The sequence below is a fragment of the Musca autumnalis genome, unplaced genomic scaffold (assembly GCF_047663935.1).
Source record: "Musca autumnalis isolate F117 unplaced genomic scaffold, ASM4766393v1 scaffold_3, whole genome shotgun sequence".
NCBI lineage: Eukaryota > Metazoa > Arthropoda > Insecta > Diptera > Muscidae > Musca > Musca autumnalis.
In genome coordinates, this window is record NW_027411866.1 from 28,015,665 (window position 1) to 28,087,753 (window position 72,089).

General features: G+C 37.1%; 3 protein-coding genes across 4 annotated transcripts; 2 read left to right on the forward strand and 1 right to left on the reverse strand.

Annotated features, from left to right (window-relative positions):
* The first annotated feature begins 922 nt into the window (after positions 1 to 922).
* LOC141397635 (uncharacterized) lies at positions 923 to 18,525 on the forward strand. Of its 2 annotated transcripts, XM_073974187.1 has the most exons (4): positions 923 to 1,019; positions 1,273 to 1,443; positions 17,891 to 18,023; positions 18,101 to 18,525. In XM_073974187.1, the coding sequence occupies exons 1-4, from the start codon at positions 926 to 928 to the stop codon at positions 18,207 to 18,209; spliced, it is 507 nt and encodes a 168-aa protein (XP_073830288.1). In that variant the 5' UTR covers positions 923 to 925; the 3' UTR covers positions 18,210 to 18,525. The 2 variants fall into 2 exon arrangements, with proteins under 2 accessions (XP_073830288.1, XP_073830289.1); XM_073974188.1 differs by having other exon boundaries at positions 940 to 1,443; positions 18,101 to 18,523.
* A 15,876-nt stretch (positions 18,526 to 34,401) lies between these two features.
* LOC141397606 (angiopoietin-related protein 6-like) lies at positions 34,402 to 35,393 on the reverse strand. Its single transcript, XM_073974114.1, has 3 exons — positions 35,278 to 35,393; positions 34,668 to 35,218; positions 34,402 to 34,596 (listed from the first exon to the last, which is right to left on the reverse strand). The coding sequence occupies exons 1-3, from the start codon at positions 35,356 to 35,358 to the stop codon at positions 34,473 to 34,475; spliced, it is 756 nt and encodes a 251-aa protein (XP_073830215.1). The 5' UTR covers positions 35,359 to 35,393; the 3' UTR covers positions 34,402 to 34,472.
* A 16,965-nt stretch (positions 35,394 to 52,358) lies between these two features.
* LOC141396797 (ryncolin-1-like) lies at positions 52,359 to 58,728 on the forward strand. Its single transcript, XM_073972455.1, has 5 exons — positions 52,359 to 52,498; positions 52,566 to 52,654; positions 57,711 to 57,731; positions 57,793 to 58,239; positions 58,324 to 58,728. Exons 1-5 carry the CDS (start codon positions 52,418 to 52,420, stop codon positions 58,448 to 58,450), a joined length of 765 nt encoding a protein of 254 aa, XP_073828556.1. The 5' UTR covers positions 52,359 to 52,417; the 3' UTR covers positions 58,451 to 58,728.
* Positions 58,729 to 72,089: the final 13,361 nt, after the last annotated feature.

Here is a 72,089-nt window from a genome sequence, read left to right on the forward strand (position 1 = left end):
TACAACCAGAAACTAAGAAGATTGGGGGGCACGAGCTATTTCGAAAGAAGTACCCAAACTTTGCATATTGTACAATTTTCTCTAAGCTTTGTTCCAGTTCAAGTTACATAAAATTTTTGCACATACATACATCTCCGAAGGGACAGTGGTGACTTCTCTTATATCAATAAATGCACCCCGATACATACAAGCTCAATGATATGGGATCTACTGTTAATCGCCGAGTGCGAACGGTGTGTCTTACGACACCGCTTGTAGGAAAGTTTTACAAGGCTGAAATACTCCGGAAATGTCGCCAACATTACACTGAGGGCTATTTTGCCACCGGTGAAAATTTGATGTTGGTCTGGCCTGGGGAATCGAACAGCAAACCTTGTGATTGCTGGACAGCACCAAAGTTATTTCGTTAAATAATCATAATATTAATAGGCGATAAAGCTATATAGCCAACTGACACCATGCTATTGAGTGGCCTGTAGCCAGTTTTTTTCCTCCCTCAGTCCACAGTGCAAAAGCTGATACTGTTTTCCCTTTTCATTTCAATTGAAACAAATGAAATACAAAATCAAGTTTAAAATTTATCATCATCAACGGCGACAGTGTAACGTCAAACAAAAGCGCACACACATCCACACACTCACAAACGGAATCAGCAACAAATCGTTCATAAAATCGTTACGGTTACAACAACCCCTGGTAGTTGAAACATCAACGGCCAGCATCAACAGCATAGCTGATGAGTATTGAAATCAAAATCTACATTATCACCACCCATTCAACCATTCATCCAAGCACCCATCTAGTGTCGCATATTGAATTCTGTACGCTTTACGCTCACTCTCTCTCTCTCTGTTTGGAATTTAGCTGTGATGATGTTGACGATGCTGATCATGATCATCATCTACGAATATCTGCACATGGATGGATGGATTTTTTTTGCCGCCGTGATCATGTTTTCAGTTCGGGGACATCTATCGTTGGGCTTAAACACTTTGTGTTACGACGTTGTAGAAAATCGCGTAGGGTGTTCGATCTTACGAAGTGAAGTGAAAAGAAAGAAAAATATTTTGAGGCTTAAAGATCGAGGGAATCAAATAAAACGCAAGCATATTACAAAAGCCTATTTAGAACAGCCTCTTCTAAACAATTTACCACCTGCCGTGTGTGTATCTGTGTCTGGGTGTGTGTGTGTGTTTGTGTGAAAATAGTTTTCCGTTCGCTAGCTATTCATTATGGCACGATTAATGACACTAATTTTTGTGATTTGCTCAGCAATTTTATGGTATTTCCTGTTCTATGGTGGTGGCATTGCCCGTCTGGCCAGAGGTTCCCGCAATAGTCCCAGTGGTGTTAGCAGTTTCGGTGTAGAGGCCACAAATGGACACGGTAGTCCGCTGGAGGGACGCGATTATCATCACAGTGAACGTGGTGGCCATATAAAAAGTAAGTTTTGGTTCTTTCTAACGGAAATTGGAAATTTAATTTTTTTAGATTATCAGTGAGAATCGGAGGCGAGGGATTCCCAACACCTAACACGATAGCTCCATGGTGTCACTTAACGAAAGGCAGTTCCAGGGATGCTTCCTTCATCACCGTTGCTTCCCTCTTCATAAACACTTGAGTTCGTTTCGGTTTAAGGGGCTACCTACACTTGTCACTTTCAAAAAATTGAAAAAAAAAATATTTATATCTTAATATATATCTTAAAAATTAGGTCAGTATTGCAATTTTTATTTGAATCGGACAATAAATGCGACCTGTACTTTGATTAGAAAGTGATTCTATGTGTATATTAGAGTGACCCAAAAAAAAACAAATTTCTTTTTTTGGATTTACTACCCCCTACATTTTTTCATTTGATTCAAAAACCTTATAAATGAAATTTAATGGCGATCGGTTGACGCTAGAACCTTTGAAAATACCGAAAATTTGACTTAACATTCTATACCGGCAAAATTCTGGGAGAAAGTTTTGTAGCCCGAAAGAAGACTAAATGCCAAATTTCAACTTCTTCGATGATATAATGGGGATAAAACATTTAAAATGCTGAAAATCGAGAGCTAACGATCTATGGGGGCTATATCAAAACGTGGGCCCATATAAACAATTTTTGTTAGAAATAAATCATCAGGCGTATTTGAATGTTAATGGCTAGAAGACAAAGGCTGATTTTGGTAACTTCTATTTATACAAACATTTTTATAAATTTGTAATTATGAATTATTTATTGAAGTATTTTTCTTTATCAAGTCACCCTAGTGTCTTGTCTAGGAATCATTTTCTCAATACATTCACATGTACAATCGAAGGGGGGTTTTCTTCCTTTCCTTTTCTTTTAACCAAAATTTCATCCACCTTCTTAATCCGTTAGGACGCTAGAGTGATTTCCACAGACGGATGGACACTTTATTCTTCTTTATTTGCATATCCGTTGTTCGGATGTTAAGCGATCATACATTTTGTTACATTCTTATTGGAAATATTTATTTTATGTGGAAAGCGATAGTTGTCTGTTTTTAGCTGCTGTAAGAAGACTGAGTTCATCACGGTATCCGGTCCAGTCTTGAATATTTTTTAGCCAGGACAGTTCTCTTCGACCTCTACAACGTCTTCCTTCAACTTGAGATTTGAGAATTATCTGCAGTATCTTATATTTATTGTTCCTCATCAAATGTCCCAAATAAGAAATTTTTCGGGTTTTGATGGTTTTCATTAACTGTCGTTGTTCATTAATTCTTCTTAAGACTTCGGTATTTGACACTCGATCGGTCCATGGAATTTTGAGCACACGTCGGTATGTCCACATTTCAAAGCTTCCAGTTTCTTCTCGTCTGCTGATTTTACAGTCCATGTTTCAGCACCGTATAATAGAACTGACCATACATAGCATTTGATAAACCGTTTTTTAAGTTCAATATTGATGTCGTGGCTGTTTAGTACTTTTCTGTACTTGAGAAACGCTTCTCTCGCCATTTCTATCCGACATGACATCTTATTTCTTTAGAAGACTCCCATTGCTCATTTAATTGCACTCCCAAGTATTTATACGATTTTACTCTCTCTATTTCTGATTCACTGATTTTTAGTGAGGAGTCGTAAACATTGTTACTTTTACTAATGATCATAAATTTTGTCTTATTGAGATTAATATGTAATCCGTACGAATTACTTGTTTCGTTGATATCATGGTGTCATCAGCGTATCGTATATTGTTAATGAATTGCCCATGTATTTTTATTCCTTCTACACACTCTCGAAAAATCTGTTCCGCATATATATTAAATAATAATGGTGAGAGTATACACCCCTGTCGAACATCTTTGGATATTGTTATTTCATCGGATGTTTCACCGGATACTTCTACTGATGCTGTCTGGTTCCAGTAAAGATTTTTTATGCATCTTAGTTCTTTGGGTTCAATACCTATTGATGTTAAAATTTCAACCAGTTTGTCGTGTCGAACTGTGTCAAATGCCTTTTCGTAGTCCACGAAACAAATAAATATGTCTTTTTGGACATCGCGACACTTCTGGATGAGCACTTGAACACCAAGCAGTGCTTCCCGGGTTCCCATTCCCTCCTTAATCCAAATTGGGTTTCTCCCATTGCTGCTTCACATTTAGTGTATATTCTTTTGTGAATAATACGTAAAAAAATTTTTAAGGCGTGACTCATTAGACTAATTATTCTATAATCGTTGCAATTCCTGGCGTTTGCTTTCTTTGGTATGGGAACAAATGTAGATTTCAGCCAATCTCGTGGATATTGTCCTGTGTCGTATATATCGTTGAAGAGTTTCACAAACAGTTGTATATTATTTTCATCTATTAATTTGAGCAATTCAGCGGGAATTTCGTCTGGTCCCACAGCTTTTCTGTCCTTCAGGGTTTTATTGCATAGACGACTTCTTCTTTGGTAATAGGATTTTCGCTTTTCAAGGGAATTTTCATTGCGATTATAGTCTGATCTGTTCTGATCTGTAAACAATTTTGATATGTATTCCTTCCATACTTGCTTTTGTTTTTGAGATTTCAAAAACGGGTTGGTTGTTATCGTCAAAGAGTATATTTGGCGGTTTTCTTCTGTATATTCCGGCTGTTTCTTTCAGCTTTTTGTGCAAATTAAAGTCGTCGTGGAGTGTTTGCAGGGCTTCAATTTCTTCACATTTACGTTTGATTTGTTCATTTTTAGCGATGCGCGTTGCGATTCTTATTTCTTTATTGACTTCCCAATATCTTTCAAAGTTTACGTTTTTGAATTTTTTCCGTTCTAATCGAAGTTCTCTGATTTCATCAGTCATCCACTCTTCATATTTTGGGGCTGGATCCTTTTTTAAAGTATTTCTCATAGTATTTTTGATAATATCCTTAACATCATTCCATACCGTTTCTATACCATCTTGCTGGATTATTCTGAGGTCGGAGTTAATAGTATCCGCAACTGCTCGTCTAATTATGGGATTGCTTAATTTATTGATATCGGGTTTCGGTACATTCTTTTTACGTCTAATTGTTGCCAGCTTTGTCCGAACATTTGCCATAAGAAGGTTGTGATCTGATGGTATATCCGCTCCAGGATATGTAGAGCATTTTGTTATACAGGAGCTAAAACGTCTGTTAATCAGAATATAATCTATTTGATTACGAACCACATTATTTATATGGTCCCGTGGGGATTTCCATGTATATAATCTTCTTGGATGGAGTTGAAATAGTGTATTTGATATTACAAAGTTGTGTTCTTGGCAGAACTGTACAAGTCTATTTCCCCTTTCGTTTCTCTCCCCCAATCCATGCTTTCCTGTGACGCCAGTTACATGTTCATTGCCAACTTTGGCATTGAAATCACCCTGTATGATGGTTAATTCGTGGGGTTTTGTCATTTTCAAAAGTTTTCCTATTTCGTCGTAAAATTGTTCAACTTCATCTGAACTTCCCATCACATGTGGGCGCATAGACTTGAATTATATTCATGTTTATTGGTTTTCCATTTATTTTTACCAACATTGTTCTTTCAGACATTGGGACATATCCAGCTTCGCAATTAGCTATATGATTCTTCATTATAATACCCACGCCTTTTTCTATGTACACAGATTAGTTTCATATAGGCTTCTTACATTCCATGTTCCCAATATTTAGTTTTTGTTTTGTTTTACCTCCGGGGATTCTTAGCACCCTCCTTTCGCCGGAGACTGAGGGCTATTCATTTCTGCGATGTGTTATTCATTTGTATGATTTTCAAGGAAAATTACTTCAGTGGTTTCCCGTTTCCTTCTGAAGGGTTTAAAGTTTTCCATCTACATATTCAGCCGCTCCAATGGAGTACAGACGCCGTTTGCTGCCGCTTATTGTAAGACAGACGCAGCTACCTGTTGGTCCGCGGACGTATTTGATTTCCGTCCTACCACCCATATCTGGGAAGCATTCCCCTATCCGCCACCTGGGGACGCGCCCTATAGGGGTTACAGGCTCCCCCTAGGGACACTTTAATTAATAAAATTAATATTTTTTTTTTTTTTTTGAAATACCCGTAATACCCACCAAAAATCTTCAAGATAGATCCATGTTTTGGTGTAGCACCAATTTACCTCCCGATTGTAGGTGTTAGCTAAATTTTATGACCGAACCGCCTGTTATTAGGCATTTGAGGTTCCCTGTAGTCACTAAAATTCTCCCACCAAAAACTGTCAACATAGGTCCATATATTGATATAACCTCCCGGTTTTAGGGGCTTTGACAATTTTAGCTGCGTTTTTTTTTATCGAATTTTACATTTAAGATTCCCAGTGGTCACAAAATTCTCCATCAACAATTTTTAAAATAGGTCCATGAGTTGGTACAGCCCGCATATAACGGTACCTCCCGATTTCCGCCAATACTGTGGATTTAAGCTATTTTTTATTTGAGTTATCAAAAATTGTCAACATAGGCCCATCTTTTGCTATAGCCCCTCCCCGAAAATTGTCAACATAGGCCCGCATTTTGATATAGTCCCACAAAAAGGTACCGCCCGATTGAAAACAATTTTAGATACATTTTCTGACATAATCCATGGTCGAAATACTCTCTGATGGAGGGTATCACAAAGTTTGGCTCGACCGAACTTGACGATTTTTTAATTGTTTCTGTTTCTCTTCTTCCATCGTTGTTTTTTTGAGGATCACCACCGTTGCTTTTTTATACCCTCAGCATTTATGCTATCGATGGTATATACACCTTCACACGGGCAAAATGTGCCTCATCGAAATAATGGTTTAGACCACAAGTATGTTTGGAACTATTCCCATTATGGCTCGGTAAACATTATATGGGTACCAGGGTACATAGGGATTACGGGAAACGTAGTAGCAAACTCCTTAGCAAAACATGCCAGGGAGCTACCTACACTATCTCGGCCACTGCCAGCCTTTCACAAGCTTGAGAACTCAACTAATGGGAAACGACATAATTACAGGACTCGACCATATCAAGGACATCGGGTTCAAAAACTTGAGGGACTACATTAATGGGACGGAACTTCTTAATAAAGAAAAAAAATTTAAACAAACAACAACAACTTCCAGTACACATAAAATTAGAGTACACAACAGGCCTCTTCTGGCTTAAGTGTATGTCTTTTCTTTTAAGGACATGTGGTGATCTTGAATCACGCCTCTTCTCAATCTAACCTAACCTATGTTTGGACGAAATGTGTTTCAGACAATTTGGACATAATTTAACCATGTCCGTCCGTCTGTGTGTCTGTCGTGCGCACGATAATTCTCAAACGGATCAACCGATACGGTGTAAAATTTGGCTATCATAATATTTTGTCCAAACTTAGTTTAAATTCGAAGATGGGTTATATCTGTCCGCTTCTACCAGTAACTCCTCCAAAAAAGCTCGGAAATGTTCGATTTGGTCCATACTTTGCACATCGTCAAATTTCTACCAGACTTAGATGAGGTTCCAATATGGACTCAATCGGTCCACTCCTTCGGATACCTCCCACACAAAATTTCGGAAAAGTTCAGTTTAGGACCTGTTCACGAATCGCTTTGATTTTTGATGTAGCAACTTGTATTTACTGTCCCCCATATAATGGTATAAGTTTCATCAGGGGCAAGTCCATACTTCCTGACAAAATAGCCAGAAACTTACAAACAAAAAAACCCTATGACACCGTGTGTAGTGGTTGGAGCGCAAGATAACTCTCGAACGGATCTGCCGATTCGGTCCACAATTTGATCTTTCTAATATTTTGTGCAAACTTAGTTTAAGTCCGAAGATTAGGCATATCGGTCAACTCCTTCAGGTACCTACCCCACAAAAGTTCAAAAAATATTCGGAAAAATTGTGCGCACGATAATTCTTGATGGGAGTAACCGATTTTACGCCATACTTTACACATCCTATAATATCTACCAGATATAGATCAGGTTCGAATATGAACTACATATATTTGTCCTGTCCTTCGGGTACATCCCACACAAATTTTTGGATAATTTCACTTTAAGACCTGCACTCGAAGAACTTTGATTTTTAATTTTTAATGAATTTCTCACTGGAATCGAGCTTGATGATCAATGAATAATGCAAGTGAAAAAGGAAGCCGACGACGATTCGAACCCACACACCCACCACTATGTGACATGCATGTTTCGACTTTGGTAAAGTCTCCTCAGACATATCGGATGTGGAGCGGCTTCGATGTCCTCGAACTTTTCTTCTTTCAAATGCATTTTGTTTTGTTTTTTACAACAACAATGGGGATTTTCCCATTTATTTGTGCTTTCGTGACAAAAGCTTAGCGCTGCCTTTAAATTTTTCAGGGGCAACTCCATATTTCTTGGGAGAACAGTCCGAAAGGTGTAAAAAACTCTATGTCACCATACAGTGGCGGCCATATAATTAAGAACGACATCGTATTAAAAAGTATTTGACTTGCTACGTTCCAAATATTTAAATATTTATATGGAACAAAATTTGTAAATAAAGTACAGGGTAAGCACTTTCAAATAAAGCCAAAACATGTTTTACTTCTCCCTAGTTTATACGAAAGAAACCACGATTTATTAAAAATAGTCATAAATCGACCTGGTCACATAATTAAGAACGATATAAGTAAAGGTTACTTTAAGGTAATTTTTCATACACAATATGTGAATATATCGTTATGTATTTTAGAAATCGGTTACTTTGATTCATTTTTAGTATCAAATGTCCTTCAATGGTACATATTATTGAGTCTAAGTTTGATAATTAGAGCATACCTAAGGTTTTCCAAAATTTGCCCATAATTTGACGAATTTATTTTATTTTTGGGATTTAAAGCCACAGTTTTGGCTTCCTCTCATTCCCTCGATGACGCTCTGAACGATACAATGTGATTGTCGTTCCATAGTCGGCGCTTATTTACCCTTAAATTTGTTTTTTACCCCACTTCTTTGAGTCCTTTACGAGGGAATTATCTGGGAAATAGTGTCGTATGAGCCATTTCCACCTTATAAATCGGTGGGACTGTTGTCTGCAGGTAGTAGATAGGAAATAAAAACATAATTTCGTTTTGTACAAAAAATTGGCCTAACGGTACACCGAACAAAAATGAAAGGTTTAATAATTTGAAAGCCTTCATTGCACAATGTCTTTGTGGGTGTGGTAGGCATAGTTATGTAAGACGTTTTAATCAATGAAGCTCATATTAATATCAAAACCAGTCAAATCAATAATTTTTATGTATGAAAAATACAATTTTTGTACAAACTAATGTCTGATGAACATACACAAAATTATTGTGGAAATCTAGCATTCAAAACATTATGTTAATAAATGTTATATTCGGTGTGGAATTCCTCCAATTTTTGTATAGACGTTATTATTTTTTTATTTCCTGTATACTATCTGCAGACAAAAATCCTACCGCTTTATAAGGTGGAAATGGCTCTTACGAAACTATTTCCCAGACAATTCCCTCGTAAAGGACTCAAACAAGTGGGATAAAAGCCAATTTAAGGGTAAATAAGCACCGATTATGGAACGACAATCACAGGGTATCGTTCAGAGCGTCATCGAGGGAATTGAGAGGAAGCCAAAACTGTGGCTTTAAATCCCAAAAATAAAATAAATTCGTCAAATTATGGGCAAATTTTGGAAAACCTTAGGTATGCTCTAATTATCAAACTTAGACTCAATAATATGTACCATTGAAGGACATTTGATACTAAAAATGAATCAAAGTAACCGATTTCTAAAATACATAACGATATATTCACATATTGTGTATGAAAATTACCTTAAAGTAACCTTTACTTATATCGTTCTTAATTATGTGACCAGGTCGATTTATGACTATTTTAATAAATCGTGGTTTCTTTCGTATAAACTAGGGAGAAGTAAAACATGTTTTGGCTTTATTTGAAAGTGCTTACCCTGTACTTTATTTACAAATTTTGTTCCATATAAATATTCAAATATTTGGAACGTAGCAAGTCAAATACTTTTTAATACGATGTCGTTCTTAATTATATGGCCGCCACTGTATGTGGCGGTCGGAGAGCACGATAACTCTCGAACTGTTCAACCGATTTGGTCCAACATTTGGTCTTCTTCATATTATATCCAAACGTAGTTTTTTGGGGGTGTATGACAGAAAGATTTATTTTGCTCCCGAACACGAATTAAATAAAAACACTTGTTTTATTTTCAATTTAAAAAGCTTCGATTTATTGTCGGTCTAATATGCCGGTTAAATGTCAACTGGCTACTTTCTTATTTTCTAATCCCTTCTTGGGCTACAAAACAAAAGGGAACATATAAAATTGAAACAAGAAGAAATGTGCAAAAACAAACGATCAACAAAGAAATTCGCACAAAACAAAACATAAACGAAAACAAGATAAAGGGCCACAGTTATTGCTATGTATGTAACAAGCATACAAGCAGAACTAGATCTAGCAACAGTGTTGTTGTTGCCCTTCAAAACACAGAACGAACGAAGAAGACGAATAACATACAAATGCCTAAACCATGTAGGCAATGTTGTTGTTGGTCCTCGCTTAGACGAACACAGCACAAAACAACATAAAAATGACCCCTTTGCAAAAACGGACAAACCCGTACCTGCACATTAGGGTGGGACGAACAAAATTAACATTAAGGTGGGCCGTATAAAAAGTTAAATTTAAATAATTTTAAATTAAATTAAAAAACAAAAGACCCAATAAATGCAACATGAATTACAACACAAATAAATAAAAATACATAAAATAATCTGCTCCAACATCCTCCGCCCGTTGAAGCATGAAGGGTTCAATCATCTTGTGGTAATGGAGATATTTTATGGATTGGGCGGCAACTGCATCCATTCTTAGTTTTTAGTTCCACAACTCGTATTTTGCCATCACGACCTGGAATACATTTGGTAATTCTTGCCAGGAGCCACTGTTGAGGGGGTGTGTTGTCTTCATGGACGACTACTAGTTGGCCTTCTACGACATTTTCTTCTTCTTTAAACCACTTGGAGCGTTGTTGGAGCGACAAGAGATAATCTCTGGACCACAGTTTCCAGAACTGTTGTTTCATATATGATATTTGTTGCCATCGTGTAAGTAACGATGGTTTGGTGACATCTAGAGCCGGTTCGGGTACTGTCACCATCGAACAACCAATTAAAAGATGACCAGGGGTTAAGGCTTCGCCATCATTAGGGTCATCTGATAAGGGAGCTATTGGCCGAGAGTTAAGAATAGCTTCAATTTCAACAATGAGCGTTTGTAGCTCTTCAAATGTGAGATGTGCCTGAGATACATTCTTAACGAGCAACGATTTTGTAGATTTTACAGCTGCCTCCCACAATCCGCCGAAGTGTGGGGCACGAGGGGGTATGAAATTGAATTCAAGACCCATTTGGCAGCAAACAGACTTCATCTTTTGGACAACTTCATCTTTGAAAAACGATTCCTTTAGTTCTTTGAGCTTATTGTGGGCTCCAACGAAATTGGTAGCGTTGTCACAGTATATTTTCTGGGGAATACCACGTCTTCCGACAAATCGCTTGAGACACAGTATAAAGTTGTTTGCTGACAAATCCGAAACGAGTTCCAAATGGGTTGCTTTGGAACTGAAACAAACGAAAACGGCGATGTATGTTTTGTAGGGCGACTTTCCACGTATTCGGTATGACGTCATGAAAGGGCCACAAAAGTCAACTCCAGTCACCAGAAATGGACGTTGAGCTCGAAGACGATCTATTGGCAAATTTCCCATAATTTGCCCCAACAATTTTGGCTTGTAATGGAAACAATGTACGCACTTCCGAACGACTTTTCGGACAACTTCTCTGGCGTTTACGATCCAAATCTTTTGACGCAATATACCCAACAACACCTTTGGGCCTGCATGTAGATGTATACGATGTAAATATTCAACATACAACATAACGAAACGATGATCTTTGGGCAACAAGGCAGGAAAACGAGCATCAAGAGGGATTTCAGCGTTTGCTAGACGTCCGCCAACTCTAAGTATGTTAGTTTCTTTTGTTCCAATTTCCATTTTATGCAAAAATGGAGTCAATTTTTGTAGCGACGGTTGAACGACGTTGCCTTTTTCCAGTGCCTGAAGATCAGAAGCATAACAAGATTGCTGCACAAGCGAAACTGTTTTCCAAAACGCATCTTCAAGTTCAGATGGAGGTACATGAACGACATCAATGGGCTTCAACGAACGATCTACTGGGCACCTGTTGGAAATACGAAAAACATAAGCGATTATTCGAATTACTTTATAATATGAAGAATGCTTATCGAGAATGTCCGAAATGACATTCTTTCCACAGGTTGTGGCTTTGAAGACTGCAGCTTTTCTACGTTCTGGGACATCAAGAGTGAATTCTTCTTCTGTACCAGGCCAATTCGAAACATCTTCTTGAAGAAACGATGGACCACGAAACCAAATTGTATTTGAGAGCTCTTGAGCAGAACAGCCTCGAGATACGATGTCAGCTGGGTTACTTTTCGTCGGAACATGTCTCCAAAATACATTTCTTGTATCTTCTTGGAGTTTTGAGATACGATTTGCAACAAAACAATTCAAAGTCGACGAATGAAGTTTGAGCCACTGAAGGACAATTTTGGAATCTGTCCAAAAGTGCAACGACGAAACGAAATTTTCTATTTTTGGTTTGATTTTGAGCCACGTTTCACTAAGCAAAACGGCAGCACACAATTCGAGACGAGGTAGAGATTGGGCTTTGATGGGAGCTACTTTCGATTTGGCAATAAGTAATGTTGATTTGTACATACCATTCTCCGAGACACGATAATAGATGCAACAACCATAGGCACGTTGAGAAGCATCTGCGAAACCATGGATTTCACCAAGCCGATCAGGCGAAGTGAGAACATATCGTGGAACTTCTACTTGGTGAATGAACGACAAGTCATCTTTTATTTGGAACCACAAAGCCTTGAGATGATCATTGAGTGGATCATCCCATCCAATGTTCTGAACCCATAATTCTTGCAGCAAAATCTTACAACGAATGATGATGGGACTCAGAATTCCAAGCAAATCGTAAATCTTGGATACGAGCGACAAAATAGATCTTTTTGTAGGACTTCTGACATCGGGCAACTCGAAACGATAAAGGAAGACATCTTGCTGAGGTTTCCAGGACATACCTAAAGTTTTGGTAATGTCGTTGTCCGATGTTTTAATGACGATTTCTGTATCATCATTCGACGTGAGCGACGCATGGTTATTGTTCCACTTGGCCAATTCCATACCATGCCATTTCAAAATTTGTATTAGCTCGTCCCTCTTGAGGGCTAGAGCTTCGATATTATCGGCGCCAGTAAGTACATCATCGACGTAAAGATCTTTTCGTAAGACCTCCGAACCACTAGGATGAGATGTTTTGTATCTATCTGCAATGAGAAACAAACTACGAATTGCCAAAAATGGGGCGGCCGATAAGCCATAAGTTACTGTGTTCAATTGGAATACCTGAAGTTCATCATTTTTATTTGTTCTCCACAAAACGAGTTGAAATCTTCTATCTTGATCATCAATTCGAAACTGCCGATACATCTTCGAAATATCTGCAGTGAGAGCGTATTTGTGCAAACGAAAAGAGAATAATGTGGTGATCAAATCTTGTTGAATTGTTGGACCGACCATCAATATATCATTCAAGGAATGATTCGACGAACTACGAGCCGATGCATCAAATACTACTCGGAGCTTTGTAGAGCTACTTTGAGGTTTGAGGACACAATGATGTGGTATAATATAGTGTGAACTATTCAACGATTTGGTGTAGAGCGACATGTGCCCGAGCGACACATATTCTTGCATGAATTCTTCATACATCGATTTCAAAGTTTGATCACGTTCAAGCCGTCTTTCGAGCGACAAAAAACGTCTACGAGCCATTTCGAATGTGTTACCAAGATAACTAGGCGATTTCTTGAATGGAAGGCGAACTACTACTCTTCCATCCGAATCAAAACGACTATTTTGGAGAAAATGTTCTTCACATGCTTGTTCTTCTTCAGTAAAGGTTGCAGGAGACTTCGAGTACTCCTCAACTTCCCAGAATCTTTTCAATAAATCATCCATATTTTGATCTTCAAGTGTACTTACAGTCAAATTGCAAGTCAACGATGTCGAATTAGGACGACTGGGCGACGAACCACCAACTATCCAGCCGAAAACAGTATTTGTGAGACACGGTAGACCATTTCCCAATGAAATTCGACCATCCAACAACAAATCAAAAAAAACCTCAGCACTTAAGAGCACATCGATACGTTGTGGCTTATAGAACAACGGATCTGCCAATTCTATATTTTGAGGAATCTTCCATTGTGAAGTATTGAGAAATTCTCCAGGCTGACGAGACGAAATAGTTTTTGTCACTGCGAAATTAGAGGACCACTGGAACGGACTACTTCTGGATTTAATGGTCGCATCGACAGAAAATTTGATTGCTGTCCGAACTTCTCCAATTCCCGATATTTCTTGAGAAAATGGTCTAAATTTGAGCTTCAGCCTTTTTGCTGTTTCCTCCGAAATGAAATTCAATTCAGAACAAGAATCTAACAGAGCTCTTACCGTATGAAATGTGCCACAATTATCCTTCATCAAAATCACTGCTGTTGGAATTATCGCTCGTTTGAATGAACGAGCCACGAACGACACTGGATTTGAGCTGGTTGATGGTTGTGGTGAGTTGTTATTCGAATTCGATGTTGTAGGTTGTTCTGGGTTACTGTAGATATGCAAAAGCGTATGATGTGCAGAATTGCAAACTCTGCATCGAGATTTTGAGGAACATTTGGACACCATATGACCTTTTCGAAGACAGTCGATGCAATGTCCACTACGTTTTACGAAATTAAAACGTTCTGAGACGACAATGTTTGCGAACGACGAGCAAGTTGATATATTATGTTCACTCGAGTTACAGTAACAACAATTCGAATTTGAGTTGACAAAAGTATGAGCCGACCGATTGAATCTAGTATTTGGTTTAGGTTTATTTACAACCACTTTTTCAGTAACTTCAGTTCTCTTTCTATGGCTTTCGAGAAACTGACAACGACGACTTAAAAGTTCGTAACACAAGTCCCATGAGGGCAACGATTTGAAGTCTTGTTTTTCATCATAGTTCTCTTTTGTATCACTGTCCAATTTCGATAACACCATATGCACTAAAATTGCATTCATAACATCTGCTTCTGAACCGAGAGATAACAATGAACCACGAACTGCAGAAACCGTATCAATTAGATGACGCAGAGAAACACTATCACTTTTCTGCATTTTTGGAACGTTGAACAACGACTCTATATGTTCCAAAAATATGAGAACTTTGTTATCGTAACGTTCTTCAAGTCTATTTAAAGCCTTTTCATAGTTTTCTTCACAAACTTGAAACGGTTCGACGACGGCTAAGGCTGGTCCCGATAGACAATTTAGCAGATAATTAAATTTTTCGATTAAACTGATTGCTGGGTTATCATTCACCATATTATTAAATGCAGTAATGAATCGTTTATATTCACTGTATTTACCATCGAATTTGGGCAGCTTTAACGAAGGTAATCGAGAACTACTTGAACCAGAAGCCATGGAAGCATTCATTAAATTCATTTCCGCAGATTCTGAGCCACGACTTTTCTTTAACAATTTCATTATTTTTGCTTTTGCCACTATAAATGCTTCTTCTAATTCAGTACGACCATTGTCACTAGCATTAATTGCTTCGATTTTAGATTGTACATCGCATAACTGTTTGAAATACGATTCTAAAATTTCAAGTCGACATGCTAAAATGGTCGAATCCATTTTCGAGCCATCTTTTTCCACTTTCTTTTGAATGTTGGCAATGTTTTTCTTTATTGAGCTACGTTGCAATTTAAGAGAAGCTAGTTCAGAGCTACTAGCATTCTCTTCCACAAATTCAACACCGTCTTTAGGCATTTTGAGAGCAACACAATAAAAACAAGCAAATTTAAGAAGAGAAATTAGCTTCTATTTTAAAAATAAAGCGCCAAAAATCGAAAGTTCTCACTCAATATGGTGGTTAAAATGTAAATGTGTTGATTTCTAATATCAATCACAACACGAATATTTGTATGTATGTGTGGATTTCCAAAACTTTGCACGAACGACTATTATTGTTTGTGTATGTGTCACCAAACGCGATTGCGTAACACCAATTTTTTTTTCCGAGCCACAAAAACTATCTTTCTGTTTTAAAGAATAATGTTTATTCTTTTCAAAATACAAAGGAATTATGAGCGACGGCAGCGATTAAAATCAATCGACGAAATGTTGTAAACAAAGTGTCCAAAACGATTTGATTTGTTGCCACAGCGAGTCTGTAGAGCAACAACAACGAGAACCGAAAATGCAATTCACTTTGAGAAACAATGTTCAATTAATTATTTTTAATAATTAATTTACTTTAATTTTATCACTGACCGTCCTGTCACGGTCGCCAAAATGTATGACAGAAAGATTTATTTTGCTCCCGAACACGAATTAAATAAAAACACTTGTTTTATTTTCAATTTAAAAAGCTTCGATTTATTGTCGGTCTAATATGCCGGTTAAATGTCAACTGGCTACTTTCTTATTTTCTAATCCCTTCTTGGGCTACAAAACAAAAGGGAACATATAAAATTGAAACAAGAAGAAATGTGCAAAAACAAACGATCAACAAAGAAATTCGCACAAAACAAAACATAAACGAAAACAAGATAAAGGGCCACAGTTATTGCTATGTATGTAACAAGCATACAAGCAGAACTAGATCTAGCAACAGTGTTGTTGTTGCCCTTCAAAACACAGAACGAACGAAGAAGACGAATAACATACAAATGCCTAAACCATGTAGGCAATGTTGTTGTTGGTCCTCGCTTAGACGAACACAGCACAAAACAACATAAAAATGACCCCTTTGCAAAAACGGACAAACCCGTACCTGCACATTAGGGTGGGACGAACAAAATTAACATTAAGGTGGGCCGTATAAAAAGTTAAATTTAAATAATTTTAAATTAAATTAAAAAACAAAAGACCCAATAAATGCAACATGAATTACAACACAAATAAATAAAAATACATAAAATAATCTGCTCCAACAGGGGGCAATACCGGTCCAAAACTTCCGGTACTTCTCCCAATATTTAAAAAATTTCAATAACATGCCCATAGCGGTCCTCCCTAAGGGTACCTCCCCCACAAAAGTTCAACATTTGCGTCTTAGTGCAGTTAATTCCTAATCCACCTTTTTGGTCGGCAAGTTCAAATGTCAAAAAAGGGCCACAAAATTCTGAAGAAACCGTAAATACATTCGATCTGTCCGTAGGTAAAAGTTTCACTTCACATTGGCTGAGGGTATACATATATCTATCGACAAAGCCGACTGACAAAATGCGCGACCCTCAGTCTCCGGCAAACGATGGTGCTACTTCAACATATTTATAAAATATTGTATGATCGCTTCTATCCGGATAACGGATTTGGCAATAAAGAAGAAGAAACCAATAGTTGAAGCACTTTTTTTAATCCTTCAACATCATGTTCTGGAGAAGAAAATCGTTGGCAACGCCTTTTTGCTTGATATGTGGGAATAAAAAGTCGTTGGTTGTCAAGTCAGGGCTGTACGGCGGGTGACCCATCAACTCCAAGTTTTGGCCTGTCGGAAAAGCGCTGGTTTTAATCGAAGTGGAGAGGCCGCATTGTCATGGTGCACAATGATTCGCCTTTTCTTGTTTGTTTTCCGAATTTCTCCGAAGACATCAGGCAAACAAATTGTAGTGTAACATTCAGACATAACAGTCCTACGTTCCACAAGCCGTATAGTCGCCAGTTTTGCGACCATTTGCTTCGTAGTGCTTATTTCATGAACAACTTTCGTTGGATTTGTCGTTGTGTCTCGGGCTCATACGCATAGTTCCATGATTCGTCACCTGTGACGATCTATTAAATGTCTCCTGAAGCGTAGCCATTGCATTTTTCAACACACTATAAGATGAAGCATCATCGCCCTACAAAGATTTAATTTCATCGATGTACTCTTGCTGTGGTAATCCACGTAGAAAGTTGATGGGACGAAAATGTTCACAAGTAAATTCCATTTTTGGCAAATTGATTTTTTTAAGTCACTGTAAACGGCGCAACATTTGGTCGTAAGTCAAACTGTATTGAATACCTTTTTACAAAAACTTATATCAAACTTTCCAATGGAAATGTCAAGTGGCGCCTGGCAGCACGTAGTATTGCCTAGGCAAGAAAGTTATCTAGTAGCCCCTGTATTCAAAATGGTGATACAGTTTAATGTAACAGAGTCTTTTTTAAAACTTTCCTCTACTAATAATCTTTTATTCCAATTTCAGGAGATTTGAATCACTGTTGGCGTCGTTACGATGGCTATAATCTGCAAAATACCATTGTAAATAAGAAGGAACAATTGAAGAAGCCCTATGGCATTCTATGCAATTTCAAATGTACTTGGTTCTTTACAATAAGGTATGTACTCAATTTTGACAAGCACTAATCGTAATTATTTTTAATCCACATATTTTTGTTTTTATTTTTGCATTTAGTTTCCCCACGTGTGAATTTATCTATGATTATAAATTGTCATGTTACTTATTCACCTCACTGCCCGATTGTACAACTGTCAAATGTACGCTGCTCAATTATTTTACATAATCGTAAATTCTAAACAAAAACTATTATAGCAACAACATCATTAGTAATAACAAAACAAACCTACAAAAAAAAAACTAAAATAATGACAAATTTAATTTAACTAAAATAGGTGAAATATATAAACAAAATCCATGTTAAATCCCTCTCTCAGTTTATTCTTAATAAAAAAAAAAAACAGAACTATTTTAAGCTAATGGCTACTAATCTTTTCCTTTGGTATAAACAATTTTTGTGTAATTTTAAGTTTTGAAATTGAAATACAATAATAATAGCAGTAATATTTTTAATAAGTTTTTTCTTTATTCTAAAATATTGAAACGCAAAATAACTAATTTAATTTTAGTATTGTTATTTTTTAATTTTTTGTTTTATTATTATTTTGTAAATAAATATAAATTTTAAAATTACAAACGTATTTTATGAGGCATTTTCTTTCCAAACAACTGTCAGTTTTGAAAGACAGGCTAATCAATAAATTTACGCAGTACCAAAAATAAAACTTGGAAGTGCGAAAATGTGCGAAAAAAGGCACCCATTTGTTAAATTCTAACAACAGTTGCTGAACGCTATTCGTATTCAAAGACATCATATCGCCCATTCACTCAAAGAGTGACACATCTCAAAAAAGCTTGTTTGGAGAAAAACTCTTTTTAAGATGGCGATTAAAATTTGACTTCTCAATTTAATAAAAAATTATTAAAAAAATATTAAATTACAACTTGTACCATATTTTGTAAACCGCTGTCCAAATATCAGTGCTAAATATCTGTTCAAGATCAAGCATGTTTAGAGTTTCACGCGGACAAAAACCTTCCCTAGAACAAAAGATGTTAGAATGTAACAAGTAAAAAAGCGTTAAGTTCGGCCGGGCCGAACTTTTCATACCCTCCACCATAAAATAGTCTTAATTAAAATGGAATAGTAGGGTCCTTTCACAATTTTAGGTGGAACAACTTTTCGACAATGGATAAATTCCTACTGCCTCCCACTATTGCTTAAATTACACTGTGAACACAAATGTTGGGGCAGGGATAATTCTGTTTGGAAATGAAAGCCCTTGGTGTGTGTACATTAAAAACCCGAAGGACAGATCCGGCGTGAGTCGAACTTCCGCGTTATGGTGTGATGAAGTTTTTCAAGAGACCCTGTAAGCCCTCATGAATTAGCATTATACCTTTGTTTGTTGTTTTTGTATAGCACTTAAGCAACAGTGAACAAAGATAAAACGCTAATTTCTGATGACCCACAGGGTCTCTATCAAAAATTTTATCACGCCATAACGCGGAAGTTCGACTCACGGCGGATCTGTCCTTCGGGGTTCATACTATACTCACCAAGGCCTTTCTTCCCCAAGAGGAATTTTCCGTGCCCCAGACTTTCACCTCCATTTTGTTGCACAGTGTTATCTAATCTAATCTAAAAAAATGTGTTCAGCTAGGTGAAAGGTACCACCAACGGGGCTATATCAAAGAGTCAACCTATCTTTAAATTTTTTGGCGGAAAAGTTTTATAGCTGCAGGGCACTTCAAGACTCAAATTGAGGGTAGTTTCATCAAAACAATGTAGACCCTCAAAAAACGACCCATATTGTCGAATTTTAGTGAAGAAATTTCGTGACCACTGAAAATTCCCGAAAATCGGGAGGTACAGTTATATGGGGGGATATACCAAAACATGGACCTATATTGACGATTATTTTTGAATACACAAAATTGTAGCTAAAATTCTCAAAATACCGATCATTACAGCTAGTTCGGTTAAAAATTGCAGCTAAAATTCTCAAAATACCGAAAATCGGAAGATACCATTATATGGGGGCTATACCAAAACATAGACCTATGTTGACGATGTTTCGTTGGAGATGTTTTATGACCACTGAGAACTTCAAATGTCAAGTTACAGCTATTTCAGTTAAAAATTGTAGCTAAAATTCTCAAAATACCGAAAATCGGGAGGTACCGATATATGGGGGCTATACCAAAACATGGACCTATGTTGACGATGTTTCGTGGAGATGATTCATGACCACTAAGAATCTCAAATTTCAAATTGCAGATAGTTCGGTTATAAATTTTGTCTAAAATTCTCAAAATACCGAAAATCGGGATGTACCGTTATATGGGGGCTATACCAAAACATGGACCTATGTTGACGATGTTTGGTGGAGATATTTCATGACCACTGAGAACCTTAAATGACAAATTACAGCTAGTTCGGTTAAAAATTGTAGCTAAAATTCTCAAAATACCGAAAATCGGGAGGTACCGATATATGGGGGCTATACCAAAACATGGACCTAGATTGGCGATGCTTCGTGGAGATGTTTCATGACCACTGAGAACTTCAAATGGCAAGTTACAGCTATTTCAGTTAAAAATTGTAGCTAAAATTCTCAAAATACCGAAAATCGGGAGGTACCGATATATGGGGGCTATACCAAAACATGGACCTATGTTGACGATGTTTCGTTGGAGATGTTTTATGACCACTAAGAATCTCAAATTTCAAATTGCAGATAGTTCGGTTATAAATTTCGTCTAAAATTCTCAAAATACCGAAAATCGGGATGTACCGTTATATGGGTGCTATACCAAAACATGGACCTATGTTGACGATGTTTGGTGGAGATATTTCATGACCACTGAGAACCTTAAATGACAAATTACAGCTAGTTCGGTTAAAAATTGTAGCTAAAATTCTCAAAATACCGAAAATCGGAAGATACCATTATATGGGGGCTATACCAAAACATAGACCTATGTTGACGATGTTTCGTTGGAGATGTTTTATGACCACTGAGAACTTCAAATGTCAAGTTACAGCTATTTCAGTTAAAAATTGTAGCTAAAATTCTCAAAATACCGAAAATCGGAGGTACCGATATATGGGGGCTATACCAAAACATGGACCTATGTTGACGATGTTTCGTGGAGATGTTTCATGACCACTAAGAATCTCAAATTTCAAATTGCAGATAGTTCGGTTATAAATTTTGTCTAAAATTCTCAAAATTCCGAAAATCGGGTTGTACCGTTATATGGGGGCTATACCAAAACATGGACCTATGTTGACGATGTTTGGTGGAGATATTTCATGACCACTGAGAACCTTAAATGACAAATTGCAGATAGGTCGGTTACAAATTGTGGCTAAAATTCTCAAAATACCGAAAATCGGGAGGTACCGTTATATGAGGACTATACCAAAACATGGACGTATGTCTATATCCTTTGGGATATAAGTTTGCTGATCACTAGGAACCCCAAGTGCACAATTATGGTTAATTCGGTCTGCAAATGTGGCGAAGAACGTCAAAATACCTCAAATCAGGAGGTACCGTTATATGCGGGCTATACCAAATAGTGGACCGACATAGCCCATCTTCGAACTTGACCTGCCTATGGAAAAAAGACCCTCGGGTGCAAAATTTCAGCACTCTATCTCAATTATTGCGGACGCTAGAGGGATTACAACAGACGGACAGACGGACGAACAGACGGACGGACAGACGGATATGGCTAGATCGTCTTAGAATTTTATCCTGATCAAGAATATATATACTTTGTAGGGTCGCAAAGATTAGTTCGATGTGTTACAAACGGAATGACAAACTTAATATACCCTCCATACTATGGTGGAGGGTATAAAAATAAAGTCATGGTGAAAAGCCTAAATAACACAATACGGTGAGTACCAATGATATGCCTGCAAGTCACACGTCGTCGTCATCAAGCGATCGTGAGAAACTCCCACAGATGTGGATGCCTTAGCATGTGTTGTCGAATGTACTGCTACACGCAGAAAAATATATGTTAGAAATATGTTTAGATGCAAACAAATTTTTGTTTGGGACTGGTAGCAAATAAGTGAATGTTTGGATCCAAACAAAGTATGTTTGGATTACCAACATATTTTTTATGCGTGGAGAGAGGATTTTTGTTAAAGGGCTTAATAACAGGGCTCTCGCTTATTTTATAACAAAGAGCTGGTTTGTATGGTGTAATAGAAAACGCAGAAGCGACGAGGAGGGTGAAAATAATTTGTTTTCTTTTTGATTTTTCAAAATAGTCTCACGGTGCGGCTTAACTAATTTTAAATGGAAGGTGTTTACACCTGGGAAGTTTTTGCAGATTCTGAAACTACAATGCTCATAGATGAGAAATATCAAGAAACAAAAAAAATCGCGATTTAAGTTCACATTTTTAGAGGTTCTTACGGTTTTCACGATTTTGCTTGGAAACCGCGAGTCCTATGTGAATGGGCCTAAAGAAAATTTTGTAGCTGTGAAAATACTCCCCAAGGTTGACGTTTATGATATTTTCTTAGGTTTTACCGTTTTTGAGATATAGAAGTTCAAATTGAGACAATGCACTGACTGTACCGCCTCCTTATAAAACAATGTCATTACTTCAATTTCCCAAAAAACACTTATATATCTTGAAAACAGTACAACCAAGCTTCACAGCTTCAACATTTTCTTTAGTCGCATTTTGATATGACTTGCGGTTTCCAAGCAAAATTTTGAAAACTTAAGATAAAAACCTAAAAATTTTAACTGAAACTCTATATCTCAAAAATTGCAAACCTACGAAAAACCTAAAGGCCATTCTTATGGAGAATTTTCACAGCTACAACATTTTCTTTAGACTCATTTCGATACGACTTGTGGTTTCCAAGCAAAATCGCGAAAACCTAACAAAACCCTAAAACTGAGAATTTGATCCCGATTTATTTAAAAATCCCTTTTGCGATTTTTTATACCCTCCACCATAGTATGGAGGGTATATTAAGTTTGTCATTCCGTTTGTAACACATCAAACTAATCATTTGCGACCGTATAAAGTATATATATATATTCTTAATCAGGATAAAATTCTAAGACGATCTAGCCATGTCCGTCTGTCCGTCTGTTGTAATCACTCTAGCGTCCGCAATAATTGAGATAGAGTGCTGAAATTTTGCATAGGCAGGTCAAGTTCGAAGATGGGCTATATCGGTCCACTCTTTGGTATAGCCCCCCATATAACGGTACCTCCAGATTTGAGGTATTTTGACGTTCTTCGCCAAATTTGCCGACCGAATTAGCTATAACTTGGCACTTAGGGTTCCTAGTGATCAACAAACTTATATCCCAAAGGATATGGGCATAGGTCCATGTTTCGGTCATTTTCAGTGGTCACGAAATTTCTTTACTAAAATTCGTCAACATGGGTCCATTTTTGAGAGTCTACATTGTTTTGATGAAACTACTCTCAATTTGACTCTTGAAGTTCCCTGCGGCTATAAAACTTTTCCGCCAAAAAATTTACAGATAGGTTGACTCTTTGATATAGCCCCGTAGGTGGTACCTTTCACCTAGCTGAACACATTTTTTTAGATTAGATCAGATAACACTGTGCAACAAACTGGAGGTGAAAGTCTGGGGCACGGAAAATTCCTCTTGGGGATGAAAGGCCTTGGTGAGTATATTATGAACCCCGAAGGACAGATCCGCCGTGAGTCGAACTTCCGCGTTATGGCGTGATGAAATTTTTGTTAGAGACCCTGCGGGCCATCAGGAATTAGCGTTATATCTTTGTTCACTGTTGGTTAATTGCTCTACAAAAACAACAAACAAAGATATAATGCTAATTCATGATGGCTTACAGGGTCTCGTGCAAAAATTTCCTTACGCCATAACGCGGAAGTTCGATTCACGGCGCATCTGTCCTTCGGGGTTTTTAATATACACACACCAAGGGCTTTCATCTCCAAAAGGAATTATCTCTGTCTCAACATTTGTGTTCACAGTGTAATTTAAGCAATAGTGGGAGGCAGTAGGAGTCTAACCATTGTCGAAAAGTTGTTCCACCTAAAATTGTAAAAGGACCCTAATTATTCCATTTTAATTAAGACTATTTTATGGTGGAGGGTATAAAAAGTTCTGCCCTGCCGAACTTAACGACTTTTTACTTGTTTTTTATTTTTCAAAATAGTCTAGTCCGCGGTGTTTTTGACGAGTTACCATAAGGACGGTGAATGAGGCTATCTCTGTCACGTTTCGGTGCTCTAGCGTCTCTATTTATGGTATCATTTTCCACAGAAATATTCATATGTGTGATATCAGCCACGTTTTGTTCTGCCATTTCGCCTTTTTAAAAAATGGCCGAACAAAACGTCCTTATGATAACTCGTCAAAAACACCGCTGACGACTGACTCCCCATTTCGCATATTCCAAATGATCGATGACCCCTTCAATTTAAAACCATGCTCATTGAAACTGAAAATCAGTTTAAAAAAAAAAATGCTCACAGATTCTGAAAATCTCACACTGAAAGAGTTGGACAAAAAACTTTCGGACCTATACACCAATGTAAACGATTTCCATGAAAGAGTGTCTAAACTTGAAAAGGCTGCAGCTGACCATGACTCTGGACCTTTAAACAAAGAGCTAGAAGAAATTCGCATTGAAGTTCTCAGACAAGAAAATACGCACGTTTCTTGTGAAATAAGATTGAATGGAATTCCATTCGATAAAAAGGAGAATTTGATGGATATATTACGTAATATCTGCGACTCTTTTAATATTGCTGCTCCTTGAATTAAATCGTTACATCGTCTTCAATACCGAAACAATATGAAAAACGTTAATTCGCCCGATGGTGTCATAATCATAAAATTTGTGTCCCCTTATGACAAAAACTCTTTCCTCAAGTCCCTCATTGGGTTCAAGTTAAATACCCAGTTTTACATAAACCACATCATCTCAAACACGAACTTTCATTTTCTGCTAGAGGCCATACATCTAAAGATAAAAGGCCTGATACAAGCAGCGTATATTTTTCGTGGTATTGTATACATCAAAAATCTCAACAACAGAGATCCTGTATGTGTCTACCACCAAAAAATACTACATCATCAATGGAATCGCAATTAAAGCACAGGATATTCTTTTACGCTTATATTTCCTACACATATTTTTTTACCCATATGTTTAATTGTCAATAATACTATTTCATATTTCAAGTACGTTCTTTTTACGTTAAGCTCCATCATATCGTTACACTTTTTCACCAATCAGTTTTACATACCAACAGCTTGGATGCAAAAATGTTTAGCTATGTTCCATACTGATTAGAGTGGGGCGATTTGAACACCATCACGGGCGCCTGGAGTTTCTGATTCTTGGGATTGTACTGAGCAAAAAAGTCAACTATGTCTACGGTGAAAATCGAGCCCCCGGATTTTGACTTGAAGTTTTTTTCAGGGATTTTCGGATATTTTGGCAAATAACAACCAAACCACTAATATTTTCGATCCAACACAACAACAATTGTAGCCAAGACAATAATAAAGAACTCTCTAGTACATCGCAAAAGCATTGGAACGCTCCTTCAGGCAGTTATGACCTCGAGAAGGTGCACATTTTTCGGAAAATATCGATAAATGACACTGTGCTACAAAATGGGACTCAAATTCAGTGGGTGGAAAATCCTTTTCGGAGATGAAAGCCCTTGGTGAGTGTACTAAGAACCCAAAAGGAAATTTTCACCATAGGTCAAGTTTCCGAGATATCGCGTGATTAATGGTTTAATTTTGGCCCCTTAATTTGCGAGAAAATAGCTTTATATCTCTGTTAAGCGTTATTGTAGCTTCATTTTGAGATTACATGTCTTCAGTCAAATCGAATGGTGAATCTTTTTGTAGAATATTTCATCCCTCTAACTCAATTCCTTCCATGTCCTTTTCGTCCTTTATTTTTTGAACCGTAGTAAAAGTACCACAAGATGAGATTTTACAGCATCCAAATATTCTACAAAAAAGTTCTTCAGAAGATTTTAGGTACGGTTCTCATTGATGACCAATCGATATTTCCCCGTTTTCATGGTCCTTTTTGACATTTGCCCGTATTTTGTTGAGAAAACCGTGTTTTGTTTTTATGTATATTCGTTATTGGTCTGTGGTGCATCTGAAATACTTACCATAAATAGCTCTTGTAATGACGAACACGTTAATAACAAATTTTATTGAAGGATTGATCCGGTTATCTAAACTTTTGAACCGGATATTCTGATATCAAAACCGATTTTGGAACCGGTTTTAAGGAACCGATTAATCGTATATGTATATCATTGGAAAGCTAATAAAATGGTCAATCAAATGACAGCAAGTAGCTGATTACATGATTACAACTTTGTTGGTTCCGAAGCTAAAACAAAAAAAAACCGATTTTGATGTAATATATCACTGGGTTGAAAAATTCTTTTTGGCGATGAAAGTCGATTAAGATATTTTATAAATTTGGAAAGACAGTTATGTCATAGGTCAAACTTCTGAGTTATTGTGAGATGAATTTGTGTTATGTTGTTTTGTTATCATGCACTTAAAGTTCATCAAGAATGAATTAATTTCGCCATAACTCAGAAGTTTGAACCACGTCAACCCAGTGATATTTTACATCAAAATCGATTTAAGAACGCGGTTTTTTGTTCTAGCATCGGAACCAAGAAAGTTGTAATCAGCTACTTGCTGTCATTTGATTGACAATTTTATTAGCTTTCCAATGATATACATATACGATTAATCGGTTACTTAAAACCGGTTCCAAAATCGGTTTTGATATCAGAATATCCGGTTCAAAAGTTTAGATAACCGGATCAATCCTTCAATAAAATTTGTTATTAACGTGTTCGTCATTACAAGAGCTATTTATGGTAAGTATTTCAGATGCACCACAGACCAATAACGAATATACATAAAAACAAAACACGGTTTTCTCAACAAAATACGGGCAAATGTCAAAAAGGACCATGAAAACGGGGAAATATCGATTGGTCATCAATGAGAACCGTACCTAAAATCTTCTGAAGAACTTTTTTGTAGAATATTTGGATGCTGTAAAATCTCATCTTGTGGTACTTTTACTACGGTTCAAAAAATAAAGGACGAAAAGGACATGGAAGGAATTGAGTTAGAGGGATGAAATATTCTACAAAAAGATTCACCATTTGATTTGACTGAAGACATGTAATCTCAAAATGAAGCTACAATAACGCTTAACAGAGATATAAAACTATTTTCTCGCAAATTAAGGGGCCAAAATTAAACCATTAATCACGCGATATCTCGGAAACTTGACCAATGGTGAAAATTTCCTTTTGGGTTCTTAGTACACTCACCAAGGGCTTTCATCTCCGAAAAGGATTTTCCACCCACTGAATTTGAGTCCGATTTTGTAGCACAGTGTCATTTATCGATATTTTCCGAAAAATGTGCACTTTCTCGAGGTCATAACTGTCTGAAGGAGCGTTCCAATGCTTTTGCGATGTACTAGAGAGTTCTTTATTATTGTCTTGGCTACAATTGTTGTCTTTGTGTTGGATCGAAAATGTCAGTGGTTTGGTTGTTATTTGCCAAAATAACCGAAAATACCTGACAAAAAACTTCAAGTCAAAATCCGGGGGCTCGATTTTCACCGTAGACATATGGTCTAGTTGACTTTTTTGCTCAGTACAATCCCAAGAATCAGAAACTCCAGGCGCCCGATAACACTTTTTTCCTTCCATACAAATCGCCCCGGCCTAATACTGATGCCACTCTATCTCTATACTGTTCTATCTCTATACTGTTAATTAAGATGCAATTCGGTAATACTGAAAGAGATTCCAGTGACGCTACCAAAAATATTGTCGGAATTTAAGCCAGACAACGGAATGGCGTTAACATATGTCAAATAAACGCGCAACCCTTAGTAAATAAATCAGATGAATTTAAATATATCTTCGAAAAATCAGGAATGGACTTAATATGTGTCTCTGAAACGTGGCTCAACTCTTCTGTTCCAGATGCATTTATTAATCTTCAGGGATATACTCTGTTTAGATCTGATAGAGAGCGCCGTGGCGGCGGAGTAACCATTATTGCAAAAAGCAAATTAAATGCGAAGTTCATATTAAAGTCAAAAACGGGTGATGATATTGAATTTATATTCAAAGAACTCAAATCTAAAAATAAGAAAATGCTAGTAGGATGCATTTATCGTCCAAACAGTTCTATTGATCTGAATCCCTTACAAGAAATTCTTGAAAGTATATCTCTGGGGTATAGTGATATTATACTCACTGGCGATTTTAACTCTAATATAATTGCTAACTCCCTTCTGACAAACAACATGCTAGCGTTGGGTTTGTATGCAGTCAATAACACGAAACCCACCCACTTCTCCTCAACAGTTAATACTTTGTTAGACCTATTCTTTGTCAATAACACCCCCAATATTCTGCTCTATGATCAAGTATCAGCACCATGCTTCTCGAGGCATGATCAAATATATCTTTCATACAGTTTTAATGCATTTACCGTCGATCAAACATATTCGTTTCGTGACTATAGGAATCTGTGTCACTATGAGTTGGAGGATAAATTTTTGCAAATCAATTGGAATGAAATATATACCCTAATTTCAGCTCCAACTCCAATTCCTGCAAAATAACCTAATACTGTTGTACAACGCCACTGTCCCTATCAGAAATAAATTAATCACACCTAAAAACAAACCCTGGTTTAACCTTGATGAGTTTTGCCTCGCGCGTAGAACGGTCAATATTAGCATAAAATCTGCTACAACCGAATACTACTACTCTCGGTTCAGTTCTGCACTTGACTCCAAGAGAAAATGGAATATTATTAATAATATATGTAGGTGTTGGAAAACCCAAAACTTTTGGATCTTGTATAGACGATGTAGACGATCTTAACAAAACTTTCGTCAATATACCAACTACGAATGCAGATCCCCTTTTCTACACGTCTGATGATGAGGACATGCGTTCGGAGGGAATATTTGAGTTTCGATGTGTCACACATCTAGAAGTTCTGAGTTGTTTATCCAGTTTCAAATCGAACACCATAAGTCCAGATAAAATTGATCCTAAGTTTATTCGAATCCTAATCCCACGCTTATTACCTCACTTAACTCACCTTTTTAATACCATTTTAATCACCAGTGTCTTCCCCACCATTTGGAAACATGCAAAGATCATACCAGTACCAAAACCTAGTTCAGAGTTTTCACCCATTGCAATACTTCCTTATCTCTCCAAAGTCTTTAAAAAACTAATTCATTTACAGATGTCGGAATTCCTTGAACATGAATCTTTACTGACAAAAGTGCAATCAGAATTCCGCTCCGGTCACAGTTGCGTATCAGCAATAAAAGATGTTTCAGAATCAATAAGGAGCGACATCGATGATAACAAGGTATGTTTTCTGGTTCTATTCGACCATTCTAAGGCGTTCGACACTATCGACCATAGCAACCTCTGCCTTAAACTGCGTAAAAACTTTTCTCAGTCCTCGATACATCTTATTGAGAGCTATTAACCGATCCGATCGGTTACAGTCTGGGTACTACGGCCACTCTATATCAGACATGACCAAAAAGAGAACGGAGAAAATTCAAAATATTGGCAACTTATAACAGTGTGTTAGTAAGTTTGTATTCACGCAAGCTATAAAACAATAACAAATCAAAATATTTGTTCTCTTTTGTACGCTCTTTCTGTGCATTCGGGTCGTGTGTGTGTAAATTACCGAAAATCATCGACACCGCCGTGCCAAAGAAGAACACATTTGCTCTATATCAATGCCTCTGACAGTTAAGAAAGAAGTCCCTCAAGGGTCTATTATTGGGCCACTCTTATTCTCTTTATATGCTTATGACCTACCCCTTCAACTAATTCACAATCGAATACACATGTACGCTGTTGATGTTCAGATATACCTGAGCAGTTCTGTCGACGATATCAGTCAGTGCATTAATAACCTAAACGACGACCTCAACAGAGTCTGCAAATGGGCCAACGCAAACGGTCTTGTCTTAAATCCTAATAAATCTATGTGTTTAGCTATTACAAAAGGAAAATTTTCAGCATAGAAAACATTGAAATTTCCCTCAATCTTGAAAAGATTGCAATTGTTCAGAGCGTAAAAAATCTCGGCGTAACCCTCAACACCTCTTTAAGCTGGACAAACCATATTAATCAAGCAGTGGGCAATACCTATGCTAAATTACGTGCTCTATGGCTTACTCAGTAATTTACTCCAATTAATATAAGATGTCTACTGGCCAAAACTAACTAAGTTCCAGGGTTAATTTACGGCTGCCAGCTCTTTGCGAACTGCGATTCTCTGGGTAGACGCAAACTGAATGTGGCTTTTAACAGCATCATTCGCTATGTTTATGGCTTGCGTAGAACTGAGCATATTTCGCAATATAGTAAATACCTGTATGGCAACAGCTTAATATTTAATATTCCTACAGAAAATTATCTATAACAGAAAACCTAAATATCTCTTTGAACGTCTAAAATTCGGAAGATCTAATAGAGGTAAAAAATTAAACCATTGAGACGGCAGAGCCTCGTATCAGAGTGGCAATTTTTTATAAGCACTGTAAGTCTCTGGAATTCTCTTCCTCACGAATTGCAAGGCATCAGTAACGAACACAAGTTTAAATATAAAATTAAGAACTATTTCCAAAATTTGGAAACGATCCGACGAGTGTAACATGATTTTCTTGTTTCCAGTTCATATATTAATGTTCTTTTTCAATTATTGTCTTCACCAATTATTAAATTGTAATAACGTCCAATTTAATTTTCTTTATATTGTCGTTTTAAATTTAATTTTTTTAATTCTTTTATTGATCATACATATGTACATGTAATACTTTAAATTTAAGATGGATATGTTTTCACATTCTAATCCTACACTTTAATTTATAAGATTCTAATCTTGTCTGAGACACACTTCACGTCTCAAGTATTTTGTTCACCCCATTTACTCCTATTTTTTGCGAAGTTCTTGGGGCTAAGATACAGTAAGGTATTTAAAAAGAAGAGTACACCCTTGTCCGTCCATATAATAATCGAAAAATAAGCGTAAATGGGGTGAACAAAATGCTTGAGGCGTGAAGTGAGAGGTGAAGTGTGTCTCAGAACATACCCTAATAAATACATCCCATTGTTGTTGTTTTAATATTTAAAACAACTAATTTATTAGTAGAGCAGGTTTGGCATTGTTCGCCAAGGGGTATGGCAGGGAAGACTAGTTTCGATCCACGCCACAGGATCTCATCAGTTCCCTTGTTTTTTGTTTGTGGATATTCTCCACCGAAGTTATTTTCCAAAAACTTCTTCAACAAAAAACCTTTTATACCCAAACATCAATCGTCAGCTCGAAATATAAAGGTGAACCAAGAAAAAACTTCAATGAGAAGTTTTCCTTTGGCAACCTCACACAGCCCCGACGAAAGTGTTTGCAAAACAAAGCAAACCTTCTTCCACTGTTATTTGTCGTTGATTATGAACGTAAAAGCTATCGCAGTAAAAAACAATTGGACATTCCTCTTGGCGAAGAGATGCATTGGTGAGTATATGTATTAAGAACCCCGAATGACAGATCCGCCGTGAGTCGAACTTCCGCGTTATGGCGTGATGAAGTTTTTGCTAGAGACCCTGTAGGCCATCAGGAATTGGCGATAAATCTTATCAAAAGCAAGAGAGCATACACTTCAATGTGTTTAACATTGAAATTTACGCTCACTTGCTCTCAGTAAGCGCCCACTGGTACACGTGTTTTTTTTGCATCCAAACAAATATTTGTTTGCAGGACCCAAACATATGTTATGTCCACAACCAAAAGGAATCAGCTTTCAGGGGCTCCATGGCCAAAGTCCAAGAAGGACAAGACGCTGTTTATTAGAAACAGTACGATGCTCCAAATGATGTCAAAAATACTACCTCCACTTCCACGGAAGCGGCGAAGAATATAAGATCTACAGATGAACAGAACATTCCAGAAGAGGAAGATGGTCGCGGAGATCGAAACGACACCGTCATATACTTCTAACAAAATAGCCTAAAGGCATTAGAAGGACGAGTGCTGCTATTCTGTGATAGACACCAGTAGGGGCCTGGCAGACAAGAAACCATCGAGAAAATGGTTAACGACGAATTGTTCTGCAGTGAGCTTAAGAGGAACCAAAAAACTTATTGCAAATATCCTTGCTAAACGTTTTTTTTTATCAAGGATTTGTTGCAAAAAGTTACCAGAAATAATTAGTTATTTTTGGCCCCTGATTATACAGAAGCGTAATTAGATATACGCAGGTGTAGTGTGGTGCACAGCTATTGAAATAAGTAGAAAAGTACCAGTCGGCTTTGCCGACAGAGATATACCCTCAGCCTATGTGAATTGAAAATTTCATCTACGGACAGATCGAATGTATATAACAGACCCTAAACTGCACTTGGACACAAATGTTGAACTTTTGTGGGGGAGGTACCCTAAGAAGAGGACCGATACGGGCCGAGATAAACAAAATTAGACAAAATATTAGGAGATCCAAAGTTTGGACCAAATTGGTTGCCCCCTTCAAGTGATATCGTGCATACCATTTTAGTGATATTTTTAAATATTGGAGGGAAGTACTGGAAGTTGCCCATCTTCGAACTGAAACTAAGTGTGGACAAACTATGACAAAGTCAAATTTTGGACCAAATCGGTTGATCAGTTCGAGAGTTATCGTGCTCTCCATGCACTACATATGATGCCATAGGGGTTTTTTACACCTTTCGGGCTGTTTTCTCAAGAAGTATGGATTTGCCCCTGGAAAACTTTTACCGTTGTAATTGAGGCAGCGAATGCAAGTTTCTTCAATAAAAATCAAAGAGATTCGAGAGCAGGTCTTAAAGTGAACTTATCCGAAATTTTGTATGGGAGGTACACGAAGGAGTGGACAATATTCCATATTTGAACCCGATCTATATCTGGTAGATATATTAGGATGTGTAAAGTATGGACCAAATCGGTCACTCCATTCAAGAGCTATCGTGCCCACAATTTTTCCCAACATTCCCAACATTTATCTTTTGTGGGGTAGGTAACTGAAGGTGTAGGCTTATCTTCGAACTGAGACTAAGTTTGAACAAAATATTACGAAGGCCAAATTGTGGACCGACTCGCCAGATCCGTTCGACAGTTATCTTGCGCTCCAACCACAACACACGGTTCTCCAGGGGGTTTTTTGCACATTTCAGGCTATTTTCTCAGGAAGTATGGACTTGCCCCTGATGAAAATTGTACCGTCGTATATGGGGGCAGTGAATACAAGTTGTTACAACAAAAATCAAAGCGATTCGAGAGCAGGTCCTAAACTGGACCGATTAAGTCCATATCGGAACCTCATATAAGTCTGGTGGAAATTTCACGATGTGCAAAGTATGAACCAAATCTGTTACTCACCTCAAACGTTATCGTGCGCACAACATTTTCAAACTTTTGTGGGGGAGGTACCGTAAGGACTGGACCGTTATAACCCATCTTCGAACTTAAACTAAGTTTGGACAAAACATAACGGAAGCCAAATTTTAAACTGAGTCGCTTAATCAGTTCCAGAGTTCTCGTGCGCTCCAGCCAGACACACGGACGGACATGGCTAAATCAACTCCAAATTGTCTGAAACGGATTTCATCCAAACATACTTGGGGTCTAAAACCATTATTTCGATGAGGCACATTTTGCCCGTAAACACCCTCGTTAGCATAAATGCTGAGGGTTATGTCATTTATGTCTTGTGACCCTATAAATCATTTTCAGTTAAATTGTGACTTCAAAAAATTGTCAACATTTCTGAAAAATAAAAACGTTAAAAGATTTTTGGAAGTGGAAGTTTTTTTCATCGAATATCTTTTTAATTAAGATTTTATGTAATCTTATGTAAAAACTCATCAAAATATCATACAGTCATAACCCTATTGCCCATAGATGAAAGTTTCAATTCCCACAGCCAGTGCATATCTGTCGGTAAAGCCGACTGATACTTTTTTACTTGTTTCATTCGGTTTTTTTTAGGAATTCGTTTAGAATTTGAAAAAGAAACTCGAATGTTTCTTCCGATCTTTTCCGACAAATCTTTCGGAATCCGTGGACACCTTCACACCTTCCGATTTCGGGCAAATTTTGGACACCTTCACACAATTTTTTTTCCGATTTCGGACAAATTTTGTATCAGAATTGGAAATTTGTGCAGAATTTCGTTCCGATTTTTTATTCGTTTTCAAAGTTGTTCTTTTTGGTCCATATTTTATTATCTTGTTTGTATGTGTTCTTACCAATGAGTAGTAAATTTGTTTTCATTGAAACTAATCCTTTGAAATTCCTTCATTGATAATTATTTTATTAATTTCTCATTTTAATTTTAAGGAAATTTCATACATTTTTCACACAGCTTTCAAACGTATTTTCATTTCCGCATACTTCAACGAGTAATCCGATTTCCATTTCAACCAACCCACACCTGGCTGAATGAAATCAGCTGAGGGTCTATAGGGCCCAGTTAGATGACTAAATTAAAAAAAAAAATTATTAAAATATTTCACATTTCATTTTAGTTTCGTTCCATTTTGCATAATTACCTTTCATAACATGCGCCATACCACCATGCTCCCTTCCAACGGATGGCACAATTTTCAATCGTATCATTCCATTGATCAAAAGTTGAAAAATTTTTTCCATGATGTATGCGTAAAGCATCTCCAGCATCTCCACTATAGGGTCCAAGCAATTTAAGGCCATAATATTCTTTTTCACTGCCAATTTTGAAATAATCATAGAAAGCATAACGCATTTCGTTGTTCCAATCTTTTAGTACGATCATCAATTCCTGGGTCGAATTTTTTGTAAGCCTATAGAGGTTTTCAAGACCAATAAAAAATTCCCCTTCTGGCGGATTACCAAAACCAACTTTATATTCCTCCCAGTTACGATAAAAGTTCACTGAACCATCTTGGCGTCGTAGTACGGTGGTCCAGGGGTGCGTTTTACACTTTTCCAAGGAATTGACTTTGTCTTCAAGTCTTTCTATGGTAGCTCTTAACTTGTCATTATCCTTGGAAAGATTGTCGATTTTTGTGAAAAGAGTTTTCCACAAAAGAATCATATTTTCATCTTCATTTTGTAATGAAATCTGAACAAACAGAAATACATTTATAAATCAAACAAAAACAAAACATATTTTATACGAACCCCATTATAATCTACTGTGGAATTGTTGCTTTCACTTATTGCCACATAAATAAGTAATGTGAACAAAAAATATAGACCCATCTTCAATGATCGGCAGCAAGAGATTAAATGAAAAAATTATTGAAAATAGAAACAATGCAGCAGCAATCAGTAGAGAAAACATTTTTTTTACACTGTATCAAGTAGGTATAAATAATAAACTAAATTCAAACACATATATGACAGTCTGTAAACTCTAGAGATTGCGATTTTAGTTACTAACTTACAAGGCGTTGGTATTTAATTTCGTAAAGATTGAAAAATATTTAGGGATCGAAATTGAATGAAATTTTGCTATGGAATTCGGGCAATTTTTATTCTAGTCGTAGGTTTGGAACGAAATTTTTGTAATTAATCGTACTTAAATATAAAAAAAAATTTCAAGACTATCGAAGAGTACAATCATTGACAAAAATTGATTTTAAATATTAAATCGCGAAAATTTCATCCAAGCCCACTGTAAAATTTTTTTCTATTTTTTACTAGAAAAGAACAAGTAAAAATTGTTAAGTTCACCCGGGCCGAACTTTTTATACCCTAAACCATAAAATAGTCTAAATTAAAAGGGAATAATTAGTTTCCTTTCACAATTTTAGGTGGAAAAAACATTCGACCACGGCAACCCCAGTTGCCTAAATTTTCTAATATAACCTAAAAATCAAAGTTTCGACCAATCTTTACAATTTTGGTGGAAAAGTTTTATAACTGCGGGGAACCTCAAAAGTTATATTACGGTTAGTTCCGTCAAACAATGTAGCTAAGACCCACAAAATACCGAAAATCGGGAGGTACTGTTATATGGGAGCAATACCTAAACATGGACCTATGTTGACAATTTTAAGAGAAGAATTTTCGTGATCACAGAGAACCAACCTCAATGTAAAATGACAAATAGTTCCTATAAAAATTGTAACTAAAATCCTCACAATACCGAAAATCGGGAGGTACCGTTATATGGGAGCTATACCAAAACATTGACCTATGTTGACGATTTTTAGTGAAGTAGTTTCGTGAACACAGAGAATCTCAACTATCAAATTTCGGCTAATTCAGTTCAAAATTTTAGCTAAAATCCTCACAATACCGAAAATCGGAAGGTACCGTTATATGGGAGCGATATCAAAACATGGACCTTTCTTCACGTTTTTTAGTGAAGTAGTTTCGTGAACACAGAGAACCTCAACTATAAAAATTCGGCCAATTCAGTTAAAAATTGTAGCTAAAATCCTCAAAATACCGAAAATCGGGAGGTGCCATTATATGGGGGCTTTACCAAAACATTGTGGATGCTAGAGTGATTACCACAGACGGACGGACAAGCATAGATCGACTCAGAATTTTTCGCTCATCAAGAATATATATACAATATATGACTCGCAATTCAAAGTTGTTGGTATTTAGTCTCCTCTGAAATTTATCGTTATAGGCTCCACGGTTTGATAAGCCCCCATAGATCGCGACCTCCCGATTTTCGGTATATTTTAAGTTTTAGCCACACTATTTTACCGAAATGTCTGCAACTTGGTACTTAGTCTTCTTTAAGGCTACAAAACACAGTTTAATGGTGCGGTCATCCTATTTGGGAGGATGTAGAAATTTTCTCATTGAGTCGGCTCATAAGGGAAGGTTATTTGGAGAAAACAAATCATGGAATCTTCCTATGAATAAAAACCTCATATTGAGGCCTTCTATAGATAGAAGACCTCCTATTGAGGTCTTCTATAGATAAAAGACCTCCTATTGAGGTCTTCTATAGATAAAAGACCTCCTATTGAGGTCTTCTATAGATAGAAGACCTCCTATTGAGTTCTTCAATAGATAGAAGACCTCCTATTGGGGCCTTCTATAAATAGAATACATCCTATTGAGGTCTTCTATAGATAGAAGACCTTCTATTGAGGTCTTCTATAGATCGAAGACCTCCTATTGAGGTCTTCTATAGATAAAAGACCTCCTATTGAGGTCTTCTATAGATAGAAGACCTCCTATTGAGTTCTTCAATAGATAGAAGACCTCCTATTGGGGCCTTCTATAGATAGAATACATCATATTGAGGTCTTCTATAGATAGAAGACCTTCTATTGAGGTCTTCTATAGATCGAAGACCTCCTATTGAGGTCTTCTATAGATAGAAGACCTCCTATTGAGGCCTTCTATAGATAGAATATCTCCTATTGAGGTATTCCATAGATAGAAGACCACCTATTGAGGTCTTCTATAGATAGAAGACCTCCTATTGAGGTCTTCTATAGATAGAAGACCTCCTATTGAGGTCTTCTATAGATAGAAGACCTCCTATTGAGGTCTTCTATAGATAGAAGACCTCCTATTGAGGTCTTCTATAGATAGAAGACCTCCTATTGAGGTCTTCTATAGATAGTATTCCACCATAGGGGCACACCTCAAGAGAGGTTTGGAAAGGAGGTGGCGACTCCATGGTTTTCCCTAGTCAAAACCTACTCAAAGAAGATAACAAATCCCTGCCGAAAGGCATCAAGATCAAGCCAGCACGATCTTGATTATGGCATTACTGGACTACGATTTGGAACTGATGAACCCTGGGCCACTGAGAACTTTAAATGTCAAAGTGCAGCTAGTTGCGTTAAAATTTGTAGCTAAAATCCTCAAAATACCGAAAATCGGGAGGTACCGTTATATAGGGGCTATAGCAAAACATGGACCAAATGTTGACGATTTCTAGTGAAGAAGTTTCTTCGCCACTGAGAATCTTAAATGTCAAATTGCAGCTAGTTGGGTTAAAATTTGTAGCTAAAATCCTCAAAATACCGAAAATCGGGAGGTACCGTTATATAGGGGCTATAGCAAAACATGGACCAAATGTTGACGATTTCTAGTGAAGAAGTTTCTTCGCCACTGAGAACCTTAAATGTCAAATTGCAGCTAGTTGGGTTAAAATTTGTAGCTAAAATCCTCAAAATACCGAAAATCGGGAGGACCTACCCTACTTTCCCTCTTCGTAACAGCCTCGCATAGAATACAGCCACAGCATAAAATCCATATGATAAGGTAAGAGTTCTTCATGTTGGTGGAATGCAATTCGTTCTACTTAACAAACAACAAATGATCAACTGAAAATCAATATTCGAAATAAAGACAACATTGAATTTCAAAATTCTGATTTCATTGCAAAATTGTCCAGTTGTTATCAGTTTTGTTCGCAGTCCACATAACAAACTGTGAAAGGTCATCCTGGTGAACCGACTCAAATAAAAACAAACAAGTAAAAAAGTAAAAAAGTCGTTAAGTTCGGCCGAATCGAACTTTTTATTATATTCTGGAACTGGTATAATTAGTTTCATTTCACAATTTTAGGTGGTACAATTTTACGACCATGGGCCTATTGAGGTCTTCTATAGATCGAATACCTCCTATTGAGGTCTTCTATAGATAGAAGACCTCCTATTGAGGCCTTCTATAGATAGAATATCTCCTATTGAGGTATTCCATAGATAGAAGACCTCCTATTGAGGTCTTCTATAGATAGAAGACCTCCTATTGAGGTCTTCTATAGATAGAAGACCTCCTATTGAGGTCTTCTATAGATAGAAGACCTCCTATTGAGGTCTTCTATAGATAGAAGACCTCCTATTGAGGTCTTCTATAGATAGAAGACCTCCTATTGAGGTCTTCTATAGATAGAAGACCTCCTATTGAGGTCTTCTATAGATAGTATTCCACAATAGGGGCACACCTCAAGAGAGGTTTGGAAAGGAGGTGGCGACTCCATGGTTTTCCCTAGTCAAAACCTACTCAAAGAAGATAACAAATCCCTGCCGAATGGCATCAAGGTCAAGCCAGCACGATCTTGATTATGGCATTACTGGACTACGATTTGGAACTGATGAACCCTGGGCCACTGAGAACCTTAAATGTCAAAGTGCAGCTAGTTGCGTTAAAATTTGTAGCTAAAATCCTCAAAATACCGAAAATCGGGAGGTACCGTTATATAGGGGCTATAGCAAAACATGGACCAAATGTTGACGATTTCTAGTGAAGAAGTTTCTTCGCCACTGAGAACCTTAAATGTCAAATTGCAGCTAGTTGGGTTAAAATTTGTAGCTAAAATCCTCAAAATACAAACCTCCTATTGAGGTCTTCTATAGATAAAAGACCTCCTATTGAGGTCTTCTATAGATAGAAGACCTCCTATTGAGTTCTTCAATAGATAGAAGACCTCCTATTGGGGCCTTCTATAGATAGAATACATCCTATTGAGGTCTTCTATAGATAGAAGACCTCCTATTGAGGTCTTCTATAGATCGAAGACCTCCTATTGAGGTCTTCTATAGATAGAAGACATCCTATTGAGGCCTTCTATAGATAGAATATCTCCTATTGAGGTATTCCATAGATAGAAGACCTCCTATTGAGGTCTTCTATAGATAGAAGACATCCTATTGAGGTCTTCTATAGATAGAAGACCTCCTATTGAGGTCTTCTATAGATAGAAGACCTCCTATTGAGGTCTTCTATAGATAGTATTCCACCGTAGGGGCACACCTCAAGAGAGGTTTGGAAAGGAGGTGGCGACTCCATGGTTTTCCCTAGTCAAAACCTACTCAAAGAAGATAACAAATCCCTGCCGAAAGGCATCAAGATCAAGCCAGCACGATCTTGATTATGGCATTACTGGACTACGATTTGAAACTGATGAACCCTGGGCCACTGAGAACCTTAAATGTCAAAGTGCAGCTAGTTGCGTTAAAATTTGTAGCTAAAATCCTCAAAATACCGAAAATCGGGAGGTACCGTTATATAGGGGCTATAGCAAAACATGGACCAAATGTTGACGATTTCTAGTGAAGAAGTTTCTTCGCCACTGAGAACCTTAAATGTCAAATTGCAGCTAGTTGGGTTAAAATTTGTAGCTAAAATCCTCAAAATACCGAAAATCGGGAGGACCTACCCTACTTTCCCTCTTCGTAACAGCCTCGCATAGAATACAGCCACAGCATAAAATCCATATGATAAGGTAAGAGTTCTTCATGTTGGTGGAATGCAATTCGTTCTACTTTACAAACAACAAATGATCAACTGAAAATCAATATTCGAAATAAAGACAACATTGAATTTCAAAATTCTGATTTCATTGCAAAATTGTCCAGTTGTTATCAGTTTTGTTCGCAGTCCACATAACAAACTGTGAAAGGTCATCCTGGTGAACCGACTCAAATAAAAACAAACAAGTAAAAAAAGTCGTTAAGTTCGGCCGAATCGAACTTTTTATTATATTCTGGAACTGGTATAATTAGTTTCATTTCACAATTTTAGGTGGAACAATTTTACGACCATGGGCATCTAAAATGTGTTTAGCCATGTGCAAAGTACCACCTGGGGGGCTATATCAAAATGTCGACCTATATTTACATTTTTTGGTGGTAAAGTTTTTTAAGTGTTGGGAACCTCAGAAGTTAAATTACGCGTAGTTCCGTCCAAGAATGTAATTAAGACCCTCAAACTACCGAAAATCGGAAGCTACACTTATAAGGGAGCTATACCAAAACATGGACCTATGTTGATGATTTTTAGTGAAGAAGTGAAAATTTCAAATGTCAAATTACAGCTAGTTCGATTATTGGTGGAGAAGTTCCGTGACCAGAGATAAATGACAAATTACAGCTAGTTTGGTTAAAAATTGTAGGTAAAACCCTCAAACTACCGAAAATGGGGAGGTACCGTTATATGGCAGCTATACCAAAACATGGGCCAATCGTCACGATTTTTGGTGGATTTTTGGGAGCTATACCAAAACATGGGCCAATCGTGACGATTTTTGGTGGAGAACTTTCGTGGCCACTGAATATATCAAATGCTAGAGATTAGATCTAGTTCGAATAATTTTTTTTTTGCAAAAATCCTCAAAGTACCGAAAGTTTCCATAGGAGGTCTTCTATCTATAGAAGCCCTAAACAGGAGGTCTTCTAATTATAGAAGGCCTAAACAGGAGGTCTTCTATCTATAGAAGGCATCAACGGGAGGTCTTCTATCTATAGCAGACCTCAACAGGAGGTCTTCTATCTATGGCAGACCTCAAAAGGAGGTCTTCTATCTATATCTATGTATAGAAGAAGGAATCAATAGGAGGTTTTATATCTATAGAAAGCCTCAATAGGAAGTCTTCTATAGACAGATGGCCTCAACAGGAGGTCTTCTAGCTATAAAAGTCCTCAATAGGAGGTCTTCTTTCTACAGAAGACCTCAATAGAAGGTCTTCTGTCTATAGAATACCTTAGCAGGAGGTTTTCTACCTATAGAAAACCTCAATAGGAGTTCTTCTATAGGCAGAGGTCTTCTATCTATAAAAGGTCTCAATAGCAGGTCTTCTATCTATGGAAGGCCTCAATAGGAGAAGGTATTCTATCTATAGAAGGCCTCAATAGAAGGACTTCTATCTATAGATGACCTGAATAGGAGGTCTTCTATTTATAAAGGACCTTAATATGATGATTTTTTTTTTTTTTTTTTGCAAAAATCCTCAAAGTACCGAAAGTTTCCATAGGAGGTCTTCTATCTATAGAAGCCCTAAACAGGAGGTCTTCTAATTATAGAAGGCCCCAACAGGAGGTCTTCTAATTATAGAAGGCCCCAACAGGAGGTCTTCTGTCTATATAAGGCCTCAATAGGAGGTCTTTTATCTAGAGAAGGAAGAAGGTATTCTATCTATAGAAGGCCTCAATAGGAGGTCTTCTAAATATAGAAGGCCTCAATAGGAGGCCTTATGTCTTTTTTTTTTTTTGGTCGGGGAAAAAATCGTCGGAAGACTCTGGCTACCTGGTTTATGGTTTCGCCAGGTGGCGAGACTTTAACACGCTAAAATAACCCCTTTACTCTGATCCACCATCCCTGCGGTACCGCCGTACAGGCATTTCGTCGTCATTCTTCTTCGAATATCGCCATTCTTCTTCGAATATCGTCCTGCCTTCGTAATTCCAATATTATTGTCTTTACGTACTCACCCAGCAAACCAAATGTCTGATGTCGGACATGTCTGAACAATTTCGGAAGCAAATTCGTTCAGATTTCGTTCCGATTTCTAAACGATTTTTCGGAGAGGAAATATTTTAGATTTTCTACCGATATCGTTCGGATTTCGGAACGAATGTCGGAAAAAAAATTCCTTTCCGAATTTCCCAAGGATTTTCTTCAGATTTCGTTTCGAAATCGGACCGAAATCGATCCGATGTCGCTCTGACATTTCGTTCCGAAATTATGTCAACCACTTCATACAACTTTCGTTAAGATATCGTTACGATTTCGGGTCAGATATCGGACGTATCGTCCGAACTTCGTTCCGATTTCGTTACGATGTCGGTACGATTGGTTTGCTGGGCACATCTTCTTCTTCTTTATTTGCCTATTCGATTTTCGAATGTTGGCGACCAAAATGCAAATATAAGAATATTATTACAATAGTTTTATATTATCATACTTAAATTATTAAATATTGTTTATAATATCGGCAAAAGTCTCTCTGTTTCTGGCTTCGCTTAGCAGATTTATGACATCACGTATGCCGGTCCATTCTTGGATGTTGTTGATCCATATTAGTTGTTTCCTCCCTCTAGTAGGCCTTCCTTCAATGTTTACACGGAGAATACTTTGCAGCAGTTTGTATTTCGGATTTCTCATAATGTGGCCCAAGTATGCCGTTTTCCGTCTCTTTATGTTGTTCAGCAGTTCTTTTTCTTTATTAAATCTTCTTAGAACCTCATTATTTGATATGAATTGTGTCCATGATATCTTTAAGATGCGACGATATGTCCACATCTCAAATGCTTCCAGTTTTTTCATATCTACCGATTTTAAGGTCCATGTTTCCATGCCATACAATAGGACAGACCATACATATGTTTTCATATATCTTATTTTGGTTTTTAAGTTTACATTATGGCTTGTAAAAACTTTTTTATATTTAAAGAATGTGTCTCTGGCCATTTCAATCCTGCAGGCTATTTCTTTAGAAATGTCCCATTCGTCGTTGATTATCGCTCCAAGATATTTAAAGCTTTGGACTCTTTCCACATTTATTTCATTAATTTTTAATGGGGCCGCATTAGCATATGTATGATGTTTACTGATGACCATGTATTTCGTTTTTTTTTATGTAAATTTTAAGACCGTATTTTTCGCTGCAAGTGGTCAATCTGTTAACCAGTTCTTGAAGTGCTGTCATATTATCGGCTATGAGAGTGGTGTCATCGGCATACCTTATGTTGTTAATGAACGTTCCATTTACATATATTCCTTTCCGGACACCATTTATTGATTCTTGGAATATTCGTTCAGCGTATGTGTTGAATAATAGAGGAGACAGGACACAACCTTGTCTAACACCTCTGGAAATATGAATATTTTCGGCCAATTCGCCATTGACGTTGACTTGCGCTGTTTGGTGCCAGTACAAGCTTTTTATGCATTCAACCTCCTTCTCTTCTACTCCAATGGACAATAAAATCTCGATCATTTTGCCATGTTGGACCGTGTCAAATGCTTTTTCATAATCAATAAAGCATAGGAACACGTCCTTCTGTGAATTTCGGCATTTTTGAACTAACGCTTGTAAAGCGAATAGAGCTTCGCGGGTTCCCATCCCATCTTTAAACCCAAACTGGCTAGTCCCCATTGCCTTTTCACATTTCATGTAGATTCTGAAGTGAATAATCTTCAGAAATATTTTGAGTGCATGGCTCATTAGGCTAATTAGTCGATAGTCATTGCAGAATTTTGGACGACTTTTTTTAGGGATGGTTATAAAAGTTGATGTGAGCCAATCTTTGGGATATTTAGTAGTTTCGTAAACGTAGTTAAAAAGTTTCGTAAGAAGGTTTACGTTATCACCTTCAATTAACTTTAACAATTCTGAAGGAATCTCGTCTGGACCGCATGCTTTTTTATCTTTTAATGTCTTAATGGCTGTTTCAACCTCTGTTCTTGTGATAGGTATCCCGGATAATTGTTGGTCTACCCGTCTTTCATAGATTGACCGATTTTCGTCAGTAAAAATGGTTTTTATGTAATTGCTCCATATATTTTTCTTTTCAGTAGTATCCAAGACGGCTTGATTATTTTCATTATATAATACTTTCGGTATTCCCCTGTAGTATATCCCAGCAGCTTCCTTAATTTTTTTGTGAAGATTGAAGTCGTCGTGTAATTGTTGCAATCGCTCTATTTCCCTGCATTGGTCATTAAGGTATTCATTTTTGGCATGGCGTATATTAATTTGTATTTCCCTGTTTATTTCGTAGTACAATTCGTAATTCGTGTTTTTATATTTTCGCCGTTCTTCCATTAAGTCCAGTATCTGTTTTGTCATCCAATCTTTTTTTTGTGGTTTTCCTGTGTAGGAAAGATTGTTGTCCGCAATTGTTTTAATGGCACATTTTATGGATTCCCAAATATTTTCTCCATCTTCACTGTTTACTGAGGTGAGTTCGTTGCTTAAAAGTTGCTTTACATTTGTTCGAACTGTTGGCTCCTGTAGTTTCTGTACATCAATCTTTTTCTTGTGGTTGGCCCGCTTAGCATGTGCAGAAAGTTTAATTCGTAATTTAGACATTAATAAGTTGTGATCCGATGGCACGTCCGCCCCCGGGTACGTCGAAGTCTTTTTTACGCTTGAGCTGAAGCGTTTATTAATAAGAATATAATCAATCTGATTTCTAATAATATTGTCCTTTCTGTCCAGGGGTGATTTCCATGTATAGAGGCGTCTTGCAGGCAAGCTAAACAATGTGTTAGTTATAATCATTTTGTATTCTTGACAGAATTGTACAAGTCTGTCACCTCTTTCGTTTCTTGATCCTAAACCGTAGTGACCTGTAATTCCAGGGACCATATATTTGCCTACTTTGGCATTAAAATCACCTTGTATAATGGTAATTTCCTGAGGTTTTGTTAATTTTAGTAGGTCGTTAATCTCTTCATAGAAGTTTTCTATTTCATCTTTGCTTTTGTCAGCTGTGGGAGCATATATTTGAATTATATTTATTTTCACTGGTTTTGCATCGAGTTGTATAAGCATAGTTCGGTCCGATTTCGGTATGTAACCTGTTACACTTCTTGCTATACTTTCCTTCATGATTATTCCTACCCCATTCCTATGGTTTCTGTCTAGATTTCCAGAGTAATAGATTTTCATGTATATCTATATTCAGTTTCTTCATTTCAGATATCGTGTTTGCCAGTTTGCCAGATTCATAAAGACTTCGTATATTCCATGTTCCGATATTTAAAGTATTTTTTGTTTTACCTCCGGGGATTCTTAGCACCCTCGTTTAGCCGGAGACTGAGGGCCGTGTATTGTTGTTCGTATTCATAGATGCATGGTTTGCAAGGGATTTTACTTCAGTGGTTTCCTCTTGCCTTCTGAAGGGTTTATAGTTTCCGTCTACATATTCAGCCGCTCCTACTGGAATTCAGACGCTGTTTGCTGCCGCCAACTGTTGATCAGACGCTGCCTTTGTTTTCCTTTTTTATTTTTGGTTCGCCCCGCATATTTTATTTTTGCGGTATCCACCATATCTGATGAACGTTCCCCTATCCACCACCTGGGGAGGCGTCCGATGGGAGAAAAAAAAGGAAAAACATAACTCCGCACGGAGCTGGGCACATACATACTCCTAATTGCTTAAGGACGTCGTCATAATTTCGACAGTGTTTTCTACACATATTTCACTGCCAACTTGCCGCTCTAAATTTGTTCTCTCTTCACACAAAAAGTACACAAAAGTAAACGTGGTATGGGTCTTCTACATGTTCCACACAGCAAGGACAATCAGGGGAGCAGTCAAGTCTAAAACGGTATAAATACGACCTGAAACAGCCATGTCCGGAGAGAAATTGGGTGAGATAGAAGTTTAGATCTCCATGTCGCCTATTTGACCAAGTCTCCTCATTTCGTATCAGCGAATACGCCCATCTTCCTTTTGTTGAAGCTGACCACTTGCTTTGCCATTCGATAATGCTACGTCTTTTTGCGACGTCGGGATTTATGTCGGTTTCCTGCGAATTCCGTAAATTCAATAATAGTTCAGCTTCTCATGCTAAGATATCAATAGGTATCATATCAGCGATACCATAGGCTGCATCGTCAGACACAGTCCTATATGCGCAGCATACCCGTAGTGCTGCTAGTCTATAAACTGAACCAATCCTTGCATAGTACGTTGCGTACTTCATGGATTGTGACCATATTGGTGCTACATAGATAATAATATTTTTATAACTCCTGCTAGTATATTTCTTCTTAGGTATCCAGGTCCCCTTGTGTTTGGCATAATATGACACAGCGCTCTACATGTTTTTTCAGCTTTTTCCTTTACGTAATCTAAATGATTCTTATAAGACAGACGATTGTCTATAATAACACCGAGATATTTCAGGTATTCCGCTGTTGTTATTGTACATTCTCCAATTTGAATATTTATTCTTTCCACCACTCTACGACTTGTAATTAAGACTGCTTTCGTTTTTGGTCAGCTACTGCCATGCCTTGTGAGAACAGCCATGATCTAACCAACTGTATGCTGGCCTCTGTTACTGTTCTTGCTTGTTCGATTGTTTTTGCCACAATGACTAGCGCGATGTCATCCGCAAATCCAATAATATTAGCTTTCTCTGGAAGTTGTAACCGTAAAACACCATCATACATCACGTTCCATAGAGGAGGTCCAAGAACGGATCCTTGTGGTACACCTCCTGGTTTTTGGTATTCCTTTGTACCTTCTTCTGTCTCATATATCAGAATTCTGTTGCGGAAGTAGTCCTGGATTATAGCAACAAGATATGCCGGGACATTTAACCGTCGAAGAGCGTTTAAAATATTCTCCCAATTAGCTGTGTTGAAAGCATTTTTAACATCTAGTGTTATAACCACACAATATTCTTTGGTCCCTTTTTTCCAGCTTTGACCATGTACTGCTACCTTCTGAAGCCAAATTGACTTTCTGACAAGCCTTCTGCGCTTGCTTTCCAGAGGCTTGTCTTTTTTAGGCAGTAGCACTAACCTTTGCCTCTTCCTTATCGATGGAAAAGATCCATATTCCAAGCATGAGTTAAAGATTCTGAGAATCTGTTCACCACAGCATTCCACAATTTCCTTTAGGATATAGTTGGGAGTTCCATCTAGGCCAGGCGCTTTAGAGTCATCGAATTTAGAGACTGCACGATTTATCTCCGCTGGTGTAACCCGGGGGTAAACAAAATGGCCACCAGGGTGCCATGTTTCCCATGATGATGCCGCTTAGTGAGGAAAGTGGTGGTTCACAATGTTATTTAGTGTGCTTGCATCCGTAGGAGTGCTTGAGCCGAAGCATTTCAATTTCTTAGTTACAATTTTGTACGCTAGTCCAAACGGCTGGTTTTCTAAATCATCGCAAATAGAGAGAAAACATGCTCTTTTGCTTCTTTGTATGGCTTTTTTAAGGGCTATCTTCTTCATCTTGAGATCTTGTCTATGAACTTCATTGTCTTCTCTATCACGAGTTCTTACAAAACGTCTTCTAGCACGAAGGCACTCATTGCGTAGGTCGGCTATTTCAACGTTCCACCTAGGGTGTCCAAAACCGAAACCGGTTAACCGGTTTTGAGTTACAAAACCGAAACCGGTTTTCGCCAAAAGCGTCATTTTCGGTTAACCGAAAAAACCGGTTATTTGTGTCGGTTAACCGGTTTTAAAAAAAGTAGTAATATTTTTAAAATTTCAATACAATTGTATTCTTGAAAGTAAAATAAACTTAACTAACAAAAGGTACGGCAAAATTATAAATGTCAGATACCTTTAAACTTGAAAAATATTTTGTGTAAAATGGCACAACTCCAATATAGTTCAATTGAACGATGTATGAAAATACTGCGTATACGTAATACCACACGTTTGTTTGAATGACGTTATTCATACGTTTTTGAAGTAGTACAGTGAACTAAGAATTTGTCGAATTTAAGGTTGTAAAGGGTAACGATAACAAAATGCATTTTGATTCCGGCACTATAATTTGAGGTTCTCAACGCAAGAAGGAGAATCCAGACTTAATAAAATGTAAATTTAATTCCTTTGGTACACAATCTTATATTTGTAAGTGCTTTTACTATTCTTAGAGCACAATTTCTGGCTTATCTTTGCTGTCTCTACTTTAAGGTTGAATGTTAAATAACAAGGACATTATCAGATAATTATATAATAACGAATAAGTTATACTTAATTTACCCCTTGCCGCGCATTTTTAATCAAATATATATCAATTATGAGTCATTTTGCACCTATTTTACAAAACCGGTTTAAACCGGTTAACCGGTTTTGAAAATTTTTGAAAACCGAAAACCGGTTTTTGAAAAAACTGAAAATTTCGGTTAACCGAAAACCGTTTTGTTTGGAAAAACCGGTTTTTTGGACACCCTAGTTCCACCAATGTACTGGGGCTTTGTTGACTCCTCGCTTCCTTTTTTGCATCGATGCATTGCATGCTTGTGTTGCCAGAAGAATGAGCTCTTCTGCCATATTTTCGGGAGTTCCTTGTAGATCTGTACCTTCCATACATATGGTGAATATATCTTTATCAAACGAGCCTCTTTTCCAACCTGATATTTCAGGCGTTTGAACCGATCTTCTTGATGTTGTGGTGCCATTTTGAGTAATGAGTATTGCATTATGATCACAATAGGTGAATATGTCACTGATTTGCCAGTTAAATTGGTTGTAATTGTTTCTACTGACAAACGCGATGTCGATTATGGAACTAGCGCCATTTCTGCTGAATGTTGGATTACTACCAGTGTTTAAAAGCTCCACGTCTAGTTGAGCAAACGATTCTAATAGTATTCGACCCCTTTCGTTTGTTCTTGGGCAGCCCCATTCTGTAGCCCAAGCATTCAAGTCGCCTGCTATCAAAATTGGTCTTCTGGATGCAGCATCATTTGCTAGATTGGTAATAATACTTTTGTACACTTCAATATCATATCTCGGGGGTATGTAACTGCTGTATATTGTTAATCCGGCGACAGTAGCGCATACAAATCCGGGTTCAAAATTCAAAATATTTTGTGTTGGTCTGTGTATAGACCAGATCGAGGATGTGCCAGACGTATCACATAACCAATTTGGTGAGCTGATGTTCTTGTATGGCTCGATAATAATTGCTACATCCACCTCTTGTTCTCCAAATGTCTGTTTTAATAAATCTTGAGCAGCTTCACAATGATTTAAATTAATTTGTAATAATTTCATAGAGATCATCTAAGTTGGCGTACTATTTTTTTTTTCTCTAAAAGAATATTAGCATGCGGGGAGCTTAAGAAAACTGTAGCAGTTTGTGTACCTCTGTAGGCCTTTCTTAAAGACTTTATTGCATGTGGTTGAAATTCTTTGAACTCGTCCGAAATGCTAATAGCTTGTAGAATATTTTCTTTAGTAGACACACCATCTATATCTTTAATTTCTATCTGTACTTCATGGGTTAAGGCACGCACTTCAGCAGCTGGGTCTAAAACATTTTCAATGGCTTCCCTAAACTCATTTGTGTTCTGGTGTGCTGGTTTATTTAGCTCCAACAATAGCTCACCCTTCTCTGTCTTCCTAATTGCTTTCACATTTTGACCTAGGACAGCCAGCTTTGCTTCACTCTTCACTTGCTTCAGAATGTCTGAATATGAGGAATCTCCACATGTTTTTATTATTAATGCATCTGGTTTATTGGACTTCCTTTTCTTTCTTGACCTTGGTTGGACTTTATTCCAATCAGCTGCCTTGTGTATGGTGTCAGATCTTCCCACGTTGTCATTGGTCACTTCTTCCGCTGTTTTTATTTTCTGCTCATTAGTTTTCGGTAGGACTTCTTTCTTCTTTTTTGTCTTATTCTCTTTAGGGCTCTGAGTTGGGCCTCTTTTCAACGCAGGTGTTGTTGGCGTACTTGGTTGTTTTGGTTTAATCCATGCTTCTGTTTGGGTCTGCTTATTGTCTACCTGACCCATTTGACGTATGTCAGTTTCTTTGTTCATATCGTCAGCTACTTTTAAATATATCGCCTGTATTTCTCTCATCATAGACTGAATATCCTCTTCAGATTTTCGATTCCAGAAAATTTATTTTTAGGCGTGCCTTCACCTGCATTGTTAGATGTCGCCATCACAATTACCGAAGTTCTTCCTAATGGGGAATCTACACCTTCCATATTTTCAACTCGTAGACCCGAGCATCTTCCCAGTGGGGTTTCTTCAACCTCTATGTTTGTTCTTTTGGTTTCCTGGTTTTCTTCGTTCATTTTAGGTTTGCTGGGTGAGTACGTAAAGACAATAATATTGGAATTACGAAGGCAGGACGATATTCGAAGAAGAATGGCGATATTCGAAGAAGAATGACGACGAAATGCCTGTACGGCGGTACCGCAGGGATGGTGGATCAGAGTAAAGGGGTTATTTTAGCGTGTTAAATTCTCGCCACCTGGCGAAACCATAAACCAGGTAGCCAGAGTCTTCCGACGATTTTTTCCCCGACCAAAAAAAAAAGACATAAGGCCTTCTATTGAGGCCTTCTATATTTAGAAGACCTCCTATTGAGGCCTTCTGTAGATAGAATACCTTCTTCCTTCTCTAGATAAAAGACCTCCTATTGAGGCCTTATATAGACAGAAGACCTCCTGTTGGGGCCTTCTATAGATAGAAGACATCATATTAAGGTCCTTTATAAATAGAAGACCTCCTATTCAGATCATCTATAGATAGAAGTCCTTCTATTGAGGCCTTCTATAGATAGAATACCTTCTCCTATTGAGGCCTTCCATAGATAGAAGACCTCCTATTGAGGCCTTTTATAGATAGAAGACCTCCTATTGAGGCCTTCTATAAATAGAAGACCTCTGCCTATAGAAGAACTCCTATTGAGGTTTTCTATAGGTAGAAAACCTCCTGCTGAGGTATTCTATAGACAGAAGACCTTCTATTGAGGTCTTCTGTAGAAAGAAGACCTCCTATTGAGGACTTTTATAGCTAGAAGACCTCCTGTTGAGGCCATCTGTCTATAGAAGACTTCCTATTGAGGCTTTCTATAGATATAAAACCTCCTATTGATTCCTTCTTCTATACATAGATATAGATAGAAGACCTCCTTTTGAGGTCTGCTATAGATAGAAGACCTCCTGTTGAGGTCTGCTATAGATAAAAGACCTCCTGTTGATGCATTCTATAGATAGAAGACCTCCTGTTTAGGCCTTCTATAATTAGAAGACCTCCTGTTTAGGGCTTCTATAGATAGAAGACCTCCTATGGAAACTTTCGGTACTTTGAGGATTTTTGCAAAAAAAAAAAATTATTCGAACTAGATGTAATCTTCCGACCACGAAAGTTCTCCACCAGAAATCGTCACGATTGGCCCATGTTTTGGTATAGCTGCCATTTAACGGTACCTCCCGATTTTCGGTAGTTTGAGGGTTTTACCTACAATTTTTAACCAAACTAGCTGTAATTTGTCATTTATCTCTGGTCACGGAACTTCTCCACCAATAATCGAACTAGCTGTAATTTGACATTTGAAATTTTCACTTCTTCACTAAAAATCATCAACATAGGTCCATGTTTTGGTATAGCTCCCTTATAAGGGTAGCTTCCGATTTTCGGTAGTTTGAGGGTCTTAATTACCTTCTTGGACGGAACTAGGCGTAATTTAACTTCTGAGGTTCCCAACACTTAAAAAACTTTACCACCAAAAAATGTAAAGATAGGTCGACATTTTGATATAGCCCCCCAGGTGGTACTTTGCACATGGCTAAACACATTTTAGATGCCCATGGTCGTAAAATTGTTCCACCTAAAATTGTGAAATGAAACTAATTATACCAGTTCCAGAATATAATAAAAAGTTCGATTCGGCCGAACTTAACGACTTTTTTACTTGTTGTTTTTATTTGAGTCGGTTCACCAGGATGACCTTTCACAGTTTGTTATGTGGACTGCGAACAAAACTGATAACAACTGGACAATTTTGCAATGAAATCAGAATTTTGAAATTCAATGTTGTCTTTATTTCGAATATTGATTTTCAGTTGATCATTTGTTGTTTGTTAAGTAGAACGAATTGCATTCCACCAACATGAAGAACTCTTACCTTATCATATGGATTTTTTGCTGTGGCTGTATTGTATGCGAGGCTGTTACGAAGAGGGAAAGTAGGGTAGGTCTTAAAATATTTAAATAATTATTCTTCTTCTGTAAATGAGACTATTATACATTTGCTATAGAGTTCCAGCCAATCAACTCAAGAAAAATTAGACAGATTGTTGCAGAAAACAAGTGCCATGCACGACCATATTAAAAAGCTAGAAAACAAGTGAGTATTAAAATAAATATGTATGTGTATATGTATAACTGTACGTCAGAGTGATAGCTACATATCACTCTGATGTACAGATCATTAATGTCCACAAAAAGCGGCCCAGAATATCCTACATTTGATCCAAAGGCATTTGCCTTCGAATATCAATAGCTTTTGCTTGTATCTGAATCGATTGTCGGTATTTGGAAGAATTTACCTAAAATTTTCAACAGAACTATCAGTAACTTGACATTTGGGAACATTTGTCAAAATGGGTCTATATTTTGGTATAGCCCCAATATAACAGTACCTCCCGATTTTCGGTAGTTTGAGGATTTAAGCTACTATTTGTAAGCAAACTAGCAGTAATTTGACATTTGAGGGTCTCAATGGCGAAGAAACTTCTTCACTAGAAATCGTCAACATTTCGTCCATGTTTTGGTATAGCCCCCATATAACGGTACCTCCCAATTTTCGGTATTTTGAGGATTTTAGCTACAAATTTTAAACCAACTAGCTGCAATTTGACATTTAAGGTTCTCAGTGGTCACGTAACTTCTTCACTAGAAATCGTTAACATTTGGTCCATGTTTTTGTATAGACCCCATATAACGGTTCCTCCCGATTTTCGGTATTTTGAGGATTTTAGCTACAAATTTTAACCCAACTAGCTGCAATTTGACATTTAAGGTTCTCAGTGGCGAAGGAACTTCTTCACTAGAAATCGTCAACATTTGGTCCATGTTTTGCTATAGCCCCTATATAACGGTACCTCCCGATTTTCGGTATTTTGAGGATTTTAGCTACAAATTTTAACCCAACTAGCTGCAATTTGACATTTAAGATTCTCAGTGGCGAAGAAACTTCTTCACTAGAAATCGTCAACATTTGGTCCATGTTTTGCTATAGCCCCTATATAACGGTACCTAACGATTTTCGGTATTTTGAGGATTTTAGCTACAAATTTTAACGCAACTAGCTGCACTTTGACATTTAAGGTTCTCAGTGGCGAAGAAACTTCTTCACTAGAAATCCTCAACATTTGGTCCATGTTTTGTTATAGCTCCCATATAACGGTACCTCCCGATTTTCCGCATTTTGAGGATTTTAACTACAATTTTTAGCCGAACTAGCTGTAATTTTGACATTTGAGATTCCCAGCAGTCACAAAACTTCTCCACTAAACATTTTCAACATAGGTTCATGTTTTGGTATAGCCCCCATATAACGGTACCTCCCGATTTTCGGTATTTTGAGAATTTTAGCTACAAATTTTAACCGAACCAGCTGCAATTTGACATTTAAGGTTCTCAGTGGTCACGAAACTTCTTCACTAGAAATTGTCAACATTTGGTCCATGTTTTGGTATAGCTCCCATATAACGGTACCTCCCGATTTTCCGTATTTTGAGGATTTTAACTACAATTTTTAGCCGAATTAGCTGTAATTTGACATTTGAGGTTCTCAGTGGTCATGAAACTGCTTCACAAAAAATCGTCAATATTGGTCCATGTTTTGGTATAGCCCCCATATAACGGTACCTCCCGATTTTCGGTATTTTGAGAATTTTAGCTACAAATCTTAACCGAACCAGCTGCAATTTGACATTTAAGGTTCTCAGTGGTCACGAAACTTCACTAGAAATTGTCGACATTTGGTCCATGTTTTGGTATAGCTCCCATATAACGGTACCTCCCGATTTTCGGAATTTTTAGGGTTTTAGCTACATTGTTTGAAGGAACTAACCATAATTTGACTTTTGAGGTTCCCTGCAGTTATACAATTTTTCCACCTAAAATTGTAAAAAGGGATCGACATTGTGATATCCGTGTTCGTGTCAATCCCGCGACGATCGGTTCTATGTACCGGATTGACCCGAGGAATCATCTTCTCGGCCATTGGCCGTCACCTCAGCAACTACTTGTTCGTGTTCGTCTTTATTATTATATTTTGGGAGCGGCATGTCCCGGAATGCCTGCTCCGGATTCTTTTGGTCCGTGGCGGGATTGAAATTAACCCCGGGCCATTGCTCTCATCCACCATAGGTCGGTGTCAATGAGATGCAACGGGTGCCGAGGATGGGTGCATTGCAGAAACTGTTTAGGCCTGACCTTCCTGAGGGATTATTACGACAGGAGAGGCAGTGAGACTTCATCATCAACATCATCGGATTATGAAACTCCCCCGAAATCTCCCCGACAGCAGTATCAGCCGCAGTCATTAACACTGCGTATTGCTGCTCCAGTTCCTGAAGATGTGATATTCCTGCAGTTTAACTGCAATGGTCTTCGAACCAAGCTCAATGAGATCATGAACTTTATGAGTCGGAGAAATATTATGGTTGCGGCGATCCAGGAAACGAAGCTGAGCAACAACAGCAGTCTTCGGAGTTGTGATGGATACAACGTTCTTCGCCAGGATCGTACGAGAAGTGGGGGTGGAGGGCTTGCATTCCTACTGCACCAGTCGTCCAGTACAGACCTATCTCGCCTGAGCTAGACTCTAGGGACCAATATTTGGAGTGTATAGGGGTAGCGGTAAGGTGTGGAACCGCCGAGATAGAACTGCTGAATGTGTGTATCCCGCCGGTCAATAGCTGTGCTCCGCATTATGTGCCTCTGTTGCGAGGTGATAACCGGCTGGTCCTAGGGGACTTCAATGCGCATCATGAGTTATGGCATTTAGCTCTAGGGAATGACCAGAGAGGTACAGATATTGCTGAGCAAATAGATAGCTCCACATTCTGCACTGCGAACGAGGACGCACCCACCAGGATTAGAGGAGACTGCCACAATTCGCCTGACATATCCATCGTGTTAGCCGGTCTGACGAATGACGTGACATGGCAACCCGTCATTTCCCTTGGGTCGGACCATCTCCCAATCCTCATCTGCATAAACAGACCACCAGACTTCATAACCTCTGAACGCCGCACTTTCATTAATCACGGGAAAGCGGATTGGCAAGGTTTCAGAGAGTTCACTAATCAACGCTTCAGAGAACTGCCCAATTCCTCTGATGTTCGGAAGAAATTTCGATACTCGCTTTATTCCGAAATAAGACCCAATTTCCCAGCAGAGGCGATGGGATTAGCTAATGAGCGTGATGAGCTTCGCAGCACGAACCCTAACGACCCCAGAGTCAGGGAACTGACAATGGAAGTTAATAGATTAGTTCGTGAACACAAGCGGAAAAAGTGGCTAGAACATCTGAAGTGCAGCAACATTGGAGTCGGCTGTAATAAATTGTGGACAACGGTTAAGGCGCTATCGAACCCTGGCAGGAGAGACGATCGGACATCTGTCATGTTTAACAGCGTGACTGTGACAGATCCGAAGAGGTGTGCTGGCTATTTCTGCCGACAATTTATCGAGCACCCCGATAGCGAGCAGGCGAAGAGAAGTGTTTTGCGTCGTTTGCGATCTCTTCCAGCCGAGGAAGAACCGCCACAATTTACGATGGATGATGTTGCAGATGTTATCCGATGCGCAAAGTCATCAAAGGCCCTTGGATCTGACGGAATTTCTATGGTGATGCTAAAACAGCTGGATGACCCAACTCCTCAACTTATCGCTAGCCACCCTAATAGTTCCCGATGCCTGGAAGATGGGCAGCGTGCTCCCGCTGCTGAAACCTGGCAAAGATGCCAGTAGAGGTGAGTCATACAGGCCGATTTCACTTCTATCGGCAGTAGCAAAGATACTCGAGGCATTACTCCCGCCACCAGCATCAGAACGTGTTATCCAGTTGCGGATCATCAACTCGGATTCCGGAAGCAGCATAGTACCACAACAGCACTGCACGCCATTTCCACATATATTGGATGATGACTCAACCAAGACAAACCATGTCACAGAACAGTGATGGTAACATTGTATCTGTTCAATGCGTTTGATACGGTCAGCCATGCTAGGCTGTTCGAGGATATCGAGAATACTACCCTCCGGCATTGTCTGAAACGCTGGGTCATCAACTATTTGTGTGATCGTCAGACATACGTGGAATTCAGAGACAGGAAGTCCAAACCCCGTAGAGTGAACCAGGGAGTTCCCTTAGTATGGGTGATATCTCCGGAACTGTTTAACCTCTACCTCTCTGCAATTCTACGCCCTCCCGACGGAATTGAGTTAATTACGTACGCCGATGATTGTACATTCATGGCGTCAGGTCCCAACATCGGTAACCTTGTTAACCACATACAACGCGATAGGTCGGTCTGTGGTAATCTATGCGACCCCAGCGTGGTTTGCTATCATAAGTGACGCGCAATGGGATAAACTACAAATCTGCCAGAATGCTGCAGAGGACCATTTATATGAGGAGACCAAGATCCTTCATGTGCGTCGACACAACAGGATGTTGACGATGCAGTACTTGCTTGGATGCTATAGCCTATAGGCAAGACCATACAAATCACCATCTGGTGGATATGCCTGAACCCCCAGGCAAGTTAGGGAGGATTATCGAGATCTAGAGAGAGAGGTCCATAGATATAAAAGAGAACCTCTAGATCAACGTGCATACCAGGCAGGTTTAAGGGACATTCACACCGATGCGGTTTCAGAGGCTCTGGCAGCCTACAGTGCGGACGGATATCATCCTCGACGATCATCAACCACCCGTGGTAGCAGAAGAACAACAGCTGCCAAGACAAACGAGAGTCGTGTTGGCACAACTTAGATCTGGTTGGTGCAGCCGCCTCAATTCTTCCTGGGCCAAGATTGTTGGCATGCGGAATATCTGCCCAGCATGTGGCACCAGTCCGCATACTGCCAGCACCTGTTTAACTGCCCAACCAACCCGACTAACTTAACTCCACTCTCTCTTTGGACTAATCCTATTCAGGTGGCGTCCTTTCTGAACATGGAGTTGGAGGCAGAGCCGAATCAATAAAATAAATATTTACATTTACTTGTAGAAGCTGCTACAACAACAACCTAAAATTGTGAAACGAAACTAATTATTCCAATTATTATTAAGACTATTTTATAGTGGAGCCTATAAAAAGTTCTTCCAGTCTGAACTTAACAACTTTTTACCGTTTACTTTAACAAAATTTATTTCTTTCCAGAATCGATGAACTTCATAAAGCGTAAGTATTGTGTTCTGGCATCAAGATTTTCTTTTATGGTCTCCTCTTCCCTTCAATCCAGTTCAAATGCCCAACTCGCCAAAATGGCAGAATTAGAAGTGGGAAATTGGCTTACCATCCAAAGACGTCAAGATGGTTCTTTAGATTTCTACAGAAATTGGACGGACTATCAAATGGGATTCGGAAATTCAACAGATGCGGAATTCTTTGTGGGTCTTGAAAAGGTACACAATTTAACATCTGCAACACCACATGAATTACTGATAATTCTCAAAGATTGGATAAATGATACCCGCTATGCCCATTATAGTGATTTTAAAATTGCCGGAGAGAATGAAAAATATGCCATCACCAGTTTGGGATATTACTCTGGCAATGCCGGTGATGGCATGGAATATTATTTGGGACAACAATTTTCCACATTTGATAATGACAATGATGACGATGTGGAGACTAATTGTGCTGAACTTTATAAAAGTGCTTGGTGGTTTAAATCTTGCAGTTTAAGGTAGGAGTGTAATGAAATGTTTTTCTATTTTTTAACTGCAAAGTAAAGTCTGTTTGTTTTTGGTTCTTTTTATTTTTATTTTAGTGACTTAAATGGTCAATATCAAGATGAAAAATATGCCACTGAGGATGGTGTTACCTGGTACACTTGGAAGGGATTAAATTATTCATTGAAATTTGCTGAAATGAAAATAAAACCCAAAAGGGGTTAGAATTCAATTAATTATAGATTCTAAATTATGTGATGAAGGAGACGACAGGTACACCATATGTACCATATGTGTACGTTTCTGATGAAATAATATAGAACGGCAAAGCCAAAATTCGAACTAGTTCGCCCTTTTACTTTTAGTATTCTACCAGAAATAATGTAAGCAAAAAAGCCAACCGCTCATGTGCCAAGGATTTTACTCAGATTTTCAAGTATGTAGTACAAAAACAAATATATTCAAACTACGTCTAATCAATATATTACGTGCTAATATATGTACATATATTTTGTTTCATTTTTGTATTCTATTCTCAATGTAAACCTTACATCTATTGAATTCTTTACGTATTTGATTATACGTTACTGAATTGTACTAATTGTACATCTTCTTTGTGCTTTCGTTAAACTTTTGTTCTCTTGGGCGAAAGCTTAAAGCTTAACCAGTGTTCGTTATACCATAGACTAATATAAGTACAGATAAGAAAGGTTTTCATTTTCTGTTCCTAACAGATGTCGCACACAGTGATGTTGGGGATGGTCGTCTGACTAGCCAATTATCAACACGCATCAAGAATTACATTTTATAATTATTTCAAATAAATAAATAAATATATAAATAAGTAAATAAATAAACAATTAAATAAATATATAAACAAATACATATATATATATATATAAATAAATTAATAAACAAAAAAATAAATAATTATATAAATAAATAAATAGATTAATAAATAAATATATAAATAAGTAAATAAATAAATACATAAATAAAACAAGTAAAAAAGTATCAGTCGGCTTTGCCGACAGAGATATACCCTCAGCCTGTGTATACGAGTATTGAAACAAATTTTTCCCAAAATACGTATGTATTTAGGGGGTTTTAAAACTTTTGGGCGTTTGAACCGACGAAAATGTTGATTAAGATTAAAGATCAAAAGTTTTGCGGAGGAGATACTAAAAGGAATGGATCGACATTGACCGTTATGGAACTTATCTTAAAGTGAACTTATCCGAAATTTTGTGTGGGAGGTAACGGATGGAGTGGACAAATATAGCCCATATTTCAACCTGATCTATATCTGGTAGATATATTAGGACGTGTAAAGTATAGACCAATTCGGCCACTCCCTTCAAGAGTTACCGTACAAACAATTTTTCCGAACATGTTTGACATTTTGTGGGGGAGGTACCTGAAGGAGTGGACCGATATGAGTTATGTTCAAACTTAAACTATGTTTGGACAAAATAGTACTAAGGACATATTTTGGACCAAATCGGCAGATCCGTTCCAGAGTTATCTTTCGCTCCAACCACCTCACACGGTGTCATAGGGTTTTTTTTTTGCAAGTTTCATGCTATTTGCTCAGGAAGTATGGACTTGCCCCTGATGAAACTTGTACCGTCGTATGGAGGGCAGTGAATACAAGTTGCTAAAACAAAAATCAAAGCGATTCGAGAGATGGCCCTAAACTGAACTTTTCCGAAATTTTGTGTGGGAGGTACCCGAAGGAGTGCACCTATTGAGACCATTTTGGAACTTCATATTACTCTGGTAGAAAGTTTACGCTATACAAAGTATGGACTAAATCGGTCACTCCCTTCAAGAGTTATCGTGCGCACAAACTTTCCGAACATTTTCGAACTTTTGTGGGGGAGGTACCGGAAGGAGTGAACCGATGTAGCTCATCTTCGAACTTAAACTAAGTTTGGGCAAAATATTACGAAAGCCAAAATTTTAACCGAATCGGTTCATCCGTTCGAGAGTTTTCGTGCGCTCCAGCCAGCAGGACAGACAGACAGACATACAGACAGGCAGACGGACGGACATGGCTAAATCGACTCCAAATTGTCTGAAACACATTTCGTCCAAACATACTTGGGGTCTAAAACCATTATTTCGATGAGGCACATTTTCATCGTATCAAAGTGTATATACCCTCCATAGCCTAAAGGCTGAGGGTATAAAAAAAACAGGTAAGAAAAGTCTATAGTCGGACGGAGCCGACCATGGGATACCCTATACCACTATCCTTGGACAATCGCTCTCCACAGAACTTCTTTTCAATGATTGTGAAAATTTAATTATCAAATATCAGAGATGTAATGTATAATACCAAAACCAAAAAGTTATCCAGCAGGAAAGGAAAATTTAGTTCACACAAACTAAAATGTAATGAAACCCACTCATGTAGTACTACTACTTCCGTTGTTTAACCGCTACGTTATTGAAATTTTTACCAATTTCACTTAAAATTTTCAGTCCATTTAACCCGCTAAGTATTATCTGATTTTTACGTTGATTTGTACGCTTTTTCTTCATCATAAAAAAAATTAATTTAAATTAATTTAAAATTTTGCGGGTTATTATTTTGACCTACAGAGCCGCTACAAAATTGGTTAACATTTTGTTTTTGGTCCATTTCATCCCCTGAACATTTCACGATCATCACTAGACATCGGATTTTAGCATGTTTTTTATTTCTTATTCGATAGGACTCAAATTTTGGATCTAGGCGTTTTGAGGGTCAATTTTTCGATATTTGGGGTCATAACAAAAATATGCAAAAAATATGCAAAAAATATGCAAAATATATGCAAAAAATATGCAAAATATGCTAAGTATGCAAGTGTTTTTTTTTTTTTGACAAAAATCGGCAATTAAATTTGGAAAATCATCAAAAAAGCATTCTAAATTAAGTTTTTTGACGTTTAACATAGTTTTTTTGCAGATTATTATGTTATTGGGACTCTCCAGATATTCCGCCAAAGCAATAAATCTAGACTAACAAGACTTAAATCCGTTTTCACAAGGTGACAACATGTCAAATAACCCAGCATTCCTATTACAACATAATTTGCTTCATATACAAATGTAGATAGATAATGGAAATTTTTCAAAAACTCAATCAGAAATGTCAAAATCAACATGTCCAAATATGATGATAGTTTCTAATCGGCTAAAATTGTCTTGCAGAAAAACAAAGGAGCTGGAGTTAGTCATCGCTATTTTTGTTTAGATAAAAGCGCATTTTTTCTAGTTTTTGGAAAAAGGGTTCGTTTTTTAGCGCAAAATGGGAAAAAGTACTGAAGTACCTTTTACGATTCCAGGTTCTGGAATATAACTATAATTAGAAGTATACTTTTTGAATATCCACATATTTGATTTGAATATATTTTATAGTGTTTAGTCCTATATTTGTGGTCAAATAACTTCTTTGGAAAAACGCTCTAACTGCCGCTTTAATATTGATGACATGGTTTTAGTTTAATGCACTAAAAATACATAAGTTTTTATGTATATTGTAAGCATACAACCGCTTAATGCAGAATTGGGAAATGTTCACTCCTCGGCGAAAAGTAATGCATTATTTTTAGATTCACTTTTGGCATTTGTGTTGAGATGTGTATTATTTTATTGTTGTAAAATAATTTCAGCTTAATCTCGGGTTTTGTTGTTTTCAAATTTTAAAAACAACAAGTTTTATTTAAAGTGGCATGTAGTTAAAATTGATGTGAAGAACACCAAATGATTAGTGCAAAATGACATCACTCAGAAAAACCACACAATAGCGTGGTAGTGGTAAAATAAGTCAAACCCTTGGAATTATCTTTAACATGGCAAAACCACTCATATATTTCTGCTAGAAAAGCATTTGGAATGCTAAAAAATATAGTTCTGTCATTCCTGCTACAGGAAAACAATTTTGATAACACAGTCGAAAAGAAATTATACAATTAATTAACTTATACCTGACCGTGTACTCGATAATTTGAACTAATTATTACAAATGTTTCGAATTTGGACAGTTGTTTAATGGAGGAGTTGCTGTAAAAATTTTTCAGCAACATTTAGAACAATTATCGAGTACAAGGACATAACACCTTTTATAACACGTTAGTCTTGTTGTCTAGGATATAAATAAATATGTTAAGAAAAATATTCGCCGCAATATTGTCATTTAAATTTCCAAAGGCACTATACACCTAAAAGGCAAAGATTTCAAGGAATCTTAATTTTCAAACAAAACAGGGATCGCCCTAGGGCCAAAACAAAAATTTTTTATGCGAATTGGTCTATAATGTGACCTGTACTTTGTTTTCAAAAATACCTGGATAAGTGCGAATCTATGCAGATAATCAAAAGGAACTTTGGGTCTATTTTGTTTCCTTTTGCATGTTGCAAACTCATTCACTAAGACATAATACCCTTAGGGTATTAAAATATAGTTATCAGTGCAATCATGAATAAAAATTCCGTGCAATTCCGGTGGGTGCCACCGTGGTGCAATGGTATGCACACGCGCCTTGCACGCTAAAGGTCGTGGGTTCGATTCCCCGGCCAGTCAACATCAAACACTTTTCAACGGTGGCAAAATACCCCTTAGTAATGTTGGCGACATTTTCTGAGTATTTCAGCCTTGTACAACTTCTCTACACGTGGTGTCTTAGACACGCCGTTCGGACTCGGCGATAAGCAGTAGGTCCCATATCATTGAGCTAATATGAATCGGGTTGCACTCATTGATATGAGAGAAGTCTCCCCTGTCCCGCCTGGGATGTTTGTGGAACAATTATATTACATAATTTGTTTCTTTTCCCAAAATTCACAATTTTGTTCCATATTTATACCCAAAAAGGGAATATTTTTGTCGATTCGACTAGAATATGCCATCATGAAGCGAATCTAGTAGCTTTCAACTTTTAACAAATATTGATTTTAAAAGAGTTTCACTTTCTAAAATTATTTTCCGTGCGGAAAATTCGGAGGGAAATATTCATGATTGCCCTGTATATGTTTTTATATGTTATATGTTTTTAGTAAAATATGAAAGATTTTATGTAATATTCAATATTGTCTTAGTCTTAATTTCTAGCTCATTTGTTATTCTGTCAGACAATTTGGCCGAGCAGAAACTATCAACATATTTGGATACGTTCATTTTGATATTTCTGATTGAGTTTTTGAACAAATTTGTATTAGAAAGAAACTTATGTTGTAATAAGAAGGCTGAGTTATAGGAAATTTTCTAAGTCTTTTAGTCCAGATTTATTGCTGTGGCGGAATAATAATTAATAACATATTGTTATGAATGTAACTGATAGGTTTAAGTTAGTTTAGTTTAATTTCCGTTAATTTAAAAATTTGAATTGTAACGTAAAGTTTTTATTACGCAGTTACTTTATTTAAGCAACAACAACTACCATGTAGAACTCTCTTCATCATTCTAGTCGTTACATTACCTTTTGTTAATGTTCTTTTGTTTGTTTTGTTTTGCAACAATAATGTAATTATCGTTTAGTTCCTACTTCTTGTATTTCGTGTAGTTGTTTGTTGTTGTAGTTACGTCATTACTGTGCTTGTATGTATGTGAGTATGGATGTTCGCTTAGTGCGAATGTGAGTCTGTGTGTTCGCTGCACAGATTCGAGTTGTTGCCATATTTCTAGATATTTCTAGACCAAGGAGATTTTGGGTATAAATAGAGTTACGAATGGCAACATTGAGTAGTTGTGTTTTAAGCGTTGAATTGAACAGATCGGTTAAATAAGAGCTGCGTGCTAACTAGAGACTTGCTGTGTGCTTTGTAATTAAAGTCGGTTACGAATAAGTGTAATAAAGTAAATAAAGCATTGTAGAAACGTAATCTAAAACGAACCCTGTTTTATTTGGTACAAATCGTACTGGGAAATAAAACAACGTCTACACGGAGATTAGTTAAATCTAATTCCGTAACAATATTAATCTGCTAAGAAATCGACGTTTACCAACAATGAACTTAATTTAGAACACTTTTTGATGACTTTCCAAATTTAATTTGACGATTTTCGTCAAAAAATTAGTTGCATATTTTGCATATTTTTTGCATATTTTGTGCATATGCAAAATATGCAAATATGCAAAAAAATAAAAAATATGAGCCTGTCATTGCATTCGGTTTTCTTCAAAACGAATTTTGGTCCAATCAGAATTTTCGTATCTTTATTAATAAAAACAAGTAAGAGCAGGCTATAGTCGGACAGGGCCGACCATGTGATACCCTATACCACTATAGATTTGCAATATATTTCCTCCATGGATAAAGATATAACCTGTACATTACAAATTTTACCAATTTTCACACAAAAGTTTTGGTCCATTTAACCCGTTAAATATTATCTGATATTCATGTTAGTTTGCACACGCCTTCTCCATCATAAACTTAACCTTTGTTTAAAATTTCGCGCCGATCGAACTATTATTGCGACCTACAGAGCGGCTACAAAATCGACCAAAAATTTTCTTTTTGGTCCATTTCATCCCTTTAACATTTCACGATCATCGCCAAAAACTAATCAGTTCTATTCTGGTACAACCCAGACCTTCATACTAAATTTCGGGACAATCGGTCCATAATTGCGGCCTGTAGCTTGATTACAATTTTTAATGGACGGACAGACGGACGGACGGACGGACGGACACACATAGCTAAATCGCTTTATCTCGTCGAGATATGAAGTTTGGTATACCACATGAGGGGTCTACGACGAATATTTCGCGGCGTTACATGAATTTTTGGGAAAACAAACTTATTATACCCTTTTCCACATTGTGGTATAGGGTATAAATATGCAAATATGCAAAATCCGATGTCTAGTGATAAGTGATTGACTGACTGACTGACTCATCATCAACGCCCAGCCAAAACGGCTAAAGCTAGGAGCTTGAAATTTTACCAGTGGGTCACTGTTGATGCAAATGTGCGAGATAAGGCCGGGTTTTAGAAAATTCCTCTTGGAACCACAAAAAATAACAACAACAAAAATCCTTATTTTTCATTATTATTACGTACTTATTCACTTAGTTGGCCCTCTGCAAGACATGTGTCAAATTAACAATGCTATAACTTCATGATACCGTAAACGAACACACATAATTTCAAATTTTGTAGTTTACTTCTAGGCGCACTTATTTTATCGTAAACCACTTAATAATAGAAAGACAAGACATTTGTTATCTTCCATTGCAACCGATGTCGAAGTTGGTGATAATGGTATAAACATCAATTACGCGAAAAATACAAACCGATCCTGATTTAGTTTTCACATAACAGGTGTCGCACAAAAGATTTTCATTCGTTAAAATACAGTTAGAAAAGATGATTACAAACGATGCATTTGTAAAAATTTTGATTTTCAATTTAAAATTAAAACAAAAATTCTTTCAATAAATGATGTTGGGTTTGTTGAACAAATGAGTTGCTGTTGAAGACAATTAGGGGAATAAATTCAGAAATCGGCCAGAAATAACAACAACTAAAAACTGTATGGACCTCACTTTTTGGTAATAACTAAATGTTTGCAAATCAATGAAAGTGCAATAAAATTGTGCATATCACCACGATTTATTTGCAATTAAGAATTTTATCGTATATGGAGATGTACAGTCATAACTATTCAATTTCAAAATCTGTAATTTGAAGAAATCGCTAAATAATTAATGAAATCAATAATAGGCCCCAGGAATATAGGAATTTGGCATGGAAATCAAGGTTGGGAAGTGGTGTTTCTAAAAGGAAATGGTTTGGAAAATTACCAATCATGTGTACGAAAAGTACTAAATGGTACTAAATTTAGTACAATTTAGATTTGGGTGAACGTAAAGAGCTGGAAACCTGGAATTTGGAATTAAGGTTACTGTTGTAGTGTAGGATTGAGATATGAGGGTAGTTTTGGAAATTCGTGCTTATGTGTACTAAATAGTACTAAATTTGGTACAATAGGGATTTGGGTGAACGGATAGAGCTGGAATCCTGATATTTGGGTGGTTTTGGAAATTCGTACTTATGTGTTCGAAAAGTACTAAATTTGGTACAATAGGGATTCGAGTGAACGGACAGAGCTGGAATCCTGAAATTTGAAATTGAGATTACTGTTGGAGAACAGGATTGGGGAAATTTTGGAAATTCGTATTTATGTGTACGAAAAGTACTAACTGGTACTAAATTTATTACAATTTGGATTTGGGTGGACGGATAGAACTGGAATCCTGAATTTTAAGTATTTTAATTTTATTTATTTTAATTTAAAGTATGAATTTTAGTAAACGGAAAGAGTAAGAATTTGCAACCCGTTCGCGGTAGGCTATAGAGGTAGAATTTGGATTTGGGTGACGGGTAGTGTTTGAGTCCTGAAATTTGAAATTAGGATTACTATTGGAGTGTAGGACTGAGTTAGTAAGGGTACGAAAATTACTAAGTGGTACTACCTGTGGTACAATTTGGATTTGGGGAACGGATAGAGCTGGAATCCTGGAATTTGGTCAGACTGCTGTTGGAGTATAGGATTGAGATGGAAGTAATTTTTGAAATTCGTACTTATGGGTACGAAATGTACCAAATAATACAACTTGGATTTGAGTGCACAGATAGCGCTGGAATCCTGTTATTTGGAATTATGGCTACTGTTGAAGTAAAGGATTAAGGTTGTTTTGGAAAATCGAATTGTACAGAATTTGGTACAATTTGTTTTTGTGTAAAGGGGTTTTTGTGTACTAAATATGGAATCCATTGTATTAGGCAAACGCGAAGAGCTAGAATTCTGAAATTTTGAACGAGTGGTCATTGTTGGAGAGTTAGGAAGATGTACCAAAGGGTATTTAGAAACTCGACCTATAAGTGTACGAAAAGTACTAAAAGTTTCTAAATTTGGTACCAATTGCATATTTTTAATGGATAAAGCTAGAATCTTCAAATTTGGTATGGGAATCAAGGTTGGGAAATGGCGTTGAAATAAGGAAATGGTTTTGGAAGTTCGTATTTATGATTACGATCAGTAATAAATTTGGATTTGGGTGAACGGATAGGGCTGGAATCCTAAAGTTTTGAATTAAGATTATTGTAGGGGTGTAGGGTTGAGATAGTTTTGGAAATTCGTACCTTTGGGTACGAAAAGTACTAAATGATACTAAATTTGGTACAATTTGTATTTGGATGAACGGATAGAGCAGGAATTCTGAAATTTGGAACTAAGATTACTGCCGGACAGTAGAATTGAGGTAGTTTTAGAAATTCGTACATATGGGTACAGAAAGCACTAAATTTGGTACAATTTGAATTTTAGTACACGGATAGTGTTGGAATTGGGAATTAAGATTACTGTAGGAGTGTAGTATTGAGGAAATTTTGAAAAGTCGTACGTATGGGTACGAGAAGTACTAAATGGTACTAAATATGGTACAATATGGATTTGGGTGAACGGGTAGAGCTGGAATCCTGAAATTGTTGTTTGAGAAAGAAATGGTACTAAATTTGATACAATTTGGATTCGGGTGAATTAATAGAGCTGGAATCCTGAAATTTGGAATTACGATTACAGTCGAAGAGTAGGATTCAGGTTGTTTTGAAAAAGCAAACTTATGGTTACGAAAAACACTTAATGGTACTAAATTTAGTACAATTTGTATGTAGGTGAACGGATAGCGGTGGAATCCTGCAATTTGAAAGTATGATTATTGTAGCCCTGTTGCGTTGAGGAAGTTTTGAAAATTGGTTCGAAAATTCTAAATTGTTGTTGTTTAGTACAATTTTAATTTGGTTTAAGGGATAGAGTTTGAATCCTGAAATTTGGAAGTAAGATTACTACTAAAGTGAAGGATTGAGGCAGTTTTGGAAAATCTTACTTATGGGTACGAAGAGTTCGACTTGATACTAAGTTTGGTACAATTTGGAATTGGACGAACGGATACAGCTGGAATCTTGAGATCTGTAATTATTATGGAATTTACTGTAATTATTTTGTATTAATGTCCGTGTATGGCTGAGATATGTCGTCGAAATACGTACCATAAGTATACGAAAATTATTTAATGGTACTCAATTTGTTTTTGGGTGTAGGGACAGTGCTGAAATTTTTATTTTATTGAGTTAGGGTGTGTATTGGTGTGCAACGTGAGATACGGCTGATCTTTTTGAAAATCGAACTTAAGGGGTACGTACAGTACTAAAATAAAAATAAATATTGATTAAAATTGGTATTAGTGCGACCAAATTTTCAGTGTTTGTCATTTCCATATTATATATTGTTTATTTGTTTTTTTATATCCTTTCCGCATACGAAGTAGCGGGCATTTTGCTAGTAATTAATATATGTACATATTTTCTAATATAAACATGGTGTTGTGGTCTGCTAATCTTGACCCATATTCTCGCTGAGGAAGATGACATTTCTTAAATGTAACAAAGGTTGTAGAATTAACTTATCGTTATATATTAAATAAAATAAATATTTATGTAGAAAGCAGTTTACCTTTGAATTGAATAATATGTATGTGGGTATGGTGACCTCAGGTTCAATGAAAACACTTTGGTTAATGTTTGACTTAAAAGTTCAATTCATTTATTAATAAATTTAAGTTGATTAAATTAATCTTAGGTAACATTTAAAATATTTACAGAGTTCTTAATTTAGGTTCATTAAATTAATCTTAGGTACCTAACATTTAAAATATTTACAGAGTTCCTATTGATTATTTATTAACACAAACTTCAAATGTCTTAACAGTAAAACGCCTTGATTGCTTATTATCATAAACTTCGAATTTAAGCTTCTATAAAACTTCTTTTATTTAAACTCATAAAATGCTTCACTTTTCAACTTCTAATTCTTTTGCTTCTACGGTTGTAACTTCTTACTCGTACAATAACACTACAGCGACTGTGTGTGATTGTCGTTCGTCGGCGGTCATTTTACTTCAATGGTGCACAAGAAGAGAATGCTATTTTAGGTTTTTGTATGGAAAAGAGAGTTGTAGTTAACTTTTTCGTAAAGACGCGTGCATGGCTGTCTTACTTCTTGTGAAGTTCTCTTTGCTGTCGTGGTGTGTTTAGTGCAGTGTTCACCAGCGAGCCCGTACTGAGAGCAACTGAGCATACATTACCGTGTGTTTTGAATTGAAAGTTACGATAATTTGCTCTCAGTAGCAGCTCGCTGGTGAACACTGGTTTAGTGCAGTGTTAATCACCACAGGGCTCGCGAGCCGTGTCTGTGTGAACACACACAATCTAAATTATGGTGGGTTTTAACGTTGATCTCACCACCGATCATCTTCTTTGTTTTAGCAATGAATTAACGCACACGATGTTTATCTGGAGAGGGAAAGATAATCTCGTGTGTGTGCCCAACACAAACGCAGCGGTTGAATTTGTTGTTGCTGGTGAACACTGGTTAAAACCCACCATAATTTAGATTGTGTGTGTTCACACCGACACGGCTCGCAAGCCCTGTGGTGATTAACGCTGGTTTAGTGTGTCTCGCCTGTCGAGCTGTGTTTAGTGTGTCTCGTCTGTCGTGCTGTGTTTAGTGTATGTCTTTTAATAAAACGTATGTCGTACGTCTGTTATTTCGTACAAACGAGTACATTTAGCAAGTGGGGCGCGCAAAGTAGTGTCTGCGTCACCCGTTCCTACATGTATGTTTGCAGTTGTTTTAAATAACTAGATTTAATTATCTAACTTTTCTGAATTGCTACCGATTTATCTTTCATATGAATTTCATTGCACATGAATAATTTTTTTTTTGGTTCGCCCTTCATATTTTAATTTTTACGGTACCCACCATACTGATGAGCGTTCCCATATCCACCACCTGGGGAGGCGTCCGATTTGAGATAAAAACGACGAGATAAAAAAAAAACAACTCCGCACGGATAAGTTCAACATGGAGCTGTTAAAATCTAGTTCGTTTGAACGACCAAGTTCACTGGACACCGGTTGTTTGTATGAACGAACTGAGAGTGAGTTATATTATCTCTTTGTTATAAATCATACGGAAACGAGCTATGGTACTGAACTAGTTCACTAGATTTAACAACTCTAGTTCCAATAATAATAAAATAAAAAACTATAGTAAGCGGGGTACACACGATCAGGTGTGATTGTCAGTTTTATTGTTGCTTGCTAATGTGGCCGTTCATTTTTGTCAGTCATCAGGCAGCAACAAATGTTTTGTGGCTGCTGGACTGTTTGACATTTATCGATATTACCCCGCTTATGGCGTATTTGTTGTTATAAGTTAACACACCCAGCAAAAATTTGGTAAGCACATGTCATTACTTCTTGCATTATAGGGTAATGAGTGCTCATTACACTCCGCATTATCAGGCAGTATATATATAAAACAGTTTACACATAACTAGTTACTTCCTTACTTACTACTTACTTACTACTTACCTTACTTACGTTACCTTACTTACTACTTACTTACTAAGTAATGAGTATGGTGGCACAGAGCTAGTGTGTCCGACTACAAATTATAGAGTTGTGTGTTCAAAGCTCACCATCGGGATGGGTGTTTTTTGTTTACAAAATTACAAAAACATGTTGATGTTGAAAAAGAAAAAAACAAAAAAAATGTGTAGTGTTGAAATTAAATATAATTTCACCTCAATTTTTCCTAAAATTAGAACTTTGTTTTTTTTAGCTTCTTTTCGACTGCCGGTATGTGGTTAAGTATGTACTTAAAAGACATATTAAAGGAAGTACTTCCTTCCTATGACATCCCCATGTAAAAATAATGAATTTTACGGTATATTTGTAAGTACTTACTACTGCCAAATTTTACTGAATAAAGTCATTACTTAGTAATGACTTTTTTTGCTGGGCATCATTGTGGATGAGCATTTTTGGTTTGTTGCGGGCATGTTTGTTTTTCTTGTAACATAACACTAGAAACAATATTAGCATTGTTACAATAACAGCAACTATGGTGTATAATGTTGGACTTAAGAAAGTACTTGGAGATGAGTTGGGGTTCAAAATGGTAACATCGTTGAATACATTCTCAGGCAAATTATTGGGACCTCCAGCGTGATAAGTTTCCGCTGTCGTATCAGTTTCAGTATTAGAAGTTCCAACGTGATGATTTTCCGGTGTCGTGTCGGTGAGATATGTTGGTGGGATAGTGATGATTTCATTCTTCAAAGTATGAGAACCTCCAGCGTGATGAGTTTTGGGTGTCTTGTCATCAGTTGTGGTCGGTTGTTCCGTTTTCGTTTCAATGGGGCCTTCATATTCGTCATAATCCGGTAGAATGGTATTGTTTAAACTTGGATAGTTTGCGCATTCCGATATAGTTGCGCAGTGTCCGTTTATAAGGCAGAGACAATTGCGTCGCATTTGTTGCGACACCAAATCCACGTTTTCGACGAATAAAAGAAAAATTGCCCAAATCATGCCACGTGTATCCATATTTACGACTTAACAATTCGTTGAAAACTTAATTGTTATTGTTAGATTTGGGATTCGGCTGAAAGTAAGACAAAACAAACGTTAGAAAATGAAAATTGAAAATGATAAATATTTATAGGCACGAAATATCCACCAATGCGAACAAAGTGTTGTGGACTGACAAATTTACAAACATCATCAGATTTTTATAAAATTTTAAATAAAATTAGTCGGATAGTTTAGCCTCTATAGTAAAACATGGCGACAATAATCACTACAATTCGCGTTAGGCATTGTAAAGCGTTAAAAGTATAAAGAACAACAAAATTTAAATTCGAACAACAATTTATTTGGTTACTTCCCATAGTTTCCTAATGTCCACTTAATATTTTTCCAAAAAACTTGTGCAAAGCAAACCTGAATTTGAGATTATGGT

What these genes read in the sequence shown, in the direction of transcription:
- LOC141397606 (XM_073974114.1), bottom strand. Translation starts at nt 35,358, where the DNA reads ATGGGTCTATATTTTTTGTTCACATTACTTATTTATGTGGCAATAAGT. An exon ending in CCACAGTAGATTATAATGGG is followed by an intron (nt 35,219 to 35,277) that starts GTTCGTATAAAA and finishes CTGTTTGTTCAG; the next exon opens with ATTTCATTACAAAATGAAGA. An exon ending in TATGGCGCATGTTATGAAAG is followed by an intron (nt 34,597 to 34,667) that starts GTAATTATGCAA and finishes TTTTTAATTTAG; the next exon opens with TCATCTAACTGGGCCCTATA.
- LOC141396797 (XM_073972455.1), top strand. Translation starts at nt 52,418, where the DNA reads ATGAAGAACTCTTACCTTATCATATGGATTTTTTGCTGTGGCTGTATT. An exon ending in TTACGAAGAGGGAAAGTAGG is followed by an intron (nt 52,499 to 52,565) that starts GTAGGTCTTAAA and finishes CATTTGCTATAG; the next exon opens with AGTTCCAGCCAATCAACTCA. An exon ending in ATCGATGAACTTCATAAAGC is followed by an intron (nt 57,732 to 57,792) that starts GTAAGTATTGTG and finishes CCTTCAATCCAG; the next exon opens with TTCAAATGCCCAACTCGCCA.
- LOC141397635 (XM_073974187.1), top strand. Translation starts at nt 926, where the DNA reads ATGGATTTTTTTTGCCGCCGTGATCATGTTTTCAGTTCGGGGACATCT. An exon ending in ACGTGGTGGCCATATAAAAA is followed by an intron (nt 1,444 to 17,890) that starts GTAAGTTTTGGT and finishes TTCCAATTTCAG; the next exon opens with GAGATTTGAATCACTGTTGG. An exon ending in ACTTGGTTCTTTACAATAAG is followed by an intron (nt 18,024 to 18,100) that starts GTATGTACTCAA and finishes TTTTGCATTTAG; the next exon opens with TTTCCCCACGTGTGAATTTA.